General features: G+C 42.6%; 1 protein-coding gene across 1 annotated transcript; it reads right to left on the bottom strand.

Annotated features, from left to right (window-relative positions):
- Nucleotides 1-16,447: 16,447 nt before the first annotated feature.
- LOC109199977 (CMP-N-acetylneuraminate-beta-galactosamide-alpha-2,3-sialyltransferase 1-like) lies at nucleotides 16,448-44,151 on the bottom strand. The gene is made up of 6 exons (XM_019355342.1): nucleotides 43,885-44,151; nucleotides 41,783-42,071; nucleotides 41,420-41,616; nucleotides 41,062-41,229; nucleotides 17,003-17,048; nucleotides 16,448-16,894 (listed from the first exon to the last, which is right to left on the bottom strand). Exons 2-6 carry the CDS (start codon nucleotides 42,029-42,031, stop codon nucleotides 16,766-16,768), a joined length of 789 nt encoding a protein of 262 aa, XP_019210887.1. The 5' UTR covers nucleotides 42,032-42,071; nucleotides 43,885-44,151; the 3' UTR covers nucleotides 16,448-16,765.
- Between the last annotated feature and the right edge of the window lie 27,938 nt (nucleotides 44,152-72,089).

Here is a 72,089-nt window from a genome sequence, read left to right as displayed (position 1 = left end):
CGTAAAGTGAAGTTGGTAACCTTTTATTTTTAACGGAATCATTTATCATCCTAAGCATGAGAGGAATAATTTTATTTTGGAAGGCTTTATAGAATTCATTACCAAATCCATCTGGGCCAGCTGTCTTTCCAAGTGGTAAGGCTTGGATTGTTCTTAAAAGATGTTTTTCGGAGACAGGGGAATCAATTTCATCTCTCAGGGCTTCATCTAATTGAGGAATAGATAACTGATCGAAGAAACTGCTAAAATCACTTTGAGAGGGTTTAATTTTACTAGAATACAGATCTTCATAGAATTTGGTAAAACAAGTATTGATTTCCTTTGGATTGGTACTTACCTTACCCGATTTCATTATCACTTTTTGAATTGCTCGTTTTGCTTGTTCCCCTCTAAGCTGATTTGCCAGCAGTTTCTCTGGTTTATCTCCAAATTCAAAATGTCTCTGTTTGAGCTTCAAAAGAAGATTACTAATGCATTTTATGGGCAGAAATCTGTGCCATCAGAAACTGAATTTGAATAAGTCAAATTTGAATTTGAATTGCTCAGATTGAATCTGAATTGTAACTTGAATAAATGTTTTTGAAAACTGAATTTGAATTAGTCTAATTTGAAATTGAATTTATGGTTTGAAAATGATCATCACTAAATTGAAATTGAATTTTATATTTTGAAAATGAATTGATTTGCCTTGAAACTGCATTTTATCTTTTAAAAATCAGCTCTCGAATAATTTCAGATTAACTTCTCACCATTCAGTTTCAGTTCTACAATTCAATTTCAGTTCCAAAATTCAGTTTTTTGGAACTTACATCCGGTTCCGGTTCAAGCGCAGATTAATAGAACTACGTTTTACTAGCGGACTGAAAGTCTTACTGAAGGGAAGCTACAGCATCTTGAGCTGAATTAAGACTTCAGAAGTCATTCGTCATGTCGAATGACCAGCGGATAAACTCTCAGGTTGGTAATAAATGTATTACATGTATAAGAACAAGCGTCATGTTAACAAATGATAGCCGTACAGTAACTTTTATGGTTACTGTAGCTGTTAGCTAAAAACGCTAATTTAGCGTAGTTTACCCTGAATTCAGCTTTGACAAACAAATATGATCGACTGTTTCTAGTAGAATTCCAAAGTTGTCATCTTGTACCCTCTCAGAGCCCTGTATGCTTGCAGAGACCCCTACAGTAGGGAAACATGCAAAACGGTGTCCAAACCTTTGTATTTTAGCTTTATTTATGTCTTACACAGCATCCCAACTCTTTAGCTAACTTAATAACTTTAGCTAAAGTGAATAGTTAGTCTAATTCATTAGTGCAGCATTACTGGATCACCTCTGTTTGAAGTGATATAACATGATATACAACTATCACTGAAACAGCAAACTTTGTAAATAAACAAACAACACTTCTCATTTTCTAAACGTTTGGCCACAGCTGTAGATTACACTATCAGTGCTTGTTCACTCTTGACAATAATTACATTTCTAAATTCTCTTTGTGCATTTACAGGTAAACAATATCTAATATTTTATCTAAATGACTGCTTTGTCTTTGAAAAGGTGAAGAGCCTGAGGCCGGTGACAGTCCAGTTCTACTCTAAGTACATCCTTACGGTGGCTCACAGGACAAGGCCACATTCCTGTCCTGCCAGAAGAGAAAAGAAACATCAGAGTCTTCATGCAGTTCAACCACACCTGTCATATTCCATATGACAGGGGTCTCAAACTCCAGTCCTCAAGGGCCGGTGTCATGCAATTTTTCCATGCCCTCGAGGACTGGAGTTTGAGACCCCCGCCGTATGGTGTTCATGCTGTTTTCTACCCCACAGTTACAGCATGTCTGACTGCCTGTTCAGAATATGCAAAAATATATGATGAGTTTAAGCATGTAATGACAAAGGCCTTCCATTATGGTGTTTGTTATCACACGTCACAGACATCTGGATGATCATTTGGAATAAACAAAAAACTAAAAACTTGTTACTTCATCTTTATTATTATTATTGTTCTTATTTTACATTTTTCATTGTTAGGCATTAGGTTTATTTGTAGTAGTCCTTTCCAACTTCTTTCCCTCTTCCATGTTACTGTGTCAGCTTGTCAGCATCTGTTTGGGTTTGGGAGTAGAACAGAAAGTAAGGAAATCCAAAGTGCCATTAAAACCAGGAGAGGTTCTTATATTTCAGAAGAAGGGATTAATTCAAAAGAAATGACCTCAATGCCATATTTTATTTAGGAACCCTAGAGAGCACTTTGCAAAATAACACATTCTTATAATTTCACCCTCAGATGAGCCAAGCTACGACTGTCAGGGAAGGTGATGTAGGTACAGAGCATGTGAGAGTGGTTAAGTTAATGTCTCTTGTCTAGATGAAGGCACAAGAGGGATCAATGGCAAGGCGTAGAGATTCAGTATCTCCAGTCTTCAGTGGACACTCCATTTCTGGCACAAAACACCTGTAAAAGATGGTCGATTTAGGAGGTGACCCGACAACTTCAGCCTGTCAAACATAGCAATGGAGCAGTATGTTTTTAAAAAAAAAAATCTAATTAAGCATGCACTCAGTACCCTAAGAATTATTATGGTAGTTAAACACAGTGATAGTTGTATATTATATTATATCACTTCAAACAGAGGTGATCCAGTAATGCTGCACTAACAAATTAACTATTCACTTTAGCTAAAGTTAGCTAAAGAGTTGGGATGCTGTGTAAGACATAAATAAAGCTAAAATACAAAGGTTTGGACACCGTTTTGCATGTTTCTCTGCAAGCATACAGGGCTCTGACAGGGTACAAGATGACAACTTTGGAATTCTACTAGAAACAGTCGATCATATTTGTTTGTCAAAGCTGAATTCAGAGCAAACTACGCTAAATTAGCGTTTTTAGCTAACAGCTACAATAAGCATAAAAGTTACTGTACGGCTATCATTTGTTAACATGACGCTTGTTCTTATACATGTAATACATTTATTACCAACCTGAGAGTTTATCCGCTGGTCATTCGACGTGACGAATGACTTCTGAAGTCTTAATTCAGCTCAAGATGCTGTAGCTTCCCTTCAGTAAGACTTTCAGTCCGCTAGTAAAACGTAGTTCTATTAATCTCGCTTGAACCGGAACCGGATGTAAGTTCCAAAAAACTGAATTTTGGAACTGAAATTGAATTGTAGAACTGAAACTGAATGGTGAGAAGTGAATCTGAAATTATTCGAGAGCTGAATTTTAAAGGATAAAATGCAGTTTCAAGGCAAATCAATTCATTTTCAAAATATAAAATTCAATTTCAATTTAGTGATGATCATTTTCAAACCATAAATTCAATTTCAAATTAGACTAATTCAAATTCAGTTTTCAAAAGCATTTATTCGAGTTACAATTCAGATTCAATCTGAGCAATTCAAATTCAAATTTAACTTATTCAAATTCAGTTTCTGATGGCACAGATTTCTGCCCATAGCGTTTATTTAAAATTGTGTTATATTCATACCTTAATTTCAAAATTTCATTTAAATCAGTTTGCAACAAAGATGATCTATATACTTCTTCCAATTCAGGAAGCTTATTTTCTATTTCTTTAAGTCTTTTTCCCAATATTTTTTTCTTGGAAGATTCAAAGGAAATAATATGACCTCTCATCACGACTTTAAAGGTCTCCCACAAAGTAGAATCCGAAACTTCTCCGTTATCATTAGTGGCAAGAAACATATCCATATTCGCATTGAGATATTTAATAAATTCTTGATCATTCAGAAGGGAAGGGTTAAAACGCCAATTATAATTTTTGGTCAAAATGTTTTTAAAGACCATTGAAACCGGGCAATGATCAGATATTACAATATTATGGTAATTTGAATCAACAACTATGGGCAGCAGCTCAGAGGATATCAGAAAATAGTCAATTCTAGTATAGGTTTTATGAACATGAGAGAAAAATGAATAGGCCCTCTCAGTAGGATGTTGTAAGCGCCAGATATCAATTAAATTTCTAGTTTTAATTAAATCATTCAGAGTTTGTACTGACCTAATATTAGAGGGGGCTTTTGTAGATAGTCTATCCAAAAAAGTGTCGAGAAAGCAGTTAAAGTCACCACCAATAATAATGTTGGCGGTAACTGTAGGTATTAAGTTGAAAACATTCTTAAAAAAATCAGGATTATCCACATTTGGAGCGTAGATGTTAAGCAAGGTTATCGGTATTGAATTAATTTGACCAGTGACTATAAGGTATCTGCCATATGGGTCAGCGATCACAGAGTCTGAACAAAATGAAACATTCTTTTTAAAGAGAATCGCAACACCTCTGGCCTTACTGGTAAAAGGAGCTTGATACACTTGAGATATCTGCTTTGCTCTTAATGTTCGTTGGTTGTTAATATTTATATGAGTTTCCTGAAGGAATATTATCCTTATCTTTATTACCATTTATATCCTTATACTAGGCAGAAGATTCAGTTTTGAGTAGTGACATTTAGGACAGTTTAAGTGAAACATTTATTCAATATGCTACATATGCAGTTTTAGATTGATACACATATGAGAGCGGCCTCTGTCTGGTTGTGAGCCTTCGTAGGCGAGGTGAAAGAGGTGAAACCAAGTTCATCTGAGGCTGACATACACATACACACACACACACACACACACACACACCGACACACACAAACACACAGTAGTTAGATTCTTTTATAGGTAAGAGTTTAATCATATTTTGCTTGTAACTGCAAGTTGTGCCTGCAAAAGAGCTGTTTGTGCAGAACGTGTGGTTGATGTTCCAGAGAGATAAGTGAGCGTCCGGGGGTGACAGGAAGACACCTGGGATGGAGACGAGAGATGATGTTCTTTTCAAACTGTGTCAAAAGTCGTTATTGACGTATGCATGTATGGTATCTGCTTAATGCAAAGGGGGCGTTGTATTACCCCCAAGGGTATAAAACCTTTGTTCCATGTATTGTTAAGAGAGATCAACGCTGATTCTGCACAGTGTTTGTCTCCCACACGTGTGTTCATTAAAATATTCGTTTGACCTTACCTCTTGGACCAGAGTTGTTATTTTAGATTTCCTCCGGTACCCCTCTAATATTTTGAACCTTAACAACGTGCAGCTACTGGAAGTGAACTGTGCTCCCCCAATTCTGTGTGCTGTGGTGTATCAACCCCCGAAATCTGTTAAGGATTTTATTTTTCAGTTTGCTGAATTACTAGGGAACCTGTTTTTATGCTACGACCGTGTTTTAATTGTTGGTAATTTTGACACTTTTAATCTTATGCAATGGGTAAGTGAACCAACGCATTTAAAAGGTCATTCGCTTGATCTAGTTTTGTCTCACGGTCTGGATATTTGTATAACGGATATAATAATAATAATGATAATGGATTGCATTTATATAGCGCTTTTTGGGACCCCTCAAAGCACTTTACAATACCACTATTCATTCACTCTCACATTCATACACCGGTGAAGGAAAGCTACAGTTGTAGCCACAGCTGCCCTGGGGCAGACTGACAGAGGCGAGGCTGCCATATCGCGCCATCGGCCCCTCTGGCCAACACCAGTAGGCGGTCTTGCCCAAAGACACAACGACCGAGACTGTCTGAGCAGGGGCTCGAACCGGCAACCTTCCGATTACAAGACGAACACCCAAGTCTTGAGCCACAATCGCAGGACTCTAGAATCTCTGATCATTCTGCGGTTATGTTTAATGCTATGCTACGACATTTGGAGCTTAACTGCGAGGGTCCCTTGCGCCAGATGCAATTAATTCTGAAACCATTACTAACTTCTCTACTCTTTTCGCCAACTCTGCTCTCCCTGACTCCATCTGTCTTGTGGTTTTATTGGTTGACGAGTTTACCAACCTTTTTAATTCCACATGTTCCTCTATTCTGGACACTGTGGCTCCACCTAAGACTAAGCGTACTAAGTCGTCATGCAAAACCTGGCTGAATGAAACTACCCGTGCTCTCCTGCACGAATGCCGTTGTGCTGAGAGGAAGTGGGAAAAGGACAAACTCGAGATGTCATTGGAAATCCTCCATAATTGTTTGTCAAAATATCAGATGACTGAAAGCTGCTAAATTTGCCTACCTATCAGGTATAATTTTGACAAATTGCCACAAGCCCCACACTCTTTTTAAGATTTTTAACTCTGTGATTAATCCTCGTGTTACTGCACACAAGGAAGCTTCTCTGGCTCTTTGTGAAAGTTTTTTAAGGTATTTTATTGAAAAAGTCACTACTTTAAGGGTCCTGTTTTTTATCGGTAGTCCCACATCAAGTTCCAGTTTCTAAATGGTCTACTGTCTTTTAGCAGTTTGAGCCTGTCTCTCTTTCTGATATAAAGGAAATAATCGACCACTTAACAATCTCCAATTCCCCACATGATATTCTTCCTGCCCGTATTTTTAAGGAAGCGTTGAATACTATTGGGCCTTGTATTTTATTAATTTTGAATGCATCATTGTCTTCGGGCTGTGTACCGTCTGCCTTCAAGCATGCTGTTGTTCAACCCGTTATTAAGAAGACTAATCTTGACTCCAGTGTTCTTTCAGATTATATGCCAATTTATAAGCTTCCTTTTATGTCAAAGATCCTGGAAAAAGTGGTCTGTAAACAACTTCAGAACTTCTTAGATAACAATTGTATTACTGAAAAATTCCAGTCGAGCTTCAAGCCTCGTCATAATACTGAGACAGCTTTGCTAAGAGTTTTTAACGATCTACTTTTAACCATTGACTCAGGTTGCTCTGTGGTTTTAGTCGTACTGGATCTGACTTCTGTGTTTGACACAGTAGATCATAACATTCTATTATCAAGGTTAGAACAAGTAGTAGGCCTTAAGTGCACAGCCTTATCATGGTTTAAATCTTAACTTTCAGAGAGGTCATTGTCTATCACCATGGGGCAGTACTCCTCCTCCTCTGCCCCCTTTTTCTGTGGTGTGCCCCAGGGGTCTGTTTTGGGCCCTATGTCATTCTCTCTGTACATGTTGCCCTTGGGATCTATTTTCAGAAGATATATTTCTTTCCATTGTTATACGGATGACATTCAAATTCATTTTCCTTTGAGTTTGACTGTCACAGATCCATTGCATACATTGTTTAATTGTCTTCATGATGTGAGAACCTGGCTATCTCAAAACTCTATTACCTTGAATGACAGTAAAACTGAAGTTATTATCTTTGACAGCCATGTCCCATTGAACCAACTAACCGTTACCCTTGGCTCACTTGCTAGCTACCTCTCCCACGTTGTAAGAAACCTCAAGGTACTCTTGGATAGCTCCTTCAAATTATCAATCAATCAATCAATCTTTATTTATAAAGCACTTTTCATACAAAAAATGTAGCACAAAGTGCTTTACATGGTTAAAAGCAGCCCACCCCACCCCACCCTCCCACTCACTCCCCACACTCTCATTAACATAAACGATCATGAATACACACAATCCCCCCCCCCCCCCCCCCCACACACACACACACACGCGCACACTTAAAGAGTAAAATTGGGCTGGGTACGCATTAGCCAAGTGAGGAAACACTATCACAGGGAGCTGTCTGCACCGGGAGCCGGTCACAGACCGCAGCCTCCAGGCTGGGCACACAGCAGGAGGGAGGCAAAGAAGCCCCCCAGCCAGGCTGAGAGGACCCACAGAGCCTCAGCAGCCACGGTCGATCACAGCCCTGGAGCAGAGAGCCCCCTCCGAGGAAACACTGGAGATATGACCTAATCCGAATATATACAGGATAAAGAGATAAAATAAATAAGAATGGGATATGTGGAATTAAAGAAATTGTTTTACTGCTACAATATATCTCATAGCATTAGCATCGCATTAAGAGTATCACATATAGCTTTAAGACGGCAGGGAGACATTTAACACACTGACACCATATTAACCTTTAGCACAGGTGCAGTGATAACCATTTTTATATTGTTATATCCTTATACACACATTGCAGTTTTGTGCTCATAAAGAGCTGAAGCTCCCCCAGGTAATAAAGGTCACGAGCTTCGTTCGGCGATAGGTCCGGACGATCCATTGGAGGAGATGCTGGGAGCTTAAGAAAGATCGCACACATGCTTACAAAACACATATATATCACATAACCTAGAAACAGGCCTGAATAGAGGCCTGAATGTATTCAGCAAACATGTTCCATTTGAGTCTGCCTAGTAACAGATGACGAGAAGGAGAGAACCAGCCCATGGGGACCCAGAGGCCTGAGACCATCGCCTTATTTGGAAGAAGATACCAGAAAGAGGAACTCTTGTGTCTGCATTATTTCTAAAAATTGATCAATGTTCTTAAGATGCAAATTATGTGCTTGTAAACGCATGAGGGGGCGTCATAATACCCTGACATTATAAAAGCAAATTGAAATGTATTTTTGGTGAAGATCCTTGCTGATGTGTGCAGTAACTATCTTCCCGCGCGTGTGCTTAAATAAAATCATTGTTCTGACCCAACCCTTCTGGACTGTTCTGGTTTTGTATCTCCCCTCAATTCTGAACCCTTAACAGATACAATATAAATATAAATATAAATAGAGTAAGAAGATAAAATGAATAAGAATAAAATCAATAAATATTAGGTAAAACCTAAATTAATAATATAAATAGAATAACAGGATAGAATAAATAAGTATAAAATAAATAAACGTTAGGTAAAAGCTAAATTAAAAAGGTGGGTCTTGAGCCTGTTCTTAAAAACATGTACGTTCTCTGCGGCCCTGAGCTCCTCCGGCAGGCTGTTCCACAGTCGAGGACCATACCACTGAAAAGCTGCCTCTGCGTGAGTATGTGTCCTGACTTTAGGGACAATCAAAAGGCCAGTACCAGAGGACCTCAAGGTCCGCGACGGTTCATACGGTAAAAGCAGATCTGAAAGATAAGAAGGCCCATGACCATTAAGACATTTAAAAACCAATAAAAGAACTTTAAAATCGATCCTGAAACACACGGGGAGCCAATGCAGCGATTCTAAAACCGGTGTAATGTGGGCCCGCCCTCTGGTCTTCGTCAGCACACGAGCTGCAGAGTTTAGCAAAAGTTGCAAAGGTGAAATATTCTTTTTGGAGAGACCAGAGAGCAGGGCATTACAGTAATCAATGCGACTGGTAATAAAAGCATGCATCAACATCTCCGTGTTGGGCCGAGAGAGAATAGGGCGGACTCTGGCTATATTTTTTAGATGATAAAATCCAATTTTGGTTACATGTTTAATATGTGAGATAAAACCAAGCTCAGAGTCAAAAATAACACCCAGGTTTTTCACTTGTATTGAAGGACATAGTGAAAATGCCTGTAATTTAGACAAGAGTTTCTCTCTCTGAGCCTCAGGACTGATGATTAAAACTTCAGTTTTGTCCTGGTTAAGCTGTAAAAAGTTTTCTGCCATCCAAGATTTTATATCTAGAATACAGTTAAAAAGGGCATCCATTGGTCTGGTGTCATCAGGAGACATGGAGATGTACAGCTGAGTGTCATCAGCGTAACTGTGGAAGTTCACTCCATGCCTCCTGATGACACTGCCAAGAGGGAGCATATACAAATGAAAAAGTACAGGGCCTAAAACCAACCCTTGAGGCACACCACATGTCATTTTATGGATCTTAGAGGAGCATGTATCCATACACACCATAAAAGTTCTGTCTGAGAGATAGGAAGTGAACCAGTTGTGTACAGCACCAGAGAGGCCCACCATGTGTTTCAATCTGTTTAAAAGTATAGCGTGGTCTACTGTATCAAAGGCTGCGCTTAGATCCAGTAGCACCAGGACTGAGAGCTTTTGGGAATCCCAGTTACATCTAAGATAATTTAAAACCATTAGGAGAGCGGTCTCTGTGCTGTGGTTCACCCTAAATCGAGACTGAAATATCTCTAGGATCAGTTTATCATTCAAAAAAATCATTAATCTGAGTAAAAACAAGTTTTTCTAAAATTTTACTTAAAAATGGTAAGTTGGATACAGGTCTGTAGTAATTAAAATCATTACAATCCAAATTGCTCTTCTTCAGAAGGGGCCTCACCACCGCCGTTTTAAAGGCAGCAGGGAAGACACCCAACTGAAGAGAGCAATTCATCATGTATAAAAGCTCAGCTTCAAAAAATCCATAAAGTGTTTTAAAAAGTAAAGAGGGGATTGGATCTAAAAGACATGTGGTGGATCTCACTGTGGAGAAAACTTTCTTAAGGTTCTCAGCATTAACCAGGACAAAGCTGTCCAGTGTCTCCTCAGGTACAATCGAGCCCTCAGATGTGTTTAAAATCATATCACGAGAAGATAAAATATCACATCTGATGGCGCTGATTTTTCCCCTGAAGTGGTCTGCAAACTGCTCGCAGAGTGAGTCTGTGGGGGTTCTTTGGGAGGTGTTAAAATCAGGGTTAAATAAATGATCTATGGTGGAGAAGAGGACCTTGGGATTATTTTTGCTATTACTGATTATTTTGGCGAAGTATGAGTTTCTTGAATTCCTTAGTGTATTACTGTAAATTTTAAGTTGCTCGCAAAGTATTTGATAGTTGATTTCATTTTTATTTTTCCTCCATCTCCTTTCTGCTGCTGAGTGTTTTGACTTCTTCGTTTCTCCAGGGTGATACACATTTTACGTTAATCTTTTTGGTGGTGAGTGGAGCAACGGAGTCAAGGCTTTTCTTCAGTTTGCTATTAAAATGATTAAAAATAAAATCACAGGGTGCAGGTAAAATCACAGGGGGCATTCGTCTAAAACCCTGGTAAAATTTGCAGCCACTTCAGAGGTTAGATAGTGCCTCCTCACAGTTCGCACCGAGGTCTCCCACTGAATAAAACCGGTGATGTTAAAAAACACACAGTAGTGGTCAGAGACAGCCAAGTCAACAACAGAGGACACACTGGTGGACAGCCCATGGGTGATGACCAGGTCCAGAGTGTGTCCTTTGTTGTGAGTCGGCTGCATGACGTGCTGGGTAAAATCCATACAGTGAAGAATGTTCAAGAATTCTTTTGATGTAGGGTCAGAAGGATTATCTATGTGCAGGTTAAAATCACCGGTTAAAATTATCATGTTATATTTTGAGCGTATGTTTGTTAAAAATTCTGAGAATTCCTTGATAAAAGCAGCACTGTCTTTAGGTGGTCTATAAATTGTGAAAGATAAAACTGGAGGGCTGCTAAAAACAATAGCATGGAATTCAAAAGTGGTAAAATGATCAAATAAAATTTGTTTGGTGGTGAGTGTGGAGGTGGAGGTGAGCTTCCCTCCCTCCAAGACATCTACAGGAAGCGGTGCCTGAGGAAAGCGGGGAGGATCATCAAGGACTCCAGTCACCCCAGCCACAAACTGTTCAGACTACTTCCATCAGGAAGGTGGTTCTGCAGCATCCGGTCCCGAACCAGCAGACTGAGAGACAGCTTTTTCCACCAGGCCATCAGACTGCTGAACATGTCATAGACACCTCACCCTCACTACTGGAACTTCAACATTATGCACTCCATACTGTACATTAATGCCACTGTTTTGCACATACCTACCTCTGTATATTTTATATTTTATATATCTTATTTTATTGTTTACTCTATTTCATTTGTAAAACATGTATATACACACTCACACACACACACACACACGTAGAAAAACATATTTAGTACACACATTCAGTAATGTATATACCTTTATATATGGTACATATATTTATTACTTTTTAGATTAGCCATTTTTATATTTTGCTTGTTGCACGTTATTGTATTTTGCACAACTCTGTTGCTTGTGAAGCTTGCACACAAGAATTTCACTCGCATGTACTGTACCAGTGTACCTGCACATGTGACGTGACAATAAAGGTGATTTGATTTGATTTGATTTGATTTGTGTTGTTGGTTAAAGATGCAGTCCCACCACCTCTCTTACCACTTCTAATAGAAAAAGAGAAATTAAAATTTGGTGGGGAGGCCTCAGTGAGAACAACTGGTGCATCCGAACCCAGCCATGTTTCAGTTAAAAATAAACAGTCAAGTTTATTATCTAAAATTAAATCATTAATAATAAAAGACTTGTTCAACAGAGAGCGGACATTTAAAAGTGCCATACTGATTGAGACTGGTGGATTTTTGACAGTAGAGTTCAATGAATGCTGACATTTTTGAAGAGGCCGGAGGTTATTAATGTTTTTGGAGTTACTGGATTTATGATAATTCTGTTGCTCTCTGTTTGTGATTATGACGGGTATTGTGTTGACTGTGGGAGAGAGAGGTCTGAGTCCAGAGTTTTGTGTATTACTGTTAAAAGTGGAACAAATATAGGAGCTGGGACCAGGGGGACATCAGTCAGTGGCGGACAGATCAGGAGGTAATGTCGGTTTGGGGTAAGGGAGTGCTGTACGCCAAATACCAAATTGGCGGACAGCAAACGGCGTCCCCAGGCATTGAGGTGGAGCCCGTCGGCCCCCAAAAATGGTAAATGGTAAATGGCCTGTATTTATATAGCGCCTTCTAGTCCCTAAGGACCCCAAAGCGCTTTACATATCCAGTCATCCACCCATTCACACACACATTCACACACTGGTGATGGCAAGCTACATTGTAGCCACAGCCACCCTGGGGCGCACTGACAGAGGCGAGGCTGCCGGACACTGGCGCCACCGGGCCCTCTGACCACCACCAGTAGGCAACGGGTGAAGTGTCTTGCCCAAGGACACAACGACCGAGACTGTCCGAGCCGGGGCTCGAACCGGTAACCTTCCGATTACAAGGCGAACTCCCAACTCTTGAGCCACGATCAAGAAAGAAAAGATGCCTCCTCTCCCAGAAGGCATCAAAATTGTTAATAAAACCCACACCGTGGGAGACACAGGCGGAGGAAAGCCAGGTGTTAAGGCAGAGCAGCCGGCTGAAACGGCCTATCCCTCTGCCGCAGGTGGGGGTGGGCCCGGAGATTAAAGCACTCACCTGCAACTGACCAAGGAGGCTGAAGAGTTGGAGGAAGTCCAGCTTCAGCAGCTCAGATTGCTGTTTGGGGATGTCATTGGTGCCGATGTGGATGATGAGCCGGTTGGCCTGTGGGTGGGATGCCAGGATGTTGGGAATTCTGTCCACTATGTCGATGACGGTGGCTCCCGGGAACGACAGCGTGAGCGCCCCCGTCATCCGCACGTTCCTAACGATGGAATCCCCGAGGACCAGCGTGGAGAGAGGAGGTGCCACCGGGGACTGATGACCATCTGAGACACCTGCGCTGCGGCACCGGGGGTGTTCAAATGGAGATGCACCAGCTGGACCGCATGAGTGACTCCCAGGTAGCCGCGCCGTGGGTCCTCTTCTCCAAGGAGCCGGGGTAAAGCACAGTTCTCCGCGGCGAGTTTGCACCACAGCGTCGGGCTGCCCGCCGCGGCTCCGGGGACGTAGTGGTGGAGATGGCGCAGACCTCAGCGGCACAGGGGGATGGCGCGGGCTAGTGGCCAGAGGAGGAAAGTCCACAGGATCCAGGACACTGAATTTATTCTCCAGCACTACCGCACCGGAGGGGTGAGGGTGCGAGAGACGGATCCTCCTGGCCCCTCTGCAGCCACCGTGCGTCTCAACCACGGTCCATGGCGCTGGTTGGAGTGGAGTGGAGCTGACCAGAGCCTTGGGTCTGGCCCCTAGTTGAAACCAGCAGTTCTCGTCCGTGGCAGAAACACCAGCGACACAAGTTGAGAGCCTGGGTTGACTGTTGGCGGGATCTTGGGACACAACAGCTGGGTGGTGCACTGTGTCGCCTAGCTCAGCGCTAGTAGCGGTGGTTTGAGCTTTGCCAAGGAGGATCGTGTCAAGTTCGCGTCAGGATCGCACCACTTGTTTACTTTCACAATCTTCACAATCTTCGCAAGATGCCACAAACTGAGCAGTTTTCCAGGGAGTTCGCAAAATTGCAGCGTCTTCTCAATAACTCAAATTTTTTCTCGGTCCTGTGGCCTCTGTCAGCCTTCCTGCCGCGCTTTCCCGGAGCGCCCTGCCTGCGTGCGTGGGCTGGTCAGAGTGTCAAATTAGAGAAACAGCTATCTACTGTGGTTAAATCTAGCTTCTATCAGCTACGTCAAATTTCTAAAGCTAAGCTTTTCCTCTCCCCCAAGGACCTTGAAAAGCTTATTCATGCATTTGTCACCTCTAGACTGGACTATTGCCATTTAGGTCCTCACTCCTCTCTTTCCTGGTTGCAGTTAGTACAGAACGCTGTTGCACGCCTTTTATCAGGTGTCAGAATACATGATCATATTACTCCAGTTTTAGCTAACTTACACTGGTTTCCTGTGAAATATCGCATTGATTTTAAAATTCATTTACTCACTTTTCAAATCTTAAATAACAGTGCCCCTAGCTATTTAACAGAACTTCTTCATTTGTATAATCCTAAAAAACCACTAAGATCTTCTAACCAGATTCTCTTCTTGCAACCTAAGTGTAGGTTGAAAGCCAGAGGAGATGGGGCCTTTGCTTTGCAGCTCCTAGACTGTGGAGCAACCTCCCTATTGCCATTCGCTCTTCTGAGACTGTTCAGTTGTTTAAATCTCGTTTAAAGACCCATCTTTTTACTCCGCTTTGATATAAGATAGTTTGATTATCATTTGGTTGGTTTCTATGTTTGTCTCATCTTGTGTTGTTGTTGGTAAATTTGTCTTGTTTTTATTTCCTAATTTGTGAAGCACTTTGATCAAAACTGTTTGTTTTTAAATGTGCTATATAAATACATTTTGATTGATTGATAGATAGATAGATAGATACATTTTCACTACTATGTAGATGACACCCAGTTCTATTTATCCATGAAGCCAGATAACACACACCAATTACTTAAACTGCAGGAATGTCTTAAAGACATAAAGACCGGGATGGTCGCTAACTTTCTGCTTCTTAATTCAGATAAAACTGAGGTTATTTTAATCGGCCCTGAAAATCTTAAAAATATGGTATCTAACCAGATTCTTACTCTGGATGGCATTACCTTTCTTATGGTCCTGGGTCGTTGACCCAGTGTTTCGAGTTTATTGTTATTATTCTCCAGTTCCTGCTGTTTTGTATTTGTCCTTAGGATTTGAGTCGTGTGTTTAGTGTTCTGTTATCCCTACCTGTGTCCTCTCCCGGGGTTCTGTTCGTGTGTTTTAAAACAGTCTGTGAGTTTCCTGTTTTACTTTGTAGGTTTGTGTCTCGTTATGTCCATTAGTTCCAGCTGTGTCTCCTCCTGTGTGCAATTTCCTGATTAACTGGTGTGTGCATTTATAGTGTGTGTCTGCCTGTGCTCCTCGTCGCATCGTCTGTGTTTCTCAGTGAATCCTGTGTTACTTCGTGTTAATTCAGTGTTTCTCCGCGTCTCTCTGCCCAGCCTTCTCCATCTGCCATCTCTGTATATCTCCCGCTGTCCTTATGTTTTCTGGTTTGTTTGTTAGTTTTTTCCTAGTTCAGGTTTATGTTCGGTTCTGCCCTCACCTTTCTTATTTTCACCGTAAATAAATCTCCACTCGCAGCTCCACTGCCGTCTGCATCTTGGATCCTCATTCATTCCACCACATGACTGCTGCTCCAGCCGTGACAACCTTGGCCTACAGAAAGACTATGAGGAACCTTGGAGTGATTTTTGACCAAAATCACCATGTATGACTGCTGTCTTCCATTTGTGTAACATCTCTAAAATTAGAAATATCCTGTCTCAGAGTGATGCTGAAAAACTGGTTAACGCATTTATTACTTCCAGGCTGGACTACTGTAAGTAATTATCAGGATGTCCTAAAAACTCCCTGAAAAGCCTTCAATTAATCTAAAATGCTGCAGCAAGGTTACTGACATGGACTAGAAAGAGAGAGCATATTTCTCCTGTTTAGGCTTCCTTTCACTGGCTTCCTGTTAAATCCAGAATTGAATTCAAAATCCTGCTCCTCACATACAAGGTCAAAAATATTTAGGCCCCAACTTATGTTAATGACCTTATAGTACCATATCACCTTATTAGAGCACTTCGCTCTCGCACTGCAGGCCTACTTGTTGTTCCTAGAGTATTTAAAAGTAGAATAAGAAGGAGAGCCTTCAATTTTCAGGCCCCTCTTCTGTGGAACCAGCTTCCAGTTTGGTTTCGGGAGACAGACACTATCTCTATTTTCAAGATTAGGCTTGCAGGGCGATCGTGGCTCAAGAGTTGGGAGTTCGCCTTGTAATCGGAAGGTTGCCGGTTCGAGCCCCGGCTTGGACAGTCTCGGTCGTTGTGTCCTTGGGCAAGACACTTCACCCGTTGCCTACTGGTGGTGGTCAGAGGGCCCGGTGGCGCCAGTGTCCGGCAGCCTCGCCTCTGTCAGTGCACCCCAGGGTGGCTGTGGCTACAATGTAGCTTGCCATCACCAGTGTGTGAATGTGTGTGTGAATGGGTGGATGACTGGATATGTAAAGCGCTTTGGGGTCCTTAGGGACTATTAAGGCGCTATATAAATACAGGCCATTTTAAAACTTTCCTTTTTGGTAAAGCATAGTTTTTCCTTCCCACTGTCGCTAAAGTGCTTGCTCTTAGAGGATCACATGAGTGTTTGTGTTTTTCTCTATATTTATTATTGAACGATCTACTGTACAATATAATGTGCCTTGAGGTGACTGTTGTTGTGATTTGGCGCTATAAAACTAAAATTGAATTGAATTGAATATGTGGACATAACATTTTGGGATGTCTGGATTAACCTTTAAATTTTCTCACTGCTTTAATGTAATCTCCAAAGCAAATTAAAAAACAATCAATGGTGTAACTATAAATTATGATCTGTTTCATCAACCTACCTCATCACATATGTACAAGCTGAGAATCAAAGTCATAAAGCCAGTGGATGGATACTTGCCCTTCCGTTTTAGCCAAACACAATGGACATATTTCATGAAAGCTGGACTAAGGATCATCACCTGTAAAAGATTATAGATAGACTTCAATGATAGTCTAGTAAATAATAGAATTGTTATTTTATGACATATCATATTCTGGATCTTTAAAGAATACGTCATGCTACTCACCATATCCTTGTTAGCTTTCAAACCCGATTTAGCAGCTCTTATTTGCCTGTTGGATAGAAGATGAAATAAGTCCAAGGTTAGAAATGCAACTTCATTTCAAAATATATTGCAGTTTAACTTTGTTTATAATGTTTTTTCTGTTTTGTTTTTTTTTTTGTTTTGTTTTGGGGGGTTTTCTCCACTGCTTAGAGTATACAGTTATGTCATGGTCTCCGTGCCTCCCTGGCTGACTCTATGTCAGGCCACATATTTTTTTAGTATGCCTTCTCTCCCTCTCCTATGTCTCTGCCTGCCTGGCTGGGCTCCCGCCTCTGGCCCACACACCTACCCTGATTACCACACCTGCTGCTGATTTACATGATTTCCTGAACAATACTTAAGATGTCAATTCTGTGCTTGTTGCCAGGTGTAAGTTGCATTGAAAACAAACCCTGATTTATCTTTTTGTGAGTTTTTGTCCAAATTTAAGACCATGTTTGAAAAAGGCTCCAGCACAGAGGCTGCCAAACACAGCCTACCCTAATCTAAAACAGGGTCGACACACTATGGTAAATTTTTCGATTTATTTTTGGATGCTGGATAAAGAGACTGGTTGTGGCCTGGCGGTGTTAAGAGGTACACTACTGAATAATGTGTGTGTTGAATTAAAGGATGAGTTAATCATGCATAAGCTACCTGCCTCTTTAGATGCACTAATGTCCATGTGCATAAGAGTGGTCGACTGGCTACAAGTGTGCCGGCTCCTGTGAAACTACAACTTCCATGATACAGTGGTGCATTCGGGAGTGAGCTCCAGCAGAAGCGCGGACACTTTCAGATTTATGAGGGCGCTGTGACCTATTTGCATGGCAAACCATGCATGTAGACTGCTCTCATCTCACTACCATAGAACGATAGCACTGAGTGCCTCTTTTGTAGTCATAAAGGACACAACGTCGCTACTTGTGCATCGCAATAATCTGCACATAAAACTGGATCTTTCTTCGACAAGAAGGAAGGCAAATCCTTCAGGCAATGAATTGACTATTGTGGATTGAAAAACATAAACGTAAAGAATAAATACCCACTGCCTCTTCTCACCTCTACATTAGAGCTCCTCCAGTGGGCTACCATGTTCAGTAAACTCGATCTATGGAATGCCTATCATCTGGTGAGAATCTGAAAAAGGGATGAGTGAAAAACCGGGTTCAATACCCACCTCAGCTATTTTGCCAACTACAGCAGGTTTTTGGGTTTGCAATCTTTTATTGGAGGTTTATTAAGGACTTCAGCAAGAGTGCCTGTCCCTAACATGGTTAACCTCTCCTAAGCTTTCTTTTCAGTGGAGTGATGCTGCCCAATCAGCCTTCTCGAGCTTAAAAGAGTGGTTCTCCTCCGCACCTATCCTGTCTCAGCCCGATCTCACCTAACAGATCATGGTTGAGGTGGATCCCTCTGATTCCAGGGTCAGAACCATCCTGTCCCAACAAAAGGATGGTAAGCTGCAGACATGTTTTTTTTTCTTCTTGCTGTCTCACCCCTGCAGAGCGGAAGTATGATGTTGGGGAAAGGAAGTTGCTGAAAATAAAACTAGCCCTGGAGGACTGGAGGCAATGGTTGGGGGACACAGCTCAGCCATGTATAGTATGGACCGACCACAAGAACCTGGCGTATCTATCCCTGCATCCTGTATGGTCGGGCTGTTTCCTGGGAGATTGAGTTGGCCATCCGTCAAGCCCAGAGATCCCATCCAGACCCAGGAAATGGACCCTCGAGATGGCTTTTTGTGCCAGAATCTGTTTGCTCTCAGGTTTTGCACTGGGCTCATACCACCCATTTCATCTGTCACTCTGGAATGCACTGTACAATAATGTTCTTCCAGCACTACTTCTGGTGGCCCTTGATTCATGGGAATATGTCTCAGGCTGCTCTAGCTGCGCCTGGAGCAAATGATTAAATTATCAGCTCTATTGGGCTGCTACAATCTCTGCCCATGCTGTCCAGACCCCCCACCCCCACCCCACCCCACCCCCTCACCAGGTAAAAACACAATACTTATCATAATTGATTATTTCTCAAGGGCAGCCCACTTCTGCTCCTTTTTGGGTGCTAGTATCAGCCTTTCCTCTGGCTTCCATTGGGCAGGAACGGCAGACAGAGCGCACCAACCAATAGCTGGAAGCTGCTCTATGCTGCGTGCCCTCCTTGAATCAGACCATCTGGATAGAGTAAGCCCATGAAAGCCTAACCTCCTCTGCTACCGGTCTGTCCCCATTCAATGCCTCCTTAGGGTTCCAACCTCCAGTTGTCCCTGCTATTTAAGGTGAACACTCTGTCGAATCTGTCCAGACTTATTTGCGCAGATGTTGCCAGATTTGGAGAGCCACCAGAGCTGTGCTGCTGCTCACCAAGAAGAACAACAAGCACGCCACTGACCAAAATCGAGCACCAGCACCTGAATACTCGGTCGGACAAAAGGTATGGCTCTCCACACAATTTGTTCCAGTCAGAGCTGGGTCTAAGAAGCTCAAATCCAACTATATTGGTCTATTCAAAATATCTGCTCTTGTGAACCTGGTGCGTGAAACTTAAACTGCCAGGCACCATAAGAATACCGGGGCAATCGTGGCTCAAGAGTTGGCAGCTCGTCTTGTAATCGGAAGGTTGCTGGTTCAAGCCCCGGCTCTGACAGTCTTGTTCATTGTGTTTTTGGGCAAGACACTTCACCTGTTGCCTACTGGTGGTGGTCATAGGGCCCAGTGGCGCCAGTGTCCGGCAGCCTCGCCTCTGTCAGTGCACCCCAGGGCGGCTGTGGCTACAATATAGCTTGCCATCATCAGTGTGTGAATGGGTTGATGACTGAATTTGTAAAGTGCTTTGGGGTCCTTAGGGACTAGTAAAGTGTTATACAAATACAGGCCATTTACCATAAGAATACATCACCTGTTTCATGTTTCTCAAATAAAACCAATTCTGTCCAGTCCTTGTGGCTAGAGAAATTGAACTCAGCTTTCCCAAGATGTCATGCACAACAGTTAATTTATGTTATAGTGTGTGTGTGTGTGTGTTCAAATTTGTCTGCTGGCCTGAAACATTTGTGATAAACATACAAAAAATAGGGAATAGGGATTAAAACAATTAAAACACTTCTTTATACTGCTGTATAGGGTTATAAAATATGTACCAAAATATGTGCCTTTTTTGTTTGTTTGTTTGTTTGATTTGATGCTTTTGGAAGCCATCAACAAGCTCCTAGTATAATTCTGACTAGATATTTGACCACTGTTCTTGGTTGTAGTATAGGTCATTTAAATTAGCTGGCTTCCTGCCAGAGAACTGTCAATAGATTTTCAATAGTGTTGAGGTTGGAGCTTTAGGAAGGCCATTCCAGAACTTTATTTGAACTTTCACAACTTTTCTAAGAGCTGAATGATGATTCAGAGGTTAGGATGTCCAGTAAAAACAAACAAACAAACAAACAAACAAACAAACAAACAAACTGTCAGGAGGAGTAAAGTGTTATGCTGCTATTATTTGCTGCTATTTTTATGATCATCATTACCATTTCATTATTAATAGTGATGTTGCATCCAGATGCATTCAGATGTTCAAATATATTGGTATTATATTAGTCTTTATTACAGGTCCAGTTATAACCACTTCAAACTGTTGAGTTGAATCTATAACCCGAAATGCTTTTGAATCTATAATCTTAAAAGTTTATGGGCAGACTGCATTGTGAAAGAAAAGGCCTAACGCTGAGTATCCTCAAAATAAGATAGGAAGTTACATGTTTTTGAAGTTGCATGCTTCTGCAGAAGTGAAACCGAAAGCACAGTCTCAGTGCAAGTAATTCTGAGGAGCAGTTTGGATGATGCTATTATCATCTTTGATGCATTTATATTTCTGATTAAGCTTTGATTAAGTTTTAAGTAGTTGTATTAGATTGAAACATTTGTTTTATACATTTTACATATAAATCAAGATCATTACACACAGGATGGCCTTAGCCTGGTTGCCTAAGTTGAGGTCAACTAAGGTGCAGAGAGCATATGCAAACTCTGTGCACGCACAGACAGACATACACACACATATTAGGTAGACTCATTTATATAGGTAAGAGTTTAATTATGTTTTGCTTGCGACTGCAAAGTTGGGGTGCGTACGTGTTAGTCTGTTCCAGGAAGTACACCAGATGTCCCAGAGATAAGCGACAGCGAAGACGAGCTGGGGGAAGCACCTGGGTTCGAGCTGAAGACAATGTTCTTTTTAAAAAACTATGTTAAAAGTTGTTAACTGAACGGTAGTGGTTTTGGATTGACGTATGTTGTATTGAGTCTGCTTGGCAACAGAAGGGGGGGGAGCAGTATCACCCCCAACCCTATAAAGTCTTTGTTCTGACTATTGTAAGTTAGTTCAACACTGAACTGTTGGACTCTACATGTGTAATTCATTAAAATGTCGTCTAATTGCACCAGGCCGGGTCAGTGGTTATTTTGGATTCCACCTCAATATCCGAACCTTAACATTTGGGGGCATCGTCCGGTGAGAGGGGAATTCTGGAGGAGGTGTAGACGGAGAGATCCGGGGTCCGTGGTGATTAGACGGGCAGATACGAGTCAGTGGTCGAAAGTGAGAGACAAGCCGGCTTATACAAAGGTAAGGCACATACCTGTTGAATTTTCCAAAGTGTGCCAGATTGGACATGACAAAATTAAAGTCTACTCACTGAAATTACTGGTGAATGTCTGTTTTGATTTTGGCGAAAATCTCATGAGAATTGAAATTGAAATACGGATAATGAAAGTGATAAAGTACAGTACTGAGAAAGTTAAAAGCGGTTGGAGCCGCTGAGAGAATTAAAGCAGTTGGAGCTGCTAATTTAGTGTGGTAGGGAATTTGGTCATTTTGTGGGTTGGAGCCCTATTGGTCATTGACTCTATTTTGTGATGGTCATTTTGTGGGTTGGAGCCCCTATATCCACAAGGATAGGTCTGCCTGAGTCTTACTCCTGTTTGGGAGTGTAGATTGTTGGTTCAAATTATTCTAAATTTTTCTAGGACGACAGCGGCGTCTGTTAAGAAGCGCATTTTTCTCCTTGGTAACGCTTGCGCCTGGGCAGGACGCTGACCCTTGACCTACCGGTGAGTAGGGATAGTACGGTACGACAAGCCGGGAAGAACTTGGGAACCTTCAAAATTGCTAGGGGTTGGAGCCTCTATTTTGCGCTTTTTTTGGCTACCTGTAAATTAAGTTAGGGCTAGAAATCTGGACAGAGCAGTTCAAGTCTGGTCTGGTGAATTGGTCGCAAAAAAGTCTGGGACTTTATCGGTTGGACCGTTATGTTAAATTCATGGAAATTATATAGGTTTTAAGAGGCCTAAAATCTGTGCAGTTGTAATTAAAAGATGTCTGTGTAATATAAAATAAGAAATCTTTGTGTGAAGGAGTCTCTGAGTCAACAGTGGCTGCTGACTTCTATTTTTAGATTGTGTGTTCATGTAAATGAGGCAGCTGCTGCGGAGCGCATGAGATGATTGTTGCTTTCGGTTTCGTGTTATCTAGCTTGATAACTATTGTTTGTAGATGTTCTTAAATGCCGGTAACTAAGAGGCTGGGTTTACTTTTTACGAGAGTATAAATAGAGTTTGAATTAATTGCTGTGAATGTGTGATCAGTGACTAAGTTTAAGCGTCACAGTTTAAAGTGTGTGAGGGCGGTGAGTAGTAGGGTTTTAAATGATAAATAAAGGTGTGAAATATATTTCTTTTGTGATGTAAAGTAGGATGTTTTAAAGTTTGAAAGTGCTTTTAATTCAAGAAATCCATGAGTGATGTTATGAGAGGTTGAGTTTCTTTTTTCTGATTGAAAACACATAAGTATATACACTTGGTACACCCACTCAAGAAATTATTGTGTGACTGATGCTACAAAACTGACCTAAGGAATGGTGATGTGTGTGAAGAAGTGTTAATTGTCCTGATGTTTGAAAGAGCGCTATTTAAATGTGTGTGAGTGAAATGAAGGTGTATGGTTTTGAGATCAAGATTTAGTAGAATTACTGATTGTTTGTAGACTGTGAACTTCAAAGAGAGAGTCTGCAGAAACAGGAAGTATGTGTGCCTGTGGTGTGCGACAGGAAATAGTGAACAGGAAACGCATGCCCATAAAAGGTAACTGAGTGTGTAAAGAAAGAACACAGAGAGACAGACGAGTTAACTCTAGGCAGATGAAGCAAATGGAGGTTTTAAGATAAAAAATGAATATGATACTAATTATATGCTTTAGTGTGCCAATACAGGTGGACTTCTCTCAACATTGGAACCTTGAGTACAGCGGCAGAACAATAGATTAACAGAATTGGGAGAAAATAAGCCAGTCTTTGGCTCGAAATTGTGCGGCTTGATCTCTCACTTTGTCCCTGAAACTGAGAAGAAACTCAAAGGACAGTCAAGGACAGTCAATCTCCTGATGAAGACCGACAGAACATCGTGGACTTGAAGAATTAACTGAAGCCAAAAGGCAGTGCAAGCGAAAGCAGTAACACTGACGACGACTGATGAGTCCAGCAGTATGAAAGAAAGCACGTGATGCAACATGCATGCTGGTGAAGAACAGTGTGATATGTCTGCTTGAAGGCACTGACTCTCATATTTGCCAAGCTTGGAGCAATCTTGGAAGAGAAGACTGAAAAGATGAATGGAGAAGAAAACAGAGCAAATGAAAATAAGACTGAAGGCACTGAATGTGATATTTTGCCATGCTGGGACTTAACCTAAAAGGAAAGACTGTAAAGAAACAAAGAAGAAGACAACAGCTGAGTTGAGCCTGTGTTTGTTGGAGCTTTGAAGGCTACACAGGACACGGTGAATGAAAAAGGACCAGTGAGAGATGAAGCTGGACGAGTTTGACTGCGAGAATACAGGATATGATTGGATTGAAAATTGAAGCCGGAACTCATGATTGTTTAGGGATGTCCACCACATCACAACAAAGAGGTAAACAATACAAAAGGTTAAAATAATCAAAGAAAATAACTGACAACTATATTAATGAATAGAAAACACACATACACAAATTGTTACATGTGAGATTATTTTTGAAACGAATCAGAAGTGAGATAGTTTGAATCTAGAGCTCAGTGAAAAGATGCATAAATTAAATATGAATACAAAAAAAAAAAAAAATGCAATGAAGAGCACAATATAGGATGCAATGAAGATGCAGCTTACACTTAATTAAGATGATCACATGGCATGCAACGAAGAAAAGCAGCTTACACTCAATTAACATGAAATGTAACGAGGAAGAACACGCTTATATTCATATTCATGACATACGCATGACATAATTGGTATTTGTGACAGGAAAGAGAGAGAAGTGGGTCGTTTAAGCACTCGTGATAATAATGAAAATCTCTTAGTTTTGTTGTTTTCAGGAGCAAAGCAGACCTGGACCAATTCTCCAGATGCAGCAGTCGGAAGGAAATTATAGGTTAACAGCAATGGATAAGTTAAGGCAAGTTTCTGGTTGAATTGTTCACAGAATGATGTGTCCATGAACCTGAAAAGCAAGCCCTAACTCCTGGCTGAAGACCAGGAGTGCTTTTATTCAAGGTGGGAAATTAAAATTTGGGTTAGTAATTCGGGGAAGGGGAAAACTGACTGTTTAGGTGGAGAATTGAGAAGGTGTCTGAGAGACTGCGAAGCCAGAGATGCAAAAATAACACACACAAACAGAGAATGCATTAACCTTACAAAGACAAGCTCATGAGGATTAATGCATAGACATTGATTAAACCTGGCTAAGAAAACAAGCATATGCAATGAAGATCAGCTTGCTAATTGTATGAGTGATAGAATGGTGTGAATGGTTAATAAAATAGACTTAAGCTTGAAGTTGACTCAAAGAAGTTATATGACAGGGGAGTGAGTTATGGAAATTAACAGAAGAAAAGTAATTAAAGTAGTTTAAAGGAGTGAGTTAGGAGTGCTTTTGCACTGATTGATAAAAGTAAGTGATTAGTATAGAAAGAAAATGAAAATAATTCAATAATGTGTTAAGGTAAACATGTATTTCTCTTGGCAAATTGACTTGTTGAGATGAATCAGTATGCAAATTAGCTGGAGTGACTGGTGACGAAGACACTTCCTGTGTGTTTGTGTGTCTGAGGCTTTCAGTTCAGGAAACGGAGCGGTGACTGGGGAGGATCATTTGGTGAGATATAATGGTAAAGTAACAGGATAATTGATTACGGTGGTCAGGTCTGTTCAGAGGTGCAGATTGGGACAGGAAATTTATAATTTAGGGAGGATATGTTGTTGTAATGGGCTTATATCTGAGGCTGAGTCTGAGCCTGAGACATGGTTGTGTGCAGAATGGTGCAGCTTGTGATGAGGTCCAGGTTGCAGTGAACGGGTGAACTTTGAGATTGTGTCAGATTTTTGAGGCTGTTGTTTCTATTTCAAGAGAGGGAGTTTGATTAAACATGGATATGTCTGAGAGGGGCCCAAAATTTTGTAGTAGTGCACTCAAAAAAAAAACAAACAAAAAAAACCTGTCAGGTGATTTTGTTTTGTACTTTGATGAGCTAATAATCAGCTCTCTTTTTTCATTTTTGTTCTAAGCAGGCTTGGAAGAGAGTGAACTGACGGCGCTGACAAAATTCAATCCAGTCAAAAGTATAGAGAACTATTTTCCTAAAAAGGAAAACGAAATAAAACAAATGATTGAGCTCATTTTGCTGATGTGGAGGATCTGATGACGTGCGCAGAAGGCTGCAGTATCAGCAAAAATATCATGTGTGAATGCATGTGAGTGAATGCGAGTGATTGGACCAAGGGGGGAAATAAATAAAAGGTTGACAAACAGGAGGAGTGGAAGACTTAATTCTGGGGATGCTGATGTTTCCTTTGAGTGAATTTCTGTTTTATTGATTTGGGTTAGACCATGTTATTACATTATAAAATGCTAAATGCTAAAAGGGAAACATTGTTTGATGAAACTCAAGTTACCATTAACTGAGGTAACACATGATTAATAACTGTTCTGTTTAAGTTTAATTTTTGTCATGACACACACTGGATCATAAAGGGGGAGTTGAGTATGAAATGTAAAGTACAGGTTTTGTTTCCAGGAATTTCCAAGGATCCAGAGTTCGATGGGGCAAGGAGTCGAGGAGATGGGTTATGATGATTAAATTGATTTTATTCCTTAAACACAGGTTTTCAGGGTCGGAGCAAAATACCTGAGAGGAGGATGGCTGAAGTTTTTGGAGAGATGATATGACTAACCTTTTTTCCTTTTAATTTGTTAAGCTTGGGTGAAGCATTTTGAGTTTCTTGCCACATGAGATGTGTCAAAAAAGAGAGGGATTTAAGATTTAATTTGTTTAATTTGAAATGGGTTTTAGTATGATTTTATAACTATTGGGGTTGTTTGATAATTTAGATATGGTAAAACTGAGGCAGAGATTGTTATTTTTAAAGAAAGGATTAAAATGAACTGAATTAGGTTTAGAAGATAAAATGCTGTGTTCATAAGAAGTTGTACACCAAACTTAAAGGGAAACTGTGGGGATAATAATAATTACGGGGAAGATTAGTGAAGATTTTACGAGTAGAAAATGTGTGATTTCTTTTGACTTTTAGAATAAGTTGTTATAATGTAGGCTTTAGAACTGCTTTAAAAGTGTTACTGACCCAAATGAATAGTATTGAAGATTACATACACAGGAATGATTTCATACACATTGCATTTTGTGCTTATTAAAGAAATGTTGCTCAAGTCAATAACTGAAGGTCAAAAGCTTTGTTTGGCGCGATGTCCAAGGAATTTATTGTGCAAGATGACAGAGCATTGAAGGCTGCGCACGCTTACAGACATATAGAGTTCATCAACACACATGACAGTATTGATTCCAAGCCAAAGGCCTGAAATCCATTTAGCATTTAACTGAATAGGAGTTTGCTTGTAACTAAACTGTGTGACATGTAAAATATTGAGATAACACATGCAGCTCTAAATTAGTCTTATTATATAAAATGCAGTTATAGAATAACAAATGCTTGTTGAAGTGACCAAGTTTTTGCTTTAAAGTAGAAGCAAAAGGGGAGAAAGCTTATATATTTTGCTTAAGCCTGATAAAGTATAAATTAGAATGTATCATTACATTAAGAGCAGCAAAATGAAATAAAATGCAGTACCAAAACAGGTTATAACACAGGAAATGGGAGTTCTAAAATACAGTTAGAGTTCAGCTTTTAGCTATGATGAAATTTACTTAGGAGCTATTGATTATATGTTTACACTTAGTCGATTAAAATGGTTGTTTTTTCTTTGATCCTTGTGTAGAATAAGTGGTTATGATGATTTTTCTTGTGAAAGGTGATTTTAGGCCAGAGCTGTGACAGTACAGGATGTTGAATAAAGTGAACAACAGGAAACATATGACAGCAGTGCTGTAAGACTGGTAAAATGCTGTAGATTGAGATGAGTGATGTTTAAGATTAAATAGGAACAAAAGTCAGAAAGTCAGAAGATAATTAGGTTTATGCTTTTGATTAAAGACTCCCAAACCTAATAGGTTGAACCAAGTTTGAATAAAGAGAACAACTGAGGAACAGAGTAAGTTAGCAAGGCGTAGGAGGAAAAGGTGTTTTGTTTCCTTTGTAGGAGGCCTGATTTCCACGAGAGAGGGACCGAGGAAGAACCTAACTTTACCCATGGAGTGTTCTTAGGGGGAGCTGGCATTTCTAGAGAGGGTCAGAGCGATGATATAAGTGTATAACATATAAGATATAACATATGGCAACAGGTCTGGGGATATGAATTACAAAATCGATCATACACCTACAGCCTAGAGAGGGAGTGTCAGGAGGAGTAAAGTGTTATGCTGCTATTATTTGCTGCTATTTTTATGATCATCATTACCATTTCATTATTAATAGTGATGTTGCATCCAGATGCATTCAGATGTTCAAATATATTGGTATTATATTAGTCTTTATTACAGGTCCAGTTATAACCACTTCAAACTGTTGAGTTGAATCTATAACCCGAAATGCTTTTGAATCTATAATCTTACAAGTTTATGGGCAGACTGCATTGTGAAAGAAAAGGCCTAACGCTGAGTATCCTCAAAATAAGACAGGAAGTTACATGTTTTTGAAGTTGCATGCTTCTGCAGAAGTGAAACCGAAAGCACAGTCTCAGTGCAAGTAATTCTGAGGAGCAGTTTGGATGATGCTATTATCATCTTTGATGCATTTATATTTCTGATTAAGCTTTGATTAAGTTTTAAGTAGTTGTATTAGATTGAAACATTTGTTTTATACATTTTACATATAAGTCAAGATCATTACACACAGGATGGCCTTAGCCTGGTTGCCTAAGTTGAGGTCAACTAAGGTGCAGAGAGCATATGCAAACTCTGTGCACGCACAGACAGACATACACACACATATTAGGTAGACTCATTTATATAGGTAAGAGTTTAATTATGTTTTGCTTGCGACTGCAAAGTTGGGGTGCGTACGTGTTAGTCTGTTCCAGGAAGTACACCAGATGTCCCAGAGATAAGCGACAGCGAAGACGAGCTGGGGGAAGCACCTGGGTTCGAGCCGAAGACAATGTTCTTTTTAAAAAACTATGTTAAAAGTTGTTAACTGAACGGTAGTGGTTTTGGATTGACGTATGTTGTATTGAGTCTGCTTGGCAACAGAAGGGGGGGGAGCAGTATCACCCCCAACCCTATAAAGTCTTTGTTCTGACTATTGTAAGTTAGTTCAACACTGAACTGTTGGACTCCACATGTGTAATTCATTAAAATGTCGTCTAATTGCACCAGGCCGGGTCAGTGGTTATTTTGGATTCCACCTCAATATCCGAACCTTAAAAATATCTGAACCTAGGAACCCCCAAGGTTCAAGCCTGCCATGAACTGGAAACTGCTGGAACACAAAGCACCATTGCCTATGGCTGACTTAATCTGCTTGTCCACTACTACTATATCTGTTTTTTTAGCCAGCATCTTAGGAATAAAATGATTCAGTTAAGCTTTGTCATTTTATATACATATTGCGATTGTGCACATTAAGCATTGGCATTCTGTGTAAAAAGGGTGAAAAGCATCAATTCAGCTACATGATTGATCCCAGACTACATTATAAAGTTTGAGGGACTTTTGCTTTTCTCATGTTAGTGCTTGTTTTCAGCTGCCGCGCTTCATTTAGCATTAATTACATTCATTAGCATTATGCTGAAAGTCTTAATGATCCTGAAAAGAGAGCCTTCTATAGATAAAAAGCAATCCCCATCTCTGCCTATTTCTAAACGTTCTTAGTGAATGTTACTGGTGTGTTTTGCCTTTTAATAAAATTAATCATAAAAAATATTTAGATTTTAGGATTACTGTTAAAATCCAGTTTTAACCCGTCGGCACTGCACAGAATGTTACTAAAACTGGTGTTTATGCATATTAAACTTGCAGATATGCAGAACTAATTTCTACTTTATGATCTGACAAGCCAGAACATGCCTGTTTACTTACTTAGGCAGTTATAAAAACTCAGACAATCAGTATTTTTTTTTAAATCTTGGTGTAACCGTGAGACCATATACTCTCCTTCCTAAAACAAACTGAACGTTTCAAAAGAAGAAGAAATGCTCTAATTGGTCAAACTTACTGTAAAGTTGTGTCCATTCACTTTACATTTTCAAAACAACTTTATGTCATTATATTTGAATGGGTTATGAGAGGCAGCAGCCTAAGCAGAGAAGCCCAGACCTCTCTCTCCAGCCACGTCCTCTAGATTGTTCGGGGAAACACCAAGGTATAATCCAATATTATCTCTTCAGCCTGTCCTGAGTCTGCCTTGGGCCCCCTACCGGGGGGACATTGCTAGAACACCTCAGCCAGGAGGAGCCAAGGAGGCATCCTTGTCAGATGCCCTAACCACCTTAACTGGCTTCTTTCAATGTGAAGAAGCAGTGAGCCACTCCTGGATGGCTGAACTTCTCACCATATCTCTAAGGGAGAGGCCAGCAACTCTTCGGAGAAATCCCATTTCTCAAGTTCTTTTGGTAACCACCCACATCTCATGACCATTGGTCTTAAATTGAGAGCTTCACCTTTACACTCAGCCCCTCTATTTACCCGAGTGTCCGGAACATATGGCAACAGGTCTGGGGATATGAATTACAAAATCGATCATACACCTACAGCCTAGAGGATCCTGATGCCACGTGCACTTGTGTTCAAACATGGCGTTCGTTCTGGCCAAATTGTGGTTTGCACAGAAGTCCTACAACAATACACTGCTTGGATTTAGATCCGAGAGCCTGTTTCTTCTGATCACGCCCCTCCAGGTCTCACTGTTGTTGCCCACATGAGCATTGAAGTCTCCCAGTAGGACAACAGATACCCCAGGTGGAGAACCCTCCAGCACCCTACATAGAGACTCCAAGAAGGCTGGTTTCCGGGAACCGCCACTTGGCGCATAAGCGCAGATGACACTGAGTACTCCGACCCGAGGGCGAAGGGACAAGTAAGTAGACAAGTACAGGCACCAAGCTGAGGGGATACTAGGATACCCTAGGATACCCACCCCAGCATGCCTCCTCTCACCAGGGGCAAGTCCAGACTGAGACAGAGTCCAGCCCCTCTCCAAGAGACTGGTCCCAGAGCTCAAGTCGTGCATTGAGGTGATCCTGAACTTATCTGGCAAGTACCTTTCAACCTCACTCCCTAACTCAGGCTTCTTCCCCACCAGAGAGGTCACATTCCATGACCCAATTGCCAGTTTTGGTAGCCGAGGATCAGTCTGCCAGGGCCTCCACTCCAATGCAGCCGACCCCTACGGCACCTCCTGTGGGTGGTGGGCCTACAGGAGGATGGGCCCATGTACCTTTTTTGACCCTTCAAAACAGTGGCCGCAATGTCCTTTGTATTATAAGGAAAAGGCCCCACAAAAATACTGAGAAAATCACCTACAGCTAACTATCCAAGTTTTTTTGATTTTGCAGAAAGCACCATGTCTTGGCGACAATAAGCAACTGAGTGAGGGTCATGTTTATAGAGAAAAGTAGATGCGCCACAAGGTAAGGAGGGGGGAATCTCAGTGGCTGACTTGAAAAGGTATACCAGAGATATAGAAGGCAGGAAAATCAACCAGCTCTACTCCAGAGAACCAACATGTATGCTCAGTGGCAAGAGATAAGGATGATAAGAGAACAGCCTCACCAAGTACGGGAAGAGCATATGGGAGAAAGATCCAACCATTAAACAGCAATGCTCAGTGACTAGTGGATTTAAGAGCAGACCACATAAACGTCCCTGAGCAGGATGCTTAGACTTAGAGCTTTTTATTGTCATTGTGCAATTTCCTGCACAGCGAAATTGGGTAGCTCGACCACAAAGGTGAAAAAGTAAGAAGAAGAGAAACCAATATATAGGGGGGGGGGGATAAATAATTTTTTTAAAAAAGCAATGCATACGTATACGTATATGTGAGTGAAACTATATGCATGGTGTATGTGCAAGAACTCTGCCAAGGATGGTCCCAAGCCTGGCTTTGAAAGGAGGAGGGTGGTCGCCCTGCCGAGGCGACAAGAACCAGTTACTCGGGGAAACTTCGCTCGAAACCAATGGAATCTCAATGATCAAGCTTTATCAACCAATGCTACTGCATCCAGGGCAGCCGATGCGACTACTGGCCATCGATTCCATCGTCTCACGCCCAAGACGCCGATCAACATTGCAGCTTGGAATATCAGAACTGGTCACCATGTTGGGCAGAAGGAGATCATCGCCCGTGTACTTTCGAAACTTAAAGTCTCAATAACGGCCCTATTGGAACTTCGGTTGACTGGAACTGGCACCATCCCGGTCGAAGTGCCGGCCATGGACGAAATGATGACGTTGTATTACTTGGGCGGCAACAAAAGAGAAGCCGGAGTCGGCTTCATGGTACACCATCGGTTCTCTGCGAGCATCGTCGCCTTCCAACCTATATCTGACTGTATCGCCGTCCTAACTGTCGACGGTACAATCAAGCTACATGTCATCGCGGTCTACGCGCCGACCGAAATGAACTCCGACACGTCTAAAGATGAATTCTATGATCGCCTGCAAGACGTCCTGGACTCCCTACCTCAAACCGACATGATCATGATCCCCGGTGATGTGAACGCCCATGTCAGAGAAGACCGCACTGGCTGGGAATCGACGATGGGAAAGTTCAGCCATGCAGAAATGAACGACAACTGGCTACGATTGCTGTCATTCGCCGCCACCAACAAACTGGTCCTGGAGAACACGCTATTCCAACACTCGCTGAAGCACCTTCTGACATGGCGCAACCCAAGAGAAAACGACTCGGCGCTACTCGACTATGTGGTCATCAACACCTCGTTCTGATCATCCTTGCAAGATGTCCGGGTTATGCGCAGACCCGACTGCAGCTCTGATCACTATCTTGTCCGTGCCAGAGTGCGCCTGAAGCTCCAACGAACGAAGAAGCCGACACCCAAACCGTCCAGGCTGGACTGGCATCACCACAACAACAATGACCGCCGTCAAGAATTCCAGATCGCGTTATCGAACCGCTTCGCCCTCCTCCCCATGCGCGACGATGCCAACAAAGAAGAGCAAACAATATCGGAAGCCATCTTGGACTGCGCTAAGCCTCTGTGCCCACCCGCCCGGCGTCGCACACAACCGCGGATCTCGGACGAGTGTCTCGACCTGGTCGTTGAACGCAAGAAGGCCAAGCTAACCAACTTTGAAAAGTGTCATCGGATAAACCGTGAGGTGAGGCTGAAAATGAAAGCAGATCATGAGATATACTGGAACAAAGTCAGTGAGGAACTTGAAAATACCGCTGAACGACAAGACTACAGGGTGTGCCAGACCATACATAGTCTCAGTGGCAAGTGCAAGATGATGAATGATAACATCAGGAAAGCGGACGGCTCATTTACAATCACGATCCGCCCCAAGGTCCGGCCGCAGCGCCACCCATCATCGACCCTCCTGCGGCACCGATGTTCGATGCAGAACCAACGGTAGAAGAAGTCAAACTCGCAATCCATTCGCTAAAGAACAACAAGGCTGCTGGCCTTGATCATGTGGCGGCAGAAGCCCTCAAAGCTGGAGGAGAAGTCCTCGTCATACGTCTACACTCGTTATTCAAACTGATCTGGACATCAAATGTGATACCAGCAAATTGGAAGAAGGCGGCTGTCATTCCCAGCTTAAAGAAAGGCGACAACCGAGAATGTAAAAACTACTGGAGCACCAGCTTACTGTCCATCGTCGGCAAGGTCCTTATGAAAATAATTCAATCGCGCCTTCAAAAGCACCATGACATGACCAACCGGGAAGAACATGCTGAGTTCCGACCCGGACGAGGCTGCAGGGACCAGATCTTCACCCTACGTCAACTCATGGAGGAACGGATCAGATGCAGATGTGGACGCTGAACAGTCATCATCCATCCATCCATCCATCCATTCGCAGTCATCATCTTCATCTATTTCAAGTCTGCGTTTGATTGCATCGACCTTGTGGAGGGCTTTGGCAGCCGAACACATACCCATGAAGATAATCGAGCTACTACATACCGCCTATGATGGCTCGACCAGCCAGGTATGTATTCATGACGAAGTGTCCGAAGAATTCCCCATCATGACTGGGGTCCGGCAGGGCGATGTGGTGTCGCCGCTGTTGTTCAACATCATCATCGATGCAATAATGCGCAAATTATTCGAGGGCCGCCGCAGAGTCCAAGCCTCGACCAATCGATTTATCACCGATCTAATGTTTGCCGACGATAGTGCCATTTTTGCTGAAGACGACATGAGGTGACTGACATCCTCTATGACATCGCCCGGCACTCCAAACCGTACGGCCTCAAGACTAACGCAGAGAAGACCAAAGTCCTCACCACCGATGGCTCACCAGCGATCGTCCACCTCGACGATGTGCAGATCAAACAAGTCCAACAATTTAAATATCTGGGGTCTCTCGTCGAGGAGAAGAAAGTGGCATCATCAGTGAAGATACGCTCCAGAATTGGGCAGGCTGGGGCAGCGTTTGCTTCCCTGCGCTGGTGCGTCTGGAAGAAGAACAATATCTCATTGGTGACAAAGATCCGCCTTTACCGAACCCTGATCCTGCCCATTCTACTTTATGGCGCAGAGATGTGGACAATGCTCAAACACGACCTGAGCAAGCACGAAGTTTTCCAAATACGTTGCCTTAGATGCATTTTCGGCGTTTCCCTTCGCAACCGTCATTCAGATGACACCATCCTCACCAGCTGCGGCAGCCAACCGATGATCGGCGACCTAATCCTGCGCCACGGACTCACTACCCCCATGGCCTACTCTGGTTGACCCGCCCCACCGATAGGAGGGTGCATCCAAATGCACCAAAGAAGACATGGATGAAACAAATCCAGGATGATTTGGAGGCCCATCGACTTGACCTCGAGCAGGCAAGAACCATTGCCTTAGATCGAAAAGCGTGGAAGATAATCATTGGTCAAGCAAGAGAACCTGCGGCACCTACAGCAGCGTACTGTTTGCGCTGCCGACCACCGCCGCTGGACGCCTGCTAAGGAGAAGAAGAAGATGTGCAAGAAACATTGAAACAGAAACATTGTGGGTGTGTATACAAGGGCAGTTATATAATATAATATAATAAATAAATAAATAAAGGTGGAGGGGCTATGATCGTTTTGCGTGGAGATGGTACTTCTACTGGGACCAAAATATTGAACAGGACTGAAAAATATTGCACATACTAAGGATATTGCACAGAACATGGAAAGACTGAGATATTGCACAGAGAAGATCAACAGCAGTGTCAGACTGGATGTGTTGGGGAAGCCTTTACAAACTCTTAGTTTGCATTGAGTTCTGACAGCTCAAAGAAGCTGTTCTTTTGTCTGTTGGTTTTGCACCTGATGGATCTGAACCATTTTCCAGAGGGCAGGATGTTGAAGAGGTGGTGGTTAGGATGGCGGTGGTCCTTTATAATTGCCCTGGCTCTGGAGAGACATTTTGAGCTGGCAATTAAGTCCAGGGAATGGAGTGGAAAGTCAATCACCTTCTCTGCAGTTCTCATGACCCTCTGTAGTCTCTTCTTGTCAGCTGTTGTGCAACCAGCGTACCACACAAGGATGGTGTGCACCAGCACACTCTTGATCGTGGCACGGTAGAAGGACACTAGGAGTTCAGTCTGCAGCCTGTTCCATCTCAAAACCCTAAAGAAATTGAGGTGCTGCTGGACTTTCTTTATTAGGGCTGATGTGTTTGTGGACCAAGATAGGTCCTCAGATATGTGGGTGCCGAGGAACTTAAAGGAGGGCACCCTCTCCACATAGTCACCTTTTATGGAGAGAGGAGGGGGAAAAGGTTCTTGTTTTGCGGAAATGCATGACCACTTCCATCTATTCAGCTGATAATAGATGAGCCACACCTGGAATGGCTATCTGAAGGCTGAACAGTCCTAATCTCCTATGATCCCCCAAAGGGGCTGATCCCATCCGACTAACAGCAAATAACATGCCTCAGCACCAGAATGAAGCTCCATTCAGGCCATAGAGTGGTTAAGATCAACAGGCACATGGCGCAGTACATGAACATGAGCAGAAATGAATTGGCGGAGACAATAGGGGGACAAAATGCTACTGGTAGACAGAACTGTTACTCCAGACTGTAAGTCCCGAGGAGTCAGCTGAGCAAAGGAAGAGCAAGGTCTGGGCCATGAACAACTGTATGCTGCTGGTGATCAGACACCTTGCTGTGATAATAAGCTAGCCAAAGAATAAGGTAGAACTCACTTACATCAAGACTAGAAAGCTCCTTTCCATGCATGGTGGGTTTCAACCCAAATCCATCACCCTGCAACGCCAAGCAGCCGAGGATAAGTGAATGTCAGACCCACCACCCAGAAAACAAAGATTCATGAGTATATCAGGAAGTTAGTCACAACTGACAGTGTGGTGAGTGAATATCCCAGGTAGTAGAAACCAGAGAAAGAAGAGAAGCAAGGAGATGAACCCTCATGAATGGACAGATCCCTTCACAGTATATACCACCATAAGATAGAGGAAGCGGCTGACATCCAAAAACCTATCAGTGGCTGGACAAATGCTGGATGAAAGACAGCACAGACACAGACACACTATCATGGCAGGAGAACAAGCTCTGACCACAATATCATTAGAGGCTGGGGTCTACCATACCAGGCTATGCAATGATCCTCCTGAGACAATCCGGCACACACTTCATGGCAGTGTTTGATAGCTAGATTATAACTTTTTTCTCCAGGTCTGCACTACTGCATCCATTTTACTCACAGACCCAACCACTATATTTAATTATCCTGTACCATGATGTCATGTATTTTACTAAGCAATTCTTCTCACACAGTCAGAGATATGTTTTCTATGCTTCATTCATACATTCAAAACAGGAAACACAGTTTTTGTTGTTGTTTTTTTTGTCTCCACTAACCGACTTTGCTACATCCTGTTCACTTGAGAGATCAAATTATCTGTTCCTAATCCAACAACACTGAACTAATTTGTATATCAGTTAATGACCCAATAAGTTGACAGGACAAAAGAAATTCATATTTAAGAAATTGGCACAAAAAAGAATTTCCTTCAAACGGTAAATCACTTATATTGCTCAATCAGCAGAAGACCTCTTCCAATTTACTATTTTAAAATTATATTTACAGTGGCCTGCAAAAGTATTCAGCCCCCTTGAACTTTTCCACATTTGTCACATTACAGCCACAGACATGAATCAGTTTTATTGGAATTCCACGTGAAAGACCAATACAAAGTGGTGTACACGTGAGAAGTGGAACGAAAATCATATATGATTAAAAACATGTTTTACAAATAAATAAATGAAAAGTGGCGCGTGCGTAAATATTCAGCCCCCTGAGTCAATACTTTGTAGAACCACCTTTTGCTGCAATTACAGCTGCCAGTCTTTCAGGGTACATCTCTGCCAGCTTTGCACGTCTAGAGACTGAAGTTTTTGCCCATTCTTCTTTGCAAAACAGCTCCAGCTCAGTCAGATTACATGGACAGCATTTGTGAACAGTAGTTTTCAGATCTTTCCACAGATTCTCAATTGGATTTAGATCTGGACTTTGACTGGGCCATTCTAACACATGGATATGTTTTAAACCATTCCATTGTTGCCCTGGCTTTATGTCTAGGCTCGTTGTCCTGCTGGAAGGTGAACCTCCGCCCCAGTCTCAAGTCTTTTGCAGACTCCAAGAGGTTTTCTTCCAAGATTGCCCTGTATTTGGCTCCATCCATCTTCCCATCAACTCTGACCAGCTTCACTGTCCCTGCTGAAGAGAAGCACCCCCAGAGCATGATGCTGTCACCACCATATTTGACAGTGGGGATGGTGTGTTCAGAGTAAAGTGCAATGTTAGTTTTCCGCCAGAAATAGCGATTTGTATTTTGTCCAAAAAATTCCATTTTGGTCTCATCTGACCAGAGCACCTTCTTCCACATGTTTGCTGTGTCCCCCACATGGCTTGCGGCAAACTACAGACGGGACTTCTTATGGTTTTCTTTTAACAATGGCTTTCTTCTTGCCACTCTTCCATAAAGTCCAACTTTGTGCAGTGTACGACTAATAGTTGTCCTATGGACAGATTCCCCCACCTGAGCTGTAGATCGCTACAGCTCGTCCAGAGTCACCATGGGCCTCTTGGCTGCATTTCTGATCAGCGCTCTCCTTGTTCGGCCTGTGAGTTTAGGTGGACGGCCTTGTCTTGGTAGGTTTACAGTTGTGCCATACTCCTTCCATTTCTGAATGATCGCTTGAACAGTGCTCCGTGGGATGTTCAAGGCTTGGGAAATCTTATTGTAGCCTAAGCCTGCTTTAAATTTCTCAATAACGTAATGCCTGACCTGTCTGGTGTGTTCTTTGGACTTCATCTTGTTGTTGCTCCCAATATTTTCTTAGACAACCTCTGAGGCCATCACAGAGCAGCTGTATTTCTACTGACATTAGATTACACACAGGTGCACTCTATTCAGTCATTAGCACTCATCAGGCAATGTCTATGGGCAACTGACTGCACTCAGACCAAAGGGGGCTGAATAATTACGCACATCCCACTTTTCAGTTATTCATTTGTACAAAATGTTTGGAATCATGTATGATTTTTTCCCCACTTCTCACGTGTACACCACTTTGTATTTGTCTTTCACGTGGAATTCCAATAAAATTGATTCATGTTTGTGGCTGTAATGTGACAAAATGTGGAATGGTTCAAGGGGGCCGAATACTTTTGCAAGCCACTGTATTGTTTGATCACTGGTTGGTCATACCAGTCTCTTTTCCTTTTCACAAAAGTCAACCTGTTGTCCTGCAACTTGGAGAGTTATTTCTCAGAGATGGATAACCTCAGCATTTGATGGCAAGTGTCCTTTACATCTACACTATTTAGCATTTATGTGATATATGAACATTCATGAGTGTAAGGTGGTCTTCGTTGCATGTATGGGTTTGTATTCAGAATAATCCTGGAGCTGTGGCTTCAAACTGTCTCAACCAGCTCCTGATTCTCTCCAAAAATAATTTCACATGTTTCTATTTGTGTATGTATGTTTTCTATTCATTTATGTTTATGTATTTATTTATTTATTTAATTTACCTTTCTGTTGCAAGGGTCTGGACACTTTCTCAACCTCCACAAGTCAGTCAGCCTCAATTTTTAACCCAATTTTCATATGCTCTCACTTTAACAACACCAGCCTTCATCTCTCACCCAAGCCCTCGTCTCCTCTTCTCAGAATTTCTTCCTGCTCCCCAACATCTGCAGCAATGATATGCCCAGTGAGCTCTATCTTCTTTTCTGTTCATTCTCTCTTCTTCTTTTCAGTCTCTTATTTTGACGCTTAAGTCCCAGCATGGCAAATGTGAAACTCAGACAGTCTCATAAAATCCATTCCCGCACAATCATGTCACTGGTAAACTCTCAGCTTGTGATTAGAGTCCATGCTTCCATCCACGATGGTATATGTACATGCTGACCCTTCAGAGTTTTAGGTCATTGTTGCTGTCTGTTCTCTGCTGTTAATTCTTGAAGTCGACTCTTTTGCTCTGGAGCTGCCTTCTGTCTTCAGGGAGAGATTGACTGTCCTTCAAGAATCTTTTCAGGATAAGAACAGGATGAGAGGTGAAGCTGTGAAATTTTCAGCCAAGACATGGCCTGGTCATGGTTCCAATTATGTTAATTTATCATTTTGCCACTGTACTCATTGAGGAGGTTGAGCCAAGTCCATGGGCACCTGTATTAACAAACTAAGACATTTATTTAATATCATTTTCATCTCTAGTTATCAACACTTTCATTCTCTGATTCTTCTATCTACATTTTAAGATGTCTCTCTCTCACTCGTTGCACACACATCACTTCAATGTTGTGCCATACGCTTGTGAAGTGGCTGTTTGGAGAGACCAAACAGCCATTTCACAAGCGTATGGCACAACATAGAAGAGCCACCTCCACAGGACAAGACTCAGCAGTCCATCTGCATCTTAAGGATAAAGGAAACTCTTCCGAGGATGCCAATGTTCACATTTGGACAGAGAGGACAGATGGTTTGAAAGAGGAGTGAAAGAAGCCATCTATGTCCACTGTGAGCGACCATCTTTGAACAGAGGCGGTGGTTTACGACACCAACTGTCTGCCATCCATAATCCAGTTTTGAGTTCCCTCCCCAGACGCCTTAACGCCCACTCACATCCTGGGCCATCCGACCTCAGGAAATCGCATGATAAGGTGGGGCCAGGTTTCACAATGAGCTCACCCGTAACCCTGGCTGATTGGGACCCACACCCATTTTCACACCTTGGCTCAGGTGATTAGAGGATCATCAGGGGGTCCTTTTGTCCCTCTTCGGGGGGATACTCCCACTGGGTTTAAATCTGGACTCTCCACCATTTGACCTTAGAACTGATGAAGCTTCTCGGGTGAGAGGTGAAACGTCTTCAAGCAACTTAAAGAAGTCCAGACGCTTTTCTTTTCAAGCTCCTTTGACTTTCTCTTCGTAGATAAAATACCCTTAACAATACACTCAACACATCAACTTTAGACCTCACCCCAATATGTACCACAGTAAACATTCATCACATATTTCTCCAGACCTTTACTTTTATTCTCAAACATTACACAATATTACCACGGGCATTCACCAGGAATCTACTGAACAGACTTTATAATTTTGTTTAGTTTTCCAATTCAGCACACTTCAGATAGTAATCAACAGGCTGTAATAAATACAAAGTATAAACAACAAAATATGATGTTTTATATGTATTGTTAGGGAAAATATATTTTCTAGTGCTTATTTGCTGTGCATTTTGTTTAATGCTTTTAATAACAGGCCAGTATATTAAGGGCCACCTTTGAGTTATAAACTATATCATAGGTCATTAGGTGGTTTAGCAAGACTGAAAACTGCAGAACAGGAAGCTTTGTGCAGAGTTGCAGAGAGCATTGCCTACGTTTGTGCTGCTAAAAGAGAACAACAGGAAATGACGTCTGGGTCATAAAAACTAGACATGAGGAGCTGGGGTGCAGATGTTTTTGCAGCTATGTGTCAGACATGTAGAATTAAATTAGATAAAGTGACGGTTCTGTAGGGGAGGAGGGAGCAGACTCTATTATACACATCTGGTCTGTAATGCTTTAGATCTGCAGATGCTTAGCACTGTGCACATCTCCCCTCCGGAAGGTAATGATGGAATAAAATTATCATAAATTGCTCTGACCACTCTGAGCCTGCGTCTTCTCTGTCTAGTCCAAAGAATAAAAAAACCTGGGCCAATATACATAAGTGTAAAAAATTTCAAAGAGTTCAAAAAGATCATTTTTCTTGCAATATGCATTCAGTAGGTATTCAGTATCCATTCAGACTATACTTCCCCTACAGATATTTGTCAAAATCATAAATGTTTAAATAAAGAAATTCTCATCTGTATACAGAACCAAATAAAAATGTATTACATCTGTAATACACACATACCTTTGTGTAAAGGACTGAATGAGCCACTGTAGATCATAGATTTTGAATGGAAAAAACACAAGATGTGTGGTGTTGTCCAAATTTTTGTAACTGTTTGGATACATCACATGGTATGTTGTTTTGTTTCCAACATCTCTTTCAAAGCCTTTTGTAGGGGCACGGTTTATTCTAAATAGCACAGAGGATATAATGTGAATCTTCATCATGTATTGTATGTTAAATGCAGAGCAAAGATATCATTTTGGGGAAAGAAATATCTTTTTCAATTCAGTTATAGCAATACTTACAGGTATTTAAAGATAACACATGCACAGACATTTGAGCAAAGTTTAAAGATTAGAGGATGTTCTACTCTTACCTTATGACAATATCATGAAAGTCTATCAATGGTCCGTAATGTGATCCTTTGAGATTACCAGAATTCCCAACAACAGCACAAGTCCTACAAACATCAGGGCGGGATCTTGTGAAATTGACTTTGGTTGGGAAGATCTGAAACACCTTCTCCACTGTTTTATTGTAGAAATTGAAGTTGCGTCTGTCATACTGTATGCCCTAACATAGTAAAAGTATGTTTTTAACCTTGCAGACTGCATAACAAAAACTGTTAACACTGTAAACACTGTACACATCTCACATGTCACCTCACATCACTCTCTCACATGTCAACTGATATAGCTTAATTAACAATTAGCAATTAGTTTAAAAAGTTAGCATTTACCTTCCACCAGTTAAATGTATCCTCTGAGATATTGTTTGTGGGTGATAAAAAGGGCTCAGGAGAGTCTTTCATAAGTTCACTAAGCCATGGGTCATATTCCATTAAACATTTGTTACATGCACAAACACTTCCATTCTGAGGGAAGGAGGAATTCTGGTACACAGATAAAATCCATGAAGCTCTAGAAAAAACTCCAATGGCAGTGACACACAGCAAGACCAAGAAAACTAATTGTTTCCTTGTAAGCATCTTCCCACAATGATATTCTTGTATGAGGATCTGATCTGTTCTGTAGATACATTAGAAATCACAGGAGTTAACAATGTGACAACACAAGACACAACACAGAATCACATCATCATGCTGCAAACAAGACCAAACAGTTTATTACCACAACCTCAGCCAATATTACCATCAATTATTATCATCCTAAATGATAGGATGTAACTAATGTCTACAACCATGCTTGAACTGAATGTTACAGTCACACCTGTAAATTACTAATTTTGATTGAGCTGCTAAGAAAAGAATGGGAACAACACCTTTCCTTCCTTTTCATTTCTTTCTTTGCTCTGTGTGTCAGTCTTCTTAACTCTAGCCAGATTGTTGTACCTTCTAGACTGGTAGCTATGAAACATCCACCTTTCGAATGTTTTCAGCTCTTTGTGTCATTTGAAACAAGTAAGTAAGCTTCAGCTCTTCTGTGACTTAAGACTACACCTTGCCCTGACTCCTTTGCTCCCCTTCAGACTGTTCACTCTGATAACAGTCGTCCTGCCAGCCACTCATCTCCATACATCCCCTGACTGAGCCATCAAGCCCCTCCAATATTCACCAATCTCCAAATCCCACTCGTCTATTAATAAAACTGTAACACAGTTGTCTGGATCATTCTTCTCCTTCCCTTTAAGTGACAATGTCACTCCAGTACAGTATCATTTTCTATTCCTGTTAACACAGTGTTGATTTTGTGTAGCTTATCAGAGTAGCCAATTTAATTAAAAACGAAGGCTGGTTACGTCAAAGCAAACAATGAAAGCTATCCAAATTCAAGGCTCCCCCAAATACAGCCCAACAAATGTGTCCTCCTTTTTCCTGAATTTGAAGAATAATAAAATGCATTCTATGTGGCTCACCCTATTCCCGTATTTATTACAAATCTAAGCTTGAAGAAATTTGGGGCAGGTAAAGGATGTGGTCACAGACAAGCGGTTGGACAATAAATAATTAAAAGAATGTACAGGTCGTTTTTTTTTTCTTTTATTAATCTCACTCAAATATCCAGCAATACAAACCTCAGTACAACAAAGAATATTAAGAAGTTCTATTTGGTTTGTTTTTGGTTAAGTTACATGAGATTAGTGATATTGCCACTTCGTGTGGCTGAGGTCACACATTCTTTGATAGGTTATTTAGTTAGTTTAGTTTTCTATTGAAGCTGGGACTCGTTGGCAGTGTGAAGTCAAACGTACTTAAATGTTTTAGGAAACACAGAGCAGGCAGTATCTAGTGTGTGAGGAGGACTCTCCATTTACATGTACAAATTGGAGTTTTGTGCTTAGTCAGAGGTTCAGTGTGACTATGTTATGTTTTTTGTTATCTTTAAACGACACTCAAACTCTCAAACTAAGATTCAGTCTAAGCGATTGCATTTGTGGTATTAATAATAAAAAATAAAAATAAAAATAAAGAGCTGAACACAAAAAGATTCTGTTATAACTTACCAGTTTTCCATTGGAATTTCATTGTGAATTACATGATCATATATGTAACTGTTATCACAGGTAATTTTGACAAACAACTTAGGTGACATAACATAGTCACACTGAACCTCTAACTAAGCACAAAAAAGTAATAAGTGAGTGTTTATGTAGTGGATGAACGTTAAGTTCAGTAGCAAACAGTGTTTGCTATTTCATACAACTTTTCAGTGTATAAACTGTGTGAACAAAAATAAAATGTGGGTGTGCATGTGTGTATGTGTGTATTATTATAAAATAATAATGTTGAAATAATAATAAAATAAAAAATAAACGTCATAATAATAACAGAAAAGAGTTTTATGTTCTTATAAATGTGTTGAGATCACAAAACACACTAACCTGTTTTATACAAACAAAGTGAAAGAAAATCCACAATCTTTTACATGGAATAAGCCAGGCAGGTTAGTCAGGTAAACAAAACCCAATGCAGCTCTCTCGGCAGAATCCTCCAACAGGAAAACAGATCAGGCTCCTGGATAAAACAGATGATGGATGAGACGAAGGCAAACAAGTAAACAGACTTTAAGCACCAAGGTGCATAACTGCCAGAATTGGTTCGATGCTCAGGCAACGACTAAAGGAAAGTGTATTGCTTTTAAAGGAGCCATCTGATCAACAGAAGACAAACAGGTTAGGTTATTATCCCAGGAGGCACACGAGGAGGGCAGACACACAGGAGGAACCCGCCTCTGAAGCTTATGTGAAGTGTATAACCCTAACCCTACTTTTCTTAGTTTCTTACTTGTTTTTCGTACCTTTCTTAGTTTCTTACTTTTCTTAGTTTCTTCTTGCTTGTTTTTCTTTGTTCCTTTCTCTATTTCTCTTGTTTTTCTCTTTGTCTTATTTGTCTTTCTTTCTTTACATTTCTCTTTGTTTCATGGCACCCCCTACTTGGTTTTGACATCCCGTCCTGTTTTGTGGCTCTCAGTTATTTTTCTATTTCTCTTTGTCTTGTCTTTAAGTTCTCTATTTGTTTTTATGGCACCCCCTGCTTGGTTTTTTGACATCCCGTCCTTTGTTTAGTTTTCTGTTCTTTGTTTGTCTCACTTTTTGTCTGTCTTTGTCTTTTCTGACCTTCTTGTCTTTCTATGTTCTTTGTTTTTTATTATTTTTTATTAGGGACCTCCCTGGTTAGGGTTAGGGTTTGTTGGTGGGCAGGGGCACCTCCAACCCCACGGGCACTGGCTGGTTAGGTGTGAGGAAAAAACAGGCCACCAGCAAGCTGGGAAGCCTAGCGTGCACGGGCCATCGATGGGGCTGGGTGGTGGTGTCCCTGCCCTGGTTCAAAAAATTACCCATTTCTAGGGTTTTAGTGCACCTCATTGGGCCGTCGCGACGTTTCGGCGTAGTTTCGCCTTCTTCAGGCTGGCCCAATGTGTTTCTGTTTGTCTTCTGTTCTGCCTCTCTTGGCTTTTATACTTTTAGTTGACTCCTCCCTCTTTTAGGTTTTCTCTTTGTGTTTTTCAAAAATTCTATCTTAGTTTCTTACTTTTCTTAGTTTCTTACTTGTTTTTCTTACCTTTCTTAGTTTCTTACTTTTCTTAGTTTCTTCTTACCTGTTTTTCTTTGTTCCTTTCTCTATTTCTCTTGTTTTTCTCTTTATCTTATTTGTCTTTCTTTCTTGACATTTCTCTTTGTTTCATGGCACCCCTACTTGGTTTTGACATCCCGTCCTGTTTTGTGGCTCTCAGTTATTTTTCTATTTCTCTTTGTCTTGTCTTTAAGTTCTCTATTTGTTTTTATGGCACCCCCTGCTTGGTTTTTTGACATCCCGTCCTTTGTTTAGTTTTCTGTTCTTTGTTTGTCTCACTTTTTGTCTGTCTTTGTCTTTTCTGACCTTCTTGTCTTTCTATGTTCTTTGTTTTTTATTATTTTTTATTAGGGACCTCCCTGGTTAGGGTTAGGGTTTGTTGGTGGGCAGGGGCACCTCCAACCCCACGGGCACTGGCTGGTTAGGTGTGAGGAAAAAACAGGCCACCAGCAAGCTGGGAAGCCTAGCGTGCACGGGCCATCGATGGGGCTGGGTGGTGGTGTCCCTGCCCTGGTTCAAAAAATTACCCATTTCTAGGGTTTTAGTGCACCTCATTGGGCCGTCGCGACGTTTCGGCGTAGTTTCGCCTTCTTCAGGCTGGCCCAATGTGTTTCTGTTTGTCTTCTGTTCTGCCTCTCTTGGCTTTTATACTTTTAGTTGACTCCTCCTCTTTTAGGTTTTCTCTTTGTGTTTTTCAAAAATTCTATCTTAGTTTCTTACTTTTCTTAGTTTCTTACTTGTTTTTCTTACCTTTCTTAGTTTCTTACTTTTCTTAGTTTCTTCTTACCTGTTTTTCTTTGTTCCTTTCTCTATTTCTCTTGTTTTTCTCTTTATCTTATTTGTCTTTCTTTCTTGACATTTCTCTTTGTTTCATGGCACCCCCTACTTGGTTTTGACATCCCGTCCTGTTTTGTGGCTCTCAGTTATTTTTCTATTTCTCTTTGTCTTGTCTTTAAGTTCTCTATTTGTTTTTATGGCACCCCCTGCTTGGTTTTTTGACATCCCGTCCTTTGTTTAGTTTTCTGTTCTTTGTTTGTCTCACTTTTTGTCTGTCTTTGTCTTTTCTGACCTTCTTGTCTTTCTATGTTCTTTGTTTTTTATTATTTTTTATTAGGGACCTCCCTGGTTAGGGTTAGGGTTTGTTGGTGGGCAGGGGCACCTCCAACCCCACGGGCACTGGCTGGTTAGGTGTGAGGAAAAAACAGGCCACCAGCAAGCTGGGAAGCCTAGCGTGCACGGGCCATCGATGGGGCTGGGTGGTGGTGTCCCTGCCCTGGTTCAAAAAATTACCCATTTCTAGGGTTTTAGTGCACCTCATTGGGCCGTCGCGACGTTTCGGCGTAGTTTCGCCTTCTTCAGGCTGGCCCAATGTGTTTCTGTTTGTCTTCTGTTCTGCCTCTCTTGGCTTTTATACTTTTAGTTGACTCCTCCCTCTTTTAGGTTTTCTCTTTGTGTTTTTCAAAAATTCTATCTTAGTTTCTTACTTTTCTTAGTTTCTTACTTGTTAGGGTTAGGGTTAGGGTTAGGGATTAGGAATGTGAGCTTTCATTATTCCATATCTACGGTTAGGGGGTTAGGGTTAGGGTTAGGGGGGGGGTTAGGGTTAGGTATAAGGGTTTTCGGGGGGTTGAGACACCTGTCTCGTAAACTTTGAAGCTTCATAACTTTTGATAGGAAGGTGGTAGAGACATGGGACCGTGCTCTACCCCCCGGTCTAACGGGTCTGGCTTTCTGCTGGTGGTGTCAGATTTGCGGTAGGAGCTTCCGGTCGGGAGATACGCCCACTTTTTGACTTCCGGTGGTCTGTATCTCGGGAACGGAAGGTCGTAGAGAGATGCAACCACCTCAGGGACGCTCAGAAGGGTCGAATTATGGCAGGCGGAATTTGGTTTCAAGTCTCTACGACCTTCCGTTCCGGAGATATGTGGCGGTGAAGTATCCCCATTGAAATGAATGGGCTGAGAATTTGACAAGGGGGTTAGGGGGTCATGTGACCTATCGACGGATGCGTAATCGAACCGGGATCCCGAATATCCGATCCGTATCTGTCCTAGCGACGGGTGAGGGCAGATACGGTAGGTGTAACCAGAAAGGCAGTGAGTGCAGGGGGCTGCCTTTCTTGCTTTGTCCCACATGGGAAAAGCCAACCCTGGTGGTCAGTCAGGGTATGACTGGCTGCTGGCTGCCAGCAGAGGTCACCATTGGACATGCCCTTCACTATCACGGTGTTGTGTTGTAGGTTTTTGAGAGGCATGATGGGAAATATATGCAAATTAGGGAAGGGAGCCTACTTCCTGGTTCCCATGATGCTTTGCTGTTGCTAGCTTAGCATTGGGCTAGCTTAGCATTAGCATTTTTGCTAACTTTTCTGACATGTTTTGTCAAGTCAAAGGAAGTGACTTCCACTTGTTTCCCCTAGTGTTTGGTGATGTTTTCTTAGGTTTTCCCACTTGTTTCCCCTAGTGTTATGGTTAGGGTTTGGCACTTGTTTCCCCTAGTGTTATGGTCAGGGTTTGACACTTGTTTCCCCTAGTGTTATGGTCAGGGTTTGGCACTTGTTTCCCCTAGTGTTTCCCACTTGACTCCCTACTGTTTCCTGTGGTGCTAGCTTAGCATTGGGCTAGCTTAGCATTAGCATTTTTGCTAACTTTTCTGACATGTTTTGTCAAGTCAAAGGAAGTGACTTCCACTTGTTTCCCCTAGTGTTTGGTGATGTTTTCTTAGGTTTTCCCACTTGTTTCCCCTAGTGTTATGGTTAGGGTTTGGCACTTGTTTCCCCTAGTGTTATGGTCAGGGTTTGACACTTGTTTCCCCTAGTGTTATGGTCAGGGTTTGGCACTTGTTTCCCCTAGTGTTTCCCACTTGACTCCCTACTGTTTCCTGTGGTGCTAGCTTAGCATAGGGTTAGGGGGTTAGGGTTAGGGTTAGGGTTAGGGGTTAGGGTTAGGGGGGGTTAGGGGTTAGGGTAGGGTTAGGGGGTTAGGGTTAGGGTTAGGGTAGGTATAAGGGTTTTCGGGGGGTTGAGACACCTGTCTCGTAAACTTTGAAGCTTCATAACTTTTGATAGGAAGGTGGTAGAGACATGGGACCGTGCTCTACCCCCCGGTCTAACGGGTCTGGCTTTCTGCTGGTGGTGTCAGATTTGCGGTAGGAGCTTCCGGTCGGGAGATACGCCCACTTTTTGACTTCCGGTGGTCTGTATCTCGGGAACGGAAGGTCGTAGAGAGATGCAACCACCTCAGGGACGCTCAGAAGGGTCGAATTATGGCAGGCGGAATTTGGTTTCAAGTCTCTACGACCTTCCGTTCCGGAGATATGTGGCGGTGAAGTATCCCCATTGAAATGAATGGGCTGAGAATTTGACAAGGGGGTTAGGGGGTCATGTGACCTATCGACGGATGCGTAATCGAACCGGGATCCCGAATATCCGATCCGTATCTGTCCTAGCGACGGGTGAGGGCAGATACGGTAGGTGTAACCAGAAAGGCAGTGAGTGCAGGGGGCTGCCTTTCTTGCTTTGTCCCACATGGGAAAAGCCAACCCTGGTGGTCAGTCAGGGTATGACTGGCTGCTGGCTGCCAGCAGAGGTCACCATTGGACATGCCCTTCACTATCACGGTGTTGTGTTGTAGGTTTTTGAGAGGCATGATGGGAAATATATGCAAATTAGGGAAGGGAGCCTACTTCCTGGTTCCCATGATGCTTTGCTGTTGCTAGCTTAGCATTGGGCTAGCTTAGCATTAGCATTTTTGCTAACTTTTCTGACATGTTTTGTCAAGTCAAAGGAAGTGACTTCCACTTGTTTCCCCTAGTGTTTGGTGATGTTTTCTTAGGTTTTCCCACTTGTTTCCCCTAGTGTTATGGTTAGGGTTTGGCACTTGTTTCCCCTAGTGTTATGGTCAGGGTTTGACACTTGTTTCCCCTAGTGTTATGGTCAGGGTTTGGCACTTGTTTCCCCTAGTGTTTCCCACTTGACTCCCTACTGTTTCCTGTGGTGCTAGCTTAGCATTGGGCTAGCTTAGCATTAGCATTTTTGCTAACTTTTCTGACATGGGTTAGGGTTAGGGGTTAGGGATTGGAAACTGACTCCTCCCCCCTCTTTCGAAGGCAGGAGGACGTGCACGGTCCATCCCCCAGGTGACCCGCTGCTGCTGGAAGTTGGACCGCCCAGGACGCCGCTGGCGCCTCCCACGACGGACCACCGTCCACCCATCCTGATCATCAAAAAAAGCCATCGAGCCCGATGGACTTTTTAATGTGTTGTTGTTTTGTTTATTTATGTAGTGTATTGCTTTTGTTGTTGTGGTGTCGCCTTTGTTATATATTAATAATGTCGCCTTTGGTATATAAGTAATCAAAAATTAAAAGTGATAATGAATAAAATAAAATAAAATGAAATAAAAGTTTTGTTGTGTTTGTGTTTTTAATTAGTTTTGTATTTATGAATTAAAAATAAAATGAATTAAATGAAATTAAATGAAATCAAATTTCAATTTGTGCCGCCGCGACGTTTCGGCCCTGAAAAGGGCCTTCTTCAGGCTGTGGCACAAAAAACACTAGTCTAGTCTCTGCGATGTTGCTCCTTCTGTGTCTCAGGGCGAAATGCCCTCTCTCTGTGTGTCAGCTCCTTTTATGCCCTCTGTTCCAGTTAGATTTTTCGTTCGTCTTTTTTATCTGAATTTCCTTCCTATGTAAATAGCCCTTTCCCAATGATTTTAAAACTTGCTTTCTTCATGAATTATAATATTTCACACTATGTACTCAATTACTGTAGGCCCAAATTATTTTTATATGTAATATTTAAGGTCCAATTTAATATGAAATTTTTAATATTAATTTTTAATCCCAATGTTTATGTTAAATGTTATTACACTTTAAATTTTAACTTATAAATTTTCAGACCCCCAAATCATGTATGCCCCTTGTGTTTATACTACAAATATGAAATTTTTAATCCCATAATACCGTAAATTATTAAAATTAATTTATGAATTCAATCAATACCCCCATGAATTTTATGATATCCTCCCCAATGTTATCAACCTTATTAAGTATTCCAATTGATGACCCCTTGTAAATATTGGACCCCTCCCTCTCCCTATCCTCCCAATAAGGGTTAGGATGGGGGGGTGGGGTAAAATGGGGTAGGGGGAGAAGGTTAGGGTTAGGGCCGGGGGTGGGGGTGTGGTTAGGGTTAGGGCCAGATGTAAGGGTGGGGTTGTGGTTAGGGCCAGTCGTCAGGGTAGGGCTGTCATAAAGATATATGGTTGGGGCTCAGATCGGGGATGGGGTTCCACGCAAGGTGGAATGGTTAAGGTTAGGGCCTAAGTTCAGGTCAGGGGTCGGTAAGACAGGAAGTCCCGCCCGATCACGCCAAACCCGGCCATCCCAATCCACTAATCATCGTCCCCCCATCAATCTAGTCCGTCCATATCCAATTCACCGAAATCTAATGTTTAACCCATCTGGTTCTTTAGTATCCAACCAATAAATCCATCTTCTCTCAACCTTCTTTCTCTCCCAATCCGTCCATAGGGCATTCCTTTCCAAACCAGCAACTCTCAGAGACTTATAGCTATGATTAATAAAGTGTTCCACTAATGGAGTTTGCCTTTCTTTATGATTTTTAATATTATAACGATGTTGTGTCATCCTCAATGAAATCGAATTCTTAGTCTCTCCTACATATTGTATACCACATTTCACACAAAAGATCAAATATACGCAATTTGTGGATTGTGGCGTGAATTTCTGCCGTACAGGAAAAATTGTCTTCTTGACCCTGTTTTTGACAAAGGTCAAGGAACAGAAAGTGCCGAACAACACTGTTGGCTTCAAAAATTGCTGACTCGTCAGCCTTGCTCTGACCAAGTAGTCTTTTAAGTTTTTATTTCTCCTGTACGCCGAAATCACTGTCCTATTTGGCAAAACTCCAGTGTTTATCATTAAAGAATCGAAGTTTTCTTTCAGCTTCTTATGCATTTGAACATTAAATAACGAATAAGTGGTTATAAGTGGGATACGGTCCCCTTCCAATGCTTCTTTCTGGTCCAAAAAGGATCTCAAGCACTGTCTTAAAAATTGACGAGAGTATCCTCTCTTTCTCAAAGCGACAAACAATTCCTTGACTGCTTCCTTGAAGTCGTCCTGTCTCGTGCAAATCCTATGAAATCGAAGTAATTGAGCCTTTACGATACCTCTATACGTATGACGGGGGTGGAAACTAGTTTTGTACAATAGTGCATGTGTGTCAGTCTTTTTAAAGAATACTTTTATATCTAACTTATTATGTACTTCGAAATTTGGTCCTTTATACACCGTAGTGTCCAAAAAATCAATTTTTTTATCATCCAATTCATACTTACATTGTATCGACCAATCATGTGCATTTAAAGTCCTAATAAATTCTTCAAAATCAGGCTTTGAATATGGCCACACCCCCCATATGTCATCGAGGTACCGTAAATAATGGAGAGGCTTCTTCGGGCACTTCTCCAAGGCCTCCGCCTCCCACTTAGCCATAAAAATATTCGCATAAGCGGGCGCAAACCGTTTCCCCATTGCCGTCCCTTTAATCTGCAGATAAAAGTCTCCATCAAACTCAAAATCATTACGTCTAAGATTAATCTCCAGAAGTTCTAAGATCTCTTTATCCGGTCTCTTGGCATCCGGATACTTCTGAAATATCTCTCTTACCGCCTGCAATCCCGCTGCAATGTCTATGTTAGTGTATAGACTATCAATATCAATACTAAAAAGAAAAGAGTCAGCTGGGATTGTCAGGGATCTAACCAAATCAATGAAATAATAACTATCCTCAACATAGGACGGATGCCTAATAGAAAGCGGATTCAAATAAAAATCAATAAACTCCGCGGTCTGGTAGGTCTCGCTACCGCAGTCAGAGACAATGGGTCTGCCTGGCGGGATTTCATGGGGAACTGTCCACTTTTCAGGTTCTTTGTGGATTTTAGGCAAAATGTAGAACCTTCTGGGCCTTGGTTGCCCCTCTCCTTTGAGGTATGAACTCTGTTTTTTATTTATTACCCTTTTATTATAAAGGTCATCTAAAATCCTACTCACCACAGGAACCGTCTGTAAATAAATTGGCTCTTTTAACTTTTTATAATAAATACTATCTGACAACTGTCTTTTAACCTCTGTCACATACTGCTCTCTAGACAATATCACCACTGCGCTCCCCTTATCAGCTGGCTTAATGACAATAGTCCTGTTGCCCATCAACTCTCTCAAGGCTTTCACCTCTGCCACTGATAAGTTCGGAGCTTTTTTAACAACTTTGAACCCGGAATCTAACATGTTTTTATCCTTATCAACTAATAAACCAATCTCAGGTGGCAACTTGTCTAGTGGCGGTTCCCAAGTAGATGTACCCACAAATGGTGGAATCGCTCTGTTCTGTGAGTCTTTGAAGTAGGCCGCCAATTTGATACGCCTATGGTAGTTCTGAACATCCAATTGAAGTGTTGTCTTCTGATTTTTGTGAAGTCCAATCATTGGCACGAAAGACAGGCCTCTGTTTAACAAAGCAGACTGTGCCCTCGTAAGGGTGAAGTTTTTGGCCAGATTGACCACATTTTGTGACACAAGGGGCTGGAGCCCCTTCTGCCCCCCCTGAGCCAGGCTTAAGGGGACCTCAAGTTTAAAAACGAGACCCAGTGTCTAAACATGGCTCTCGCTGTAGTCCTGGTCCAATGGATGTCATCCCTCTCTGTCCCGAAATCGTTCTCTGACAACTTGGGGATGAAAGGCAAATTCCTAGAAATGTAGGCGTTCATGGTCGTGAGTGTCTGGATTTCCTCCCTGCTCAAGCCTGAGGAAAAATTAATGAGAGGAATCCAGATTTCCGAGAAAGGGAACCGGTTCTTCGCTGCTCTGACGGCCCCTAACATCTGCTTGATCGCTGTTTCTTTTGCACCTTGATTCTTGTTATTCAACCCGAACGCCAAGACCACCTTCTCTACATTGGAATGAATGGTGGCCTTTCTAACCAGTGCTTGAGCATGTCGGAAGTTGGCCCCGGGAAAGCTGTCTATCTGCAGGTCCGGCAACACATGTGCGGGAAACCTTGCAAGATTCGAGTCCCCCAGGAAAACCCACTTTTTCCGAATGCTCAGCCCCCAATCAATCATCTTTCTCTCCGTGTGAATATGCCGTTTAACAGAATAGTATTGCTTTGGGGTTGAAGTCAGGTTCCGCTGCTCAGATGAACTATCCATGCCCAGGCTCCTCCCTGCATCATCCCGTGCATTAGCAGGAGACCCTGGATCCTCCCTTGACCTCTGTGAGGTAGGTACTAAGATGGGTGTTCTGTCCTGTCTAACCTCATCCTCTCTCTCTTCCAGCAGGGAATCACGTGGACTCTCCCCTACGACCAGAGCTGGCTGTGAACCCTGACCACCCTCGTGTGAAGAATCAAGCTCCTCTAACTCCAACAGAAAATTGGACTCAGGAATCACACAACCCTGTCTTGCACCCCTGGTACGAGGCGGTCTCTGCTGCAAAGGAGAAGCCGGCCGGGCTTCCTCCTGTACCTGAGCTTCCTGCTGGATTGCCTGACTCGGAGCTGGTGTCCAGTAGGATCTCTCTTCTGTCATTGTCCCCATATCCTGCCGCAATTCTGCAGGCCTGAGGACTTGGACCGAAACCCGCTGCTTCAGGGGTTGAGGGTCTGTCTGTTGAGCCATCTCAACTGTCCCTGGAGGAGCCCGTGCTTCCTCATGCACAGAACCCCTCTCCACGTCCTCTGTTGCCTCCCTGCCAGCCGGCTGAGGCACCCTTTCCGTAGCTGTGGCCGCGCATGCCGTCACCAGGGCCTCTGCGTGGTCCAGCACTTCTTGTGTGATGTGGGGTAGGTCTCTACGAGCTCTCCTCACGGCCATCTGGAAACATTCTTTCCAGTCCAGACTCATCTCCTCGGCCAACTCTCCCCTCATCACATCAATCTGCTTGGAGTAGTGCTCCTCCAAAATCATGAGGGTAGTGTACCCCCAATTCTTAGCATTGCCCAGGATCAAGTCCAGCGTTTCAGGTGTTGGCAAGGCTGGCTTGATCATGGAGGCCAAGTTCTCCACCATACGGACAATCATCCGCGGTTCCTCTCTCCCGTCCTTGGGAGTCACATTCTGAAGGTGATGCACCAATCTGATCACCGTGTGCAGCTTGCGAACCAATTGCAGCTTTTCCTGGTCCATTGGTTCCTGTTGCTGCTGCCATCTTGGCTGCGGTCTCCACTGGCGTCCCCAGTTTAATCTGGGTCTCCGGTAGTAGGAAGCAGTCACTCTCGGTTCATCTTGAGGTCGTCCTCGGCGAACCACATCAGCATAGGATCAGGCTGGAGGACCAGAGCCACGGAATCGAGAACCCGAGGGAGGCACAGGCCGATTAGGGATTGGAAACTGACTCCTCCCCCCTCTTTCGAAGGCAGGAGGACGTGCACGGTCCATCCCCCAGGTGACCCGGGGTAGGGTTAGGGTTAGGGTTAGGGTAGGGTTAGGGGGTAGGGGGGTTAGGGGAAGGGGACTGAGCCTGCCACCTCTGTGAGGCAGGAAATGCACGGGCCATCCCTCCCGAAGGAAACCCACCCTGCTGGTTGTCACGATTACGGGAAAGCTTCCGCCTTTTCCCGTATCGGACGACGGTCCAACCTGCTGAGGCCATCCGGTCCTCAGTCTTCGGTTAATTTTTTGTTTGTGTTGTTCTGTTTTAGTTTTTGTGATTTGGGTTCGCCTTTGTTATATAAGTAATTATAACTCTTATTTGAGCTTCTATGAGGCGAGAAATAAATGTAGATAAAGAAAGAAAAAAAGAGAAAAAAACAAAAGAAATTAAAGCAAAAGTTTTATTTAATTAATAAAGTCAAAAAGGTAGTGTGCCGTACGCGCAACGTTTCGACCCTTTAAGGGTCTTCCTCAGGCGCTTGGCACACAAAAAGATAAATGAATTGAGGCTGTACTGCACAAGGCTGTGGCTACTGATGTTCACTCCTCGGAGTCCAGAGTCGAAATGAGCTCCAGGCTGACTCCACCTCCCTTTATACCCTTCCCCCTGTGTGTGGTTTTTTTTGTTTTTAACCAAACCTTTTAAGTATTCTTCTGTCGAAACCTATATTATCCTGTGTACATAAACCGTTTTTAAGATTGTAGTGTGTATATGAATTTGAATATTGCGGAATCAGTTGTATTTAATATTTAATCCTGTTAACTGTATTTGTTTTGTGTAAATGTTATTTATGTAAATAAAATGTTTTTAACCTTTTGCACTATTATAAGCCTTCTTGAATATACTTATGGGAATGTTGCACGCTATGAAATTGTATTGTAAAGAAATGCTGTTTTTAATTTCCTGTTTTTAACCCTTTACGTGATTCCACGGTTTTTAATGTAGAAATCATTTTTAATTCAAATAAAAGTATTTTTAAACCATTTTTATGATGTGAAGAATTTCCCTGTCCAATTTTAATCCCCTGTAGACATTAGCATCAGGGTTTTGCGTTATAGCCCCCAGGTCAAGATTAGGGTTAAGATGGGGGAGGGGGGGTATGGTTAGGGTTAGGGGTTGAGACGGGGGTCAGGTTAAGATTAGGGGTAAGATGGGGATAGGAGTATGGTTAGGGTTAGGGATTGGATGGGGATAGGGTTGCAATCCTGACTCCAATTAGTGTGGTTAGGGTTAGGATTGTACCACCGGTTGGAGTTCCAACGTTGGTGGGAACACAACCGGGGTTGGGGTCCGGATGAGAAATTGGGGTGAATTTTGGGTCAGGACTTCGGGTCCTATGTCGGATTACACCCTTTCGTTTAGTCCTGATGCCTCCCTTGTTCCCAAATTGAAAATCCATCTCCTTTCACATTTACGTCTCTCGTTGTCCGTCCATGTCACATTCCTTTGTAATCCCGCTACCCTGAGATTCTGCCAGCCATGCCAAATAAAATGTTTAACCAATAAGGTATGAATTTCCTTTTCATTTTTAATATTGTAACGATGTTGATACATTCTAACAGATATGGAATTCTTAGTCTCGCCGACGTACTGTGCTCCACATTTGGCACAAAATATCATATAAATACAGTTATTTGAACGGGGATTAAATCGTTGCCTGATTGTAAAGATGTTCTTGTTTACTCTGTTTCTAATATATGCCAATGTGCAAAAATTGCTAATTAACCTGCTTTTATCCGGCCTTTGTTGTATGGGTTTTAGTCTGGCGTGAACTAGTAGGTCCTTCAAATTTTTATTCCTTCTGTATGCGGATATGATTCTGTGATTATCCAATATTTTTTGTCCCCCAATCATATCCTGAAAGTTTGTTTTTAGTCTATTATTCATAATTGTACTCATTTTGGAAAATGTTGTTACTAATGGAATAACTTTAGTATGATCCGGTTCCTTTTGGACCTGAAATGTTTTAAAACAGTACCTCAAGAAGGACCTTGTGTATCCTCTTCTCCGGAGTACCGTAAACAGTACCCGAACTGCCTCCAAAAAGTCTTCCTCCCGTGAGCATATCCTCCTGAACCTAATTAGTTGCGACTTAATTAATCCTTTGTATGTATGAGCCGGATGAAAACTTGATTTGAATAGAAGTGCGTGTGTATCTGTTTCCTTGAAAAAGACTTTTATGTCCAACTTATGAGTTGTGTCAAATGTTGGTCCTTTGTAAACTGTAGTATCTAAGAAGTTGACGTATTCCGAATGTAATGTGTACTGTAATTTAATCGAAGGGTCATGTGAATTCAGGATGTCAAACCATCTCTGAAAACCTTCCCTAGACCCTGTCCAGATTCCCCAAATATCGTCCAAGTATCGCCAATAATGCAATGGCTTCTCCGGGCAGTGGGCAAAAGCCTCCTCTTCCCAGATGGCCATAAAAATATTGGCGTATGCTGGCGAAAATTTCTTTCCCATTGCTGTCCCTTTAATTTGCAGGTAAAATTTCCCATTAAATTCGAAATCATTTCTCATCAAATTAATCTTCAATAACTGCAAAATTTCTTTATCCGGTCTAGTAATGTCGGGGTACTTATTAAATATCTTCTTTACCGCCGCTACTCCAGCACCTGTATCAATGTTTGTGTACAAACTTTCCACGTCAATAGAAAAAACATTGAATCCTTTGGAACCGATAATCCTTTCACTATGTCTACAAAATGATATGTATCCTTAATATACGAAGCATGTCTCGAAGAGAGGGGATTCAAATAAAAGTCAATAAACTCCGCCGTCCTGTACGTTTCGCTCCCGCAATCCGATACGATCGGCCTTCCTGCTGGGATTTCAAATGGGACTGGCCACGTGTTGGGATCTTTATGAATTTTTGGCAACAAATAAAACCTCCTTGGTCTCGGTTCATCCTGTCCCTTTAAATATTGCCGTTGTTTATTGTTTATGAATTTGCGTTCCCAGAGTTTGTCCAAAATTTTATGAACTATTGGAATTGTTTTTAAATACATGGGTTCGTCCAATTTTTTATAATAGATAGAATTGTTCAATTGTCTTTCCCCCTCTTGTATGTATTGATCCCTTCCCATGATTACTATTGTACTTCCTTTATCCGCCGGTTTAATTACTATATTCCTATTGTTTATTAATTCCCTTAAAGCCTTGACTTCGTTTTGTTTCAAATTTTTCTTTTCCCTGTAACACTTGAAATATTTATTAAAATCCTCTCTGTCCTTTTCTATCAATTTGTTGACCTGGGGATGAATTTTATCCGGATGCGGAACCCAGGAAGATTTTCCTATGAAGGGTTTAGGTCTCCGTTCCAGGAAACTGTCAAAGTAGGACATTAATTTAATTTTGCGATGGTACTCCTGCATATCCAATTGTAACTGTGCCTTTTGTTTCTTGTGTATATCCAATGTCGGAATAAACGTCAACCCCTTATTCAACAGGTTCTCCTGTGCTTTTGTGAGCTTGAAGTTTTTTGTCAATACTATGACATTTTTACCTGTAACAGGATCTGAACCTACATTTTGCTCCCCGCTCCGACTCGACGGGATTTCAAGTTTAAAATGTTGCTCCAATGCTCCAGCATTGCTCGCCCCGTCTCTCGGGTCCAATGTACCAGATCTCCCTCTGTGCCAAATTTCCTGTGCGGAAGTGGAGGGAGGAATGGCATGTTCTTGTAAATATGGGTATTAATGATGTCCAACACCCCCCGTTCCTCCCGTGGCAGTCCCGGCGAGAAGTTTATAACTGGCACCCAGATTTCTGCATACGGAAACTGCAGTTTTGCTGCCCTTACTGCTGCCTGGAGTTGTTTTATGGCCGTTTCCCTAGCCTTCTGTTGCTTGGAGTTGATTCCCGCTGACAAGACCACTTTCTCAACGGTCACATGCTTAGTTGCCTTTGCAATAATGGCCTGAATGTGTCTAAAATTGGCCCCTGGGTAACTCTCAATTTGCAAATCTGGGATCGAGTGTGGTGGTATTCTCGACAAATTTGAGTCTCCAATAATGAGCCATTTGCAACCAACACTCAGGCCCCAGTCGACCATTTTCCGTTCCGTGACAATGTGTCTCCTGACCTTGAATTTCGGTTGTTGATGTCTCACCACAGGAGTGCCACCTTGTGGGGAAGCCTCCTGGGCTACAGAAGTGTCAACCTGCGGTGACTGGCCAGAGGCTGCCTGGTCCTCATCACCCTGGAATCCACCACTTGGGACTCGTACTTCTTCGGTTGACTCGTTCTGTGTAGCAGGATTCATCCGATTTCTCTCGGAGCCCTCCTGCTGTCCTTCCTCTGCAGATTCCCCCGCCAAATCTGCTAAGATGGCCAGAATTCTATCATCATCAAGGGGTCCAGTAGAAGATGAGGAGGAAGAAAAGGCAGGGGAACGCCTCCGCCTTGTACTCAACCTTCCCCGCACCGTTCTGCGCCCTTTGGGAGGTTCCACTCTAGGTTGCTTACTTGGTCCCTCCCCAGGATCCGGGGACCAGGGCATCATCCCCTGTATCCCTTCTCCTTGTGGGGTCGACCCTGTTCCTCCCTCCTCTGGGATGTCCCCGTCATGGTGGCCACTGTGTGGGACTTCGGTCCTGACTGCACCGTCCCGTGTTCCACCTCCTCCCTCTGTTGTTGTTGAGGGGCTGTGGGGGTAACTGTTTGGGTGCCATGACTTTGTGCATCCCCTGTTTGAGTGCAGCCATCTGTTCGTGCTCGTGCCGTTGGATGATCTGACGAGGCACGGACCATTTGCGGTTGGTCCTGAGTGACCCCTCTATCATCCCGACATGATGCTATCATTGCCTCCGCATGCTCAATGGACTCATTTTTCATGCGTGGCAAGTTCCTGTGGGCCCACCGAGTGGCAACATTGAAGGCCGCCTTCCAATCCGGAACAAGATCGTTGGCCAGCTCCGCCAACATTTTCTCCAACCCTGTCCGGTAATGGTCCTCCAGTATGATTAGGGTGTTATGCCCCCAGTTCATGGCATTTCCCAAAATCATATCTGTTGTGTGTGCTGTGGGAGCTGCTGGTTTAATCATGTTCCCCAAATGCTCCACCATCCGTGAAATGGTCCTGGGTTCGTCCTTACCCGGGGCTGGGGCGACATTTTGCAAATGGTGCACCATTTTAATAACCCCATAAAGCCTACGCACTAGCCCACCAAATGCCGGGTCTGCCGGACGACGCTGATCCTGATTCACGCCCTGAACCTGTCGTCTAGGGATGAACCGGACAGTTTGGAAGGCGTTGCTGCGAGCAACCGATGCATAAGAGCGGGATTGTGGACCACGGTAGCGGGTGGGTCCTCCGGAGCGAGGCACTGGCAAGTTAGGGGAAGGGGACTGAGCCTGCCACCTCTGTGAGGCAGGAAATGCACGGGCCATCCCTCCCGAAGGAAACCCACCCTGCTGGTTGTCACGATTACGGGAAAGCTTCCGCCTTTTCCCGTATCGGACGACGGTCCAACCTGCTGAGGCCATCCGGTCCTCAGTCTTCGGTTAATTTTTTGTTTGTGTTGTTCTGTTTTAGTTTTTGTGATTTGGGTTCGCCTTTGTTATATAAGTAATTATAACTCTTATTTGAGCTTCTATGAGGCGAGAAATAAATGTAGATAAAGAAAGAAAAAAAGAGAAAAAAACAAAAGAAATTAAAGCAAAAGTTTTATTTAATTAATAAAGTCAAAAAGGTAGTGTGCCGTACGCGCAACGTTTCGACCCTTTAAGGGTCTTCCTCAGGCGCTTGGCACACAAAAAGATAAATGAATTGAGGCTGTACTGCACAAGGCTGTGGCTACTGATGTTCACTCCTCGGAGTCCAGAGTCGAAATGAGCTCCAGGCTGACTCCACCTCCCTTTATACCCTTCCCCCTGTGTGTGGTTTTTTTTGTTTTTAACCAAACCTTTTAAGTATTCTTCTGTCGAAACCTATATTATCCTGTGTACATAAACCGTTTTAAGATTGTAGTGTGTATATGAATTTGAATATTGCGGAATCAGTTGTATTTAATATTTAATCCTGTTAACTGTATTTGTTTTGTGTAAATGTTATTTATGTAAATAAAATGTTTTTAACCTTTTGCACTATTATAAGCCTTCTTGAATATACTTATGGGAATGTTGCACGCTATGAAATTGTATTGTAAAGAAATGCTGTTTTTAATTTCCTGTTTTTAACCCTTTACGTGATTCCACGGTTTTTAATGTAGAAATCATTTTTAATTCAAATAAAAGTATTTTTAAACCATTTTTATGATGTGAAGAATTTCCCTGTCCAATTTTAATCCCCTGTAGACATTAGCATCAGGGTTTTGCGTTATAGCCCCCAGGTCAAGATTAGGGTTAAGATGGGGGAGGGGGGGTATGGTTAGGGTTAGGGTTGAGACGGGGGTCAGGTTAAGATTAGGGGTAAGATGGGGATAGGAGTATGGTTAGGGTTAGGGATTGGATGGGGATAGGGTTGCAATCCTGACTCCAATTAGTGTGGTTAGGGTTAGGATTGTACCACCGGTTGGAGTTCCAACGTTGGTGGGAACACAACCGGGGTTGGGGTCCGGATGAGAAATTGGGGTGAATTTTGGGTCAGGACTTCGGGTCCTATGTCGGATTACACCCTTTCGTTTAGTCCTGATGCCTCCCTTGTTCCCAAATTGAAAATCCATCTCCTTTCACATTTACGTCTCTCGTTGTCCGTCCATGTCACATTCCTTTGTAATCCCGCTACCCTGAGATTCTGCCAGCCATGCCAAATAAAATGTTTAACCAATAAGGTATGAATTTCCTTTTCATTTTTAATATTGTAACGATGTTGATACATTCTAACAGATATGGAATTCTTAGTCTCGCCGACGTACTGTGCTCCACATTTGGCACAAAATATCATATAAATACAGTTATTTGAACGGGGATTAAATCGTTGCCTGATTGTAAAGATGTTCTTGTTTACTCTGTTTCTAATATATGCCAATGTGCAAAAATTGCTAATTAACCTGCTTTTATCCGGCCTTTGTTGTATGGGTTTTAGTCTGGCGTGAACTAGTAGGTCCTTCAAATTTTTATTCCTTCTGTATGCGGATATGATTCTGTGATTATCCAATATTTTTTGTCCCCCAATCATATCCTGAAAGTTTGTTTTTAGTCTATTATTCATAATTGTACTCATTTTGGAAAATGTTGTTACTAATGGAATAACTTTAGTATGATCCGGTTCCTTTTGGACCTGAAATGTTTTAAAACAGTACCTCAAGAAGGACCTTGTGTATCCTCTTCTCCGGAGTACCGTAAACAGTACCCGAACTGCCTCCAAAAAGTCTTCCTCCCGTGAGCATATCCTCCTGAACCTAATTAGTTGCGACTTAATTAATCCTTTGTATGTATGAGCCGGATGAAAACTTGATTTGAATAGAAGTGCGTGTGTATCTGTTTCCTTGAAAAAGACTTTTATGTCCAACTTATGAGTTGTGTCAAATGTTGGTCCTTTGTAAACTGTAGTATCTAAGAAGTTGACGTATTCCGAATGTAATGTGTACTGTAATTTAATCGAAGGGTCATGTGAATTCAGGATGTCAAACCATCTCTGAAAACCTTCCCTAGACCCTGTCCAGATTCCCCAAATATCGTCCAAGTATCGCCAATAATGCAATGGCTTCTCCGGGCAGTGGGCAAAAGCCTCCTCTTCCCAGATGGCCATAAAAATATTGGCGTATGCTGGCGAAAATTTCTTTCCCATTGCTGTCCCTTTAATTTGCAGGTAAAATTTCCCATTAAATTCGAAATCATTTCTCATCAAATTAATCTTCAATAACTGCAAAATTTCTTTATCCGGTCTAGTAATGTCGGGGTACTTATTAAATATCTTCTTTACCGCCGCTACTCCAGCACCTGTATCAATGTTTGTGTACAAACTTTCCACGTCAATAGAAAAAAACATTGAATCCTTTGGAACCGATAATCCTTTCACTATGTCTACAAAATGATATGTATCCTTAATATACGAAGCATGTCTCGAAGAGAGGGGATTCAAATAAAAGTCAATAAACTCCGCCGTCCTGTACGTTTCGCTCCCGCAATCCGATACGATCGGCCTTCCTGCTGGGATTTCAAATGGGACTGGCCACGTGTTGGGATCTTTATGAATTTTTGGCAACAAATAAAACCTCCTTGGTCTCGGTTCATCCTGTCCCTTTAAATATTGCCGTTGTTTATTGTTTATGAATTTGCGTTCCCAGAGTTTGTCCAAAATTTTATGAACTATTGGAATTGTTTTTAAATACATGGGTTCGTCCAATTTTTTATAATAGATAGAATTGTTCAATTGTCTTTCCCCCTCTTGTATGTATTGATCCCTTCCCATGATTACTATTGTACTTCCTTTATCCGCCGGTTTAATTACTATATTCCTATTGTTTATTAATTCCCTTAAAGCCTTGACTTCGTTTTGTTTCAAATTTTTCTTTTCCCTGTAACACTTGAAATATTTATTAAAATCCTCTCTGTCCTTTTCTATCAATTTGTTGACCTGGGGATGAATTTTATCCGGATGCGGAACCCAGGAAGATTTTCCTATGAAGGGTTTAGGTCTCCGTTCCAGGAAACTGTCAAAGTAGGACATTAATTTAATTTTGCGATGGTACTCCTGCATATCCAATTGTAACTGTGCCTTTTGTTTCTTGTGTATATCCAATGTCGGAATAAACGTCAACCCCTTATTCAACAGGTTCTCCTGTGCTTTTGTGAGCTTGAAGTTTTTTGTCAATACTATGACATTTTTACCTGTAACAGGATCTGAACCTACATTTTGCTCCCCGCTCCGACTCGACGGGATTTCAAGTTTAAAATGTTGCTCCAATGCTCCAGCATTGCTCGCCCCGTCTCTCGGGTCCAATGTACCAGATCTCCCTCTGTGCCAAATTTCCTGTGCGGAAGTGGAGGGAGGAATGGCATGTTCTTGTAAATATGGGTATTAATGATGTCCAACACCCCCCGTTCCTCCCGTGGCAGTCCCGGCGAGAAGTTTATAACTGGCACCCAGATTTCTGCATACGGAAACTGCAGTTTTGCTGCCCTTACTGCTGCCTGGAGTTGTTTTATGGCCGTTTCCCTAGCCTTCTGTTGCTTGGAGTTGATTCCCGCTGACAAGACCACTTTCTCAACGGTCACATGCTTAGTTGCCTTTGCAATAATGGCCTGAATGTGTCTAAAATTGGCCCCTGGGTAACTCTCAATTTGCAAATCTGGGATCGAGTGTGGTGGTATTCTCGACAAATTTGAGTCTCCAATAATGAGCCATTTGCAACCAACACTCAGGCCCCAGTCGACCATTTTCCGTTCCGTGACAATGTGTCTCCTGACCTTGAATTTCGGTTGTTGATGTCTCACCACAGGAGTGCCACCTTGTGGGGAAGCCTCCTGGGCTACAGAAGTGTCAACCTGCGGTGACTGGCCAGAGGCTGCCTGGTCCTCATCACCCTGGAATCCACCACTTGGGACTCGTACTTCTTCGGTTGACTCGTTCTGTGTAGCAGGATTCATCCGATTTCTCTCGGAGCCCTCCTGCTGTCCTTCCTCTGCAGATTCCCCCGCCAAATCTGCTAAGATGGCCAGAATTCTATCATCATCAAGGGGTCCAGTAGAAGATGAGGAGGAAGAAAAGGCAGGGGAACGCCTCCGCCTTGTACTCAACCTTCCCCGCACCGTTCTGCGCCCTTTGGGAGGTTCCACTCTAGGTTGCTTACTTGGTCCCTCCCCAGGATCCGGGGACCAGGGCATCATCCCCTGTATCCCTTCTCCTTGTGGGGTCGACCCTGTTCCTCCCTCCTCTGGGATGTCCCCCGTCATGGTGGCCACTGTGTGGGACTTCGGTCCTGACTGCACCGTCCCGTGTTCCACCTCCTCCCTCTGTTGTTGTTGAGGGGCTGTGGGGGTAACTGTTTGGGTGCCATGACTTTGTGCATCCCCTGTTTGAGTGCAGCCATCTGTTCGTGCTCGTGCCGTTGGATGATCTGACGAGGCACGGACCATTTGCGGTTGGTCCTGAGTGACCCCTCTATCATCCCGACATGATGCTATCATTGCCTCCGCATGCTCAATGGACTCATTTTTCATGCGTGGCAAGTTCCTGTGGGCCCACCGAGTGGCAACATTGAAGGCCGCCTTCCAATCCGGAACAAGATCGTTGGCCAGCTCCGCCAACATTTTCTCCAACCCTGTCCGGTAATGGTCCTCCAGTATGATTAGGGTGTTATGCCCCCAGTTCATGGCATTTCCCAAAATCATATCTGTTGTGTGTGCTGTGGGAGCTGCTGGTTTAATCATGTTCCCCAAATGCTCCACCATCCGTGAAATGGTCCTGGGTTCGTCCTTACCCGGGGCTGGGGCGACATTTTGCAAATGGTGCACCATTTTAATAACCCCATAAAGCCTACGCACTAGCCCACCAAATGCCGGGTCTGCCGGACGACGCTGATCCTGATTCACGCCCTGAACCTGTCGTCTAGGGATGAACCGGACAGTTTGGAAGGCGTTGCTGCGAGCAACCGATGCATAAGAGCGGGATTGTGGACCACGGTAGCGGGTGGGTCCTCCGGAGCGAGGCACTGGCAAGTTAGGGGAAGGGGACTGAGCCTGCCACCTCTGTGAGGCAGGAAATGCACGGGCCATCCCTCCCGAAGGAAACCCACCCTGCTGGTTGTCACGATTACGGGAAAGCTTCCGCCTTTTCCCGTATCGGACGACGGTCCAACCTGCTGAGGCCATCCGGTCCTCAGTCTTCGGTTAATTTTTTGTTTGTGTTGTTCTGTTTTAGTTTTTGTGATTTGGGTTCGCCTTTGTTATATAAGTAATTATAACTCTTATTTGAGCTTCTATGAGGCGAGAAATAAATGTAGATAAAGAAAGAAAAAAAGAGAAAAAAACAAAAGAAATTAAAGCAAAAGTTTTATTTAATTAATAAAGTCAAAAAGGTAGTGTGCCGTACGCGCAACGTTTCGACCCTTTAAGGGTCTTCCTCAGGCGCTTGGCACACAAAAAGATAAATGAATTGAGGCTGTACTGCACAAGGCTGTGGCTACTGATGTTCACTCCTCGGAGTCCAGAGTCGAAATGAGCTCCAGGCTGACTCCACCTCCCTTTATACCCTTCCCCCTGTGTGTGGTTTTTTTTGTTTTTAACCAAACCTTTTAAGTATTCTTCTGTCGAAACCTATATTATCCTGTGTACATAAACCGTTTTTAAGATTGTAGTGTGTATATGAATTTGAATATTGCGGAATCAGTTGTATTTAATATTTAATCCTGTTAACTGTATTTGTTTTGTGTAAATGTTATTTATGTAAATAAAATGTTTTTAACCTTTTGCACTATTATAAGCCTTCTTGAATATACTTATGGGAATGTTGCACGCTATGAAATTGTATTGTAAAGAAATGCTGTTTTTAATTTCCTGTTTTTAACCCTTTACGTGATTCCACGGTTTTTAATGTAGAAATCATTTTTAATTCAAATAAAAGTATTTTTAAACCATTTTTATGATGTGAAGAATTTCCCTGTCCAATTTTAATCCCCTGTAGACATTAGCATCAGGGTTTTGCGTTATAGCCCCCAGGTCAAGATTAGGGTTAAGATGGGGGAGGGGGGGTATGGTTAGGGTTAGGGGTTGAGACGGGGGTCAGGTTAAGATTAGGGGTAAGATGGGGATAGGAGTATGGTTAGGGTTAGGGATTGGATGGGGATAGGGTTGCAATCCTGACTCCAATTAGTGTGGTTAGGGTTAGGATTGTACCACCGGTTGGAGTTCCAACGTTGGTGGGAACACAACCGGGGTTGGGGGTTAGGGTTAGGGTTAGGGTTAGGTATAAGGGTTTTCGGGGGGTTGAGACACCTGTCTCGTAAACTTTGAAGCTTCATAACTTTTGATAGGAAGGTGGTAGAGACATGGGACCGTGCTCTACCCCCCGGTCTAACGGGTCTGGCTTTCTGCTGGTGGTGTCAGATTTGCGGTAGGAGCTTCCGGTCGGGAGATACGCCCACTTTTTGACTTCCGGTGGTCTGTATCTCGGGAACGGAAGGTCGTAGAGAGATGCAACCACCTCAGGGACGCTCAGAAGGGTCGAATTATGGCAGGCGGAATTTGGTTTCAAGTCTCTACGACCTTCCGTTCCGGAGATATGTGGCGGTGAAGTATCCCCATTGAAATGAATGGGCTGAGAATTTGACAAGGGGGTTAGGGGGTCATGTGACCTATCGACGGATGCGTAATCGAACCGGGATCCCGAATATCCGATCCGTATCTGTCCTAGCGACGGGTGAGGGCAGATACGGTAGGTGTAACCAGAAAGGCAGTGAGTGCAGGGGGCTGCCTTTCTTGCTTTGTCCCACATGGGAAAAGCCAACCCTGGTGGTCAGTCAGGGTATGACTGGCTGCTGGCTGCCAGCAGAGGTCACCATTGGACATGCCCTTCACTATCACGGTGTTGTGTTGTAGGTTTTTGAGAGGCATGATGGGAAATATATGCAAATTAGGGAAGGGAGCCTACTTCCTGGTTCCCATGATGCTTTGCTGTTGCTAGCTTAGCATTGGGCTAGCTTAGCATTAGCATTTTTGCTAACTTTTCTGACATGTTTTGTCAAGTCAAAGGAAGTGACTTCCACTTGTTTCCCCTAGTGTTTGGTGATGTTTTCTTAGGTTTTCCCACTTGTTTCCCCTAGTGTTATGGTTAGGGTTTGGCACTTGTTTCCCCTAGTGTTATGGTCAGGGTTTGACACTTGTTTCCCCTAGTGTTATGGTCAGGGTTTGGCACTTGTTTCCCCTAGTGTTTCCCACTTGACTCCCTACTGTTTCCTGTGGTGCTAGCTTAGCATTGGGCTAGCTTAGCATTAGCATTTTTGCTAACTTTTCTGACATGGGTTAGGGTTAGGGGTTAGGGATTGGAAACTGACTCCTCCCCCTCTTTCGAAGGCAGGAGGACGTGCACGGTCCATCCCCCAGGTGACCCGCTGCTGCTGGAAGTTGGACCGCCCAGGACGCCGCTGGCGCCTCCCACGACGGACCACCGTCCACCCATCCTGATCATCAAAAAAAGCCATCGAGCCCGATGGACTTTTTAATGTGTTGTTGTTTTGTTTATTTATGTAGTGTATTGCTTTTGTTGTTGTGGTGTCGCCTTTGTTATATATTAATAATGTCGCCTTTGGTATATAAGTAATCAAAAATTAAAAGTGATAATGAATAAAATAAAATAAAATGAAATAAAAGTTTTGTTGTGTTTGTGTTTTTAATTAGTTTTGTATTTATGAATTAAAAATAAAATGAATTAAATGAAATTAAATGAAATCAAATTTCAATTTGTGCCGCCGCGACGTTTCGGCCCTGAAAGGGCCTTCTTCAGGCTGTGGCACAAAAAACACTAGTCTAGTCTCTGCGATGTTGCTCCTTCTGTGTCTCAGGGCGAAATGCCCTCTCTCTGTGTGTCAGCTCCTTTTATGCCCTCTGTTCCAGTTAGATTTTCGTTCGTCTTTTTATCTGAATTCCTTCCTATGTAAATAGCCCTTTCCCAATGATTTAAAACTTGCTTTCTTCATGAATTATAATATTCACACTATGTACTCAATTACTGTAGGCCCAAATTATTTTATATGTAATATTTAAGGTCCAATTTAATATGAAATTTTTAATATTAATTTTTAATCCCAATGTTTATGTTAAATGTTATTACACTTTAAATTTTAACTTATAAATTTTCAGACCCCCAAATCATGTATGCCCCTTGTGTTTATACTACAAATATGAAATTTTTAATCCCATAATACCGTAAATTATTAAAATTAATTTATGAATTCAATCAATACCCCCATGAATTTTATGATATCCTCCCCAATGTTATCAACCTTATTAAGTATTCCAATTGATGACCCCTTGTAAATATTGGACCCCTCCCTCTCCCTATCCTCCCAATAAGGGTTAGGATGGGGGGTGGGGTAAAATGGGGTAGGGGGAGAAGGTTAGGGTTAGGGCCGGGGGTGGGGTGTGGTTAGGGTTAGGGCCAGATGTAAGGGTGGGGTTGTGGTTAGGGCCAGTCGTCAGGGTAGGGCTGTCATAAAGATATATGGTTGGGGCTCAGATCGGGGATGGGGTTCCACGCAAGGTGGAATGGTTAAGGTTAGGGCCTAAGTTCAGGTCAGGGGTCGGTAAGACAGGAAGTCCCGCCCGATCACGCCAAACCCGGCCATCCCAATCCACTAATCATCGTCCCCCCATCAATCTAGTCCGTCCATATCCAATTCACCGAAATCTAATGTTTAACCCATCTGGTTCTTTAGTATCCAACCAATAAATCCATCTTCTCTCAACCTTCTTTCTCTCCCAATCCGTCCATAGGGCATTCCTTTCCAAACCAGCAACTCTCAGAGACTTATAGCTATGATTAATAAAGTGTTCCACTAATGGAGTTTGCCTTTCTTTATGATTTTTAATATTATAACGATGTTGTGTCATCCTCAATGAAATCGAATTCTTAGTCTCTCCTACATATTGTATACCACATTTCACACAAAAGATCAAATATACGCAATTTGTGGATTGTGGCGTGAATTTCTGCCGTACAGGAAAATTGTCTTCTTGACCCTGTTTTTGACAAAGGTCAAGGAACAGAAAGTGCCGAACAACACTGTTGGCTTCAAAATTGCTGACTCGTCAGCCTTGCTCTGACCAAGTAGTCTTTTAAGTTTTTATTTCTCCTGTACGCCGAAATCACTGTCCTATTTGGCAAAACTCCAGTGTTTATCATTAAAGAATCGAAGTTTTCTTTCAGCTTCTTATGCATTTGAACATTAAATAACGAATAAGTGGTTATAAGTGGGATACGGTCCCCTTCCAATGCTTCTTTCTGGTCCAAAAGGATCTCAAGCACTGTCTTAAAAATTGACGAGAGTATCCTCTCTTTCTCAAAGCGACAAACAATTCCTTGACTGCTTCCTTGAAGTCGTCCTGTCTCGTGCAAATCCTATGAAATCGAAGTAATTGAGCCTTTACGATACCTCTATACGTATGACGGGGGTGGAAACTAGTTTTGTACAATAGTGCATGTGTGTCAGTCTTTTTAAAGAATACTTTTATATCTAACTTATTATGTACTTCGAAATTTGGTCCTTTATACACCGTAGTGTCCAAAAATCAATTTTTTATCATCCAATTCATACTTACATTGTATCGACCAATCATGTGCATTTAAAGTCTAATAAATTCTTCAAAATCAGGCTTTGAATATGGCCACACCCCCCATATGTCATCGAGGTACCGTAAATAATGGAGAGGCTTCTTCGGGCACTTCTCCAAGGCCTCCGCCTCCCACTTAGCCATAAAATATTCGCATAAGCGGGCGCAAACCGTTTCCCCATTGCCGTCCCTTTAATCTGCAGATAAAGTCTCCATCAAACTCAAAATCATTACGTCTAAGATTAATCTCCAGAAGTTCTAAGATCTCTTTATCCGGTCTCTTGGCATCCGGATACTTCTGAAATATCTCTCTTACCGCCTGCAATCCCGCTGCAATGTCTATGTTAGTGTATAGACTATCAATATCAATACTAAAAAGAAAAGAGTCAGCTGGGATTGTCAGGGATCTAACCAAATCAATGAAATAATAACTATCCTCAACATAGGACGGATGCCTAATAGAAAGCGGATTCAAATAAAAATCAATAAACTCCGCGGTCTGGTAGGTCTCGCTACCGCAGTCAGAGACAATGGGTCTGCCTGGCGGGATTTCATGGGGAACTGTCCACTTTTCAGGTTCTTTGTGGATTTTAGGCAAAATGTAGAACCTTCTGGGCCTTGGTTGCCCCTCTCCTTTGAGGTATGAACTCTGTTTTTTATTTATTACCCTTTTATTATAAAGGTCATCTAAAATCCTACTCACCACAGGAACCGTCTGTAAATAAATTGGCTCTTTTAACTTTTTATAATAAATACTATCTGACAACTGTCTTTTAACCTCTGTCACATACTGCTCTCTAGACAATATCACCACTGCGCTCCCCTTATCAGCTGGCTTAATGACAATAGTCCTGTTGCCCATCAACTCTCTCAAGGCTTTCACCTCTGCCACTGATAAGTTCGGAGCTTTTTTAACAACTTTGAACCCGGAATCTAACATGTTTTTATCCTTATCAACTAATAAACCAATCTCAGGTGGCAACTTGTCTAGTGGCGGTTCCCAAGTAGATGTACCCACAAATGGTGGAATCGCTCTGTTCTGTGAGTCTTTGAAGTAGGCCGCCAATTTGATACGCCTATGGTAGTTCTGAACATCCAATTGAAGTGTTGTCTTCTGATTTTGTGAAGTCCAATCATTGGCACGAAAGACAGGCCTCTGTTTAACAAAGCAGACTGTGCCCTCGTAAGGGTGAAGTTTTTGGCCAGATTGACCACATTTTGTGACACAAGGGGCTGGAGCCCCTTCTGCCCCCCTGAGCCAGGCTTAAGGGGACCTCAAGTTTAAAAACGAGACCCAGTGTCTAAACATGGCTCTCGCTGTAGTCCTGGTCCAATGGATGTCATCCCTCTCTGTCCCGAAATCGTTCTCTGACAACTTGGGGATGAAAGGCAAATTCCTAGAAATGTAGGCGTTCATGGTCGTGAGTGTCTGGATTTCCTCCCTGCTCAAGCCTGAGGAAAAATTAATGAGAGGAATCCAGATTTCCGAGAAAGGGAACCGGTTCTTCGCTGCTCTGACGGCCCCTAACATCTGCTTGATCGCTGTTTCTTTTGCACCTTGATTCTTGTTATTCAACCCGAACGCCAAGACCACCTTCTCTACATTGGAATGAATGGTGGCCTTTCTAACCAGTGCTTGAGCATGTCGGAAGTTGGCCCCGGGAAAGCTGTCTATCTGCAGGTCCGGCAACACATGTGCGGGAAACCTTGCAAGATTCGAGTCCCCCAGGAAAACCCACTTTTTCCGAATGCTCAGCCCCCAATCAATCATCTTTCTCTCCGTGTGAATATGCCGTTTAACAGAATAGTATTGCTTTGGGGTTGAAGTCAGGTTCCGCTGCTCAGATGAACTATCCATGCCCAGGCTCCTCCCTGCATCATCCCGTGCATTAGCAGGAGACCCTGGATCCTCCCTTGACCTCTGTGAGGTAGGTACTAAGATGGGTGTTCTGTCCTGTCTAACCTCATCCTCTCTCTCTTCCAGCAGGGAATCACGTGGACTCTCCCCTACGACCAGAGCTGGCTGTGAACCCTGACCACCCTCGTGTGAAGAATCAAGCTCCTCTAACTCCAACAGAAAATTGGACTCAGGAATCACACAACCCTGTCTTGCACCCCTGGTACGAGGCGGTCTCTGCTGCAAAGGAGAAGCCGGCCGGGCTTCCTCCTGTACCTGAGCTTCCTGCTGGATTGCCTGACTCGGAGCTGGTGTCCAGTAGGATCTCTCTTCTGTCATTGTCCCCATATCCTGCCGCAATTCTGCAGGCCTGAGGACTTGGACCGAAACCCGCTGCTTCAGGGGTTGAGGGTCTGTCTGTTGAGCCATCTCAACTGT

This window comes from Oreochromis niloticus, unplaced genomic scaffold (assembly GCF_001858045.2).
Source record: "Oreochromis niloticus isolate F11D_XX unplaced genomic scaffold, O_niloticus_UMD_NMBU tig00002964_pilon, whole genome shotgun sequence".
Classification (NCBI taxonomy): Eukaryota; Metazoa; Chordata; class Actinopteri; order Cichliformes; family Cichlidae; genus Oreochromis; species Oreochromis niloticus.
The sequence above is the reverse complement of the archived record's forward strand: the minus strand, read 5'-3'. Positions and strand labels throughout refer to the sequence as shown.

What these genes read in the sequence shown, in the direction of transcription:
- LOC109199977 (XM_019355342.1), bottom strand. Translation starts at nt 42,031, where the DNA reads ATGCTTACAAGGAAACAATTAGTTTTCTTGGTCTTGCTGTGTGTCACT. An exon ending in ATACATTTAACTGGTGGAAG is followed by an intron (nt 41,617 to 41,782) that starts GTAAATGCTAAC and finishes TTACTATGTTAG; the next exon opens with GGCATACAGTATGACAGACG. An exon ending in ATTCAGTCCTTTACACAAAG is followed by an intron (nt 17,049 to 41,061) that starts GTATGTGTGTAT and finishes TCTATCCAACAG; the next exon opens with GCAAATAAGAGCTGCTAAAT.